This window comes from Odontesthes bonariensis, chromosome 11, assembly GCF_027942865.1.
Source record: "Odontesthes bonariensis isolate fOdoBon6 chromosome 11, fOdoBon6.hap1, whole genome shotgun sequence".
NCBI lineage: Eukaryota > Metazoa > Chordata > Actinopteri > Atheriniformes > Atherinopsidae > Odontesthes > Odontesthes bonariensis.
In genome coordinates this window covers 30,614,433-30,675,380 of record NC_134516.1, presented here as the reverse complement: position 1 = coordinate 30,675,380, position 60,948 = coordinate 30,614,433, and the positions used below count along the sequence as shown (strand labels likewise).

General features: G+C 41.5%; 9 non-coding genes across 9 annotated transcripts; 8 read left to right on the top strand and 1 right to left on the bottom strand.

Moving 5' to 3' along the window:
• Positions 1 to 7,271: 7,271 nt before the first annotated feature.
• Positions 7,272 to 7,344, bottom strand: trnak-cuu (transfer RNA lysine (anticodon CUU)). Its single transcript has one exon. It is a non-coding gene; the product is annotated as a tRNA-Lys (tRNA).
• A 9,889-nt stretch (positions 7,345 to 17,233) lies between these two features.
• Positions 17,234 to 17,306, top strand: trnav-cac (transfer RNA valine (anticodon CAC)). The gene has a single exon. It is a non-coding gene; the product is annotated as a tRNA-Val (tRNA).
• A 1,786-nt stretch (positions 17,307 to 19,092) lies between these two features.
• Positions 19,093 to 19,165, top strand: trnav-cac (transfer RNA valine (anticodon CAC)). The gene has a single exon. It is a non-coding gene; the product is annotated as a tRNA-Val (tRNA).
• Positions 19,166 to 19,602: 437 nt separating this feature from the next.
• trnaq-uug (transfer RNA glutamine (anticodon UUG)) lies at positions 19,603 to 19,674 on the top strand. The gene has a single exon. It is a non-coding gene; the product is annotated as a tRNA-Gln (tRNA).
• A 344-nt stretch (positions 19,675 to 20,018) lies between these two features.
• On the top strand, positions 20,019 to 20,091 carry trnav-cac (transfer RNA valine (anticodon CAC)). The gene has a single exon. It is a non-coding gene; the product is annotated as a tRNA-Val (tRNA).
• An 843-nt stretch (positions 20,092 to 20,934) lies between these two features.
• trnav-aac (transfer RNA valine (anticodon AAC)) lies at positions 20,935 to 21,007 on the top strand. Its single transcript has one exon. It is a non-coding gene; the product is annotated as a tRNA-Val (tRNA).
• An 855-nt stretch (positions 21,008 to 21,862) lies between these two features.
• On the top strand, positions 21,863 to 21,935 carry trnav-aac (transfer RNA valine (anticodon AAC)). Its single transcript has one exon. It is a non-coding gene; the product is annotated as a tRNA-Val (tRNA).
• Positions 21,936 to 22,372: 437 nt separating this feature from the next.
• Positions 22,373 to 22,444, top strand: trnaq-uug (transfer RNA glutamine (anticodon UUG)). The gene has a single exon. It is a non-coding gene; the product is annotated as a tRNA-Gln (tRNA).
• A 1,771-nt stretch (positions 22,445 to 24,215) lies between these two features.
• Positions 24,216 to 24,287, top strand: trnaq-cug (transfer RNA glutamine (anticodon CUG)). The gene has a single exon. It is a non-coding gene; the product is annotated as a tRNA-Gln (tRNA).
• The last annotated feature ends 36,661 nt before the right edge of the window (positions 24,288 to 60,948 follow it).

The following is a 60,948-nucleotide window of genomic DNA, read 5'->3' as shown; positions in this document are numbered from 1 at the left end:
GTTTTGTAACGTCCCCATGCCAGTAATGTGAGAACCATGCATATGGTTTTGATGGTAAGGCTTGTGACTTTATTGTCGGATGGGTTATAAAGTGGTGTGACGTTTCTGCAGTGTGCAAGTTGTTGTTTTACGTGGAAGGGTTAGCGCTTGCCCCTTAGCCACCACGTATTAGCCTCGCATGACATGCTGTGCGGACAGAGCGATCTCCACACAGGGAGCGCAGATACGCACCTCTCTGTGTCATACCATCATTATTTGACAACCTCTAGCAATGGAAACACGCTTCAAATGCCCCGGAGTTCCCCTTTAAGTTTGGGTGTGATTCTGAACAGACTCCTTCAGCAATTGAAGACATTTCCTGGACTGTCTTCCAAAGAATAAGAAATGATCTCAAATCGTGGTGTGGATACCTCAGTAGGACATGCACTTCAACTTTATGCACATTCTTTGGAGAAAATGGTGGAAAGTGCATGAGGTTGGGGTGGGATTCTTGCCTCACTGTATGATGAATCCAGACTCTTAAATCTTTCCACAGTGTGGGGAGCCAATTTACAATCCTCCCACTTTTTCTGTTTCTTACACTTGATACCAGACTATACATTTGGTTTTGTCTTGTTTTGAAGTACGTGTGATGGAACTCCAACTGGAGGCTTCCTTTGTCAAACAAGGAAATTTGTCCTCACTGAAGCCGCTTTCATATCTATGTGGAGGAGATGGAGTGGTGAAAACTATCTGCCTCATCCCCTCCCCTGGCAGCTGTTGGTACCAGTACATCAGGAAGTAAGTAGCATCCTCAGTGCAGCTGCAGTTCATCGTGGCAGGCTGACCCTCGTTCTTCCACAGCAGAAGAGTCTGGCTCACATCACTCCCGTCAGTTAGACCTGCAGGAGTCAAAGTCACATTGTGTTACAGAAGCTCCAACAACTCTTCTGTGTGCAAATGAAAAAGAACAAGATGAAATTCTGATTATGAATTAAAAGAGAAGAGAACTTCTTCTCCTTTCAGTCCTCAGCATCATCATGTGCATAAAGTACCTGCAATACAGAGCAGAGCTGCAGAGAGTTTGATCAGAGCAGCTGGGATCATTATTGTGTTGGGAGAAGACTGAACTTGGAGACCACAGTCACTGTCAGTGTGTGTGATGGCAGCTCTGACATCACAGCACAGATAAGAAGACTTGCATATGGGAGTGTCACATGACTGTGAGACATTGTCAGCTTGTACTTGAGCTCCCCCTACAGGAGAGCAGATAAATACAGATGGGAACAGGGTGCAGAGGTTTTTGTTCAGTGTTCACATGTGTTTGGATCACTGTGTTGACTCACAGCACAGAAATACCAGCCTTTATCTTCTGGCTGCAGATTCTTTACTGGGAATGTTCCTCTCTCAGCTTCAGTCTTGGTGGCTGAGCATTTGTCTTTGCTGAATTCTCCAAAGTCGTGATCTGTTTTACCTGTAGCTGTGAACACGGTAAGTTTCATAGTTTCTCCAGGCAGCTGTCTGTACCAGTACATCTGGTGATAGCCTCCACCCTTTGTGTGGTTACAGTGTATTGTTGCATTTTCACCCTGCTGCTCCCACAGTATGGGAGTCTGGTAGACATCACTTCCATCAACATGACCTGTGAGCACAACAGAGAAAGTTACCACAAATGAGCATTTTACCAGTTAACGGTTTCACCGGTGCAGACACCATCTAACTGCTGAAATGAATCTGCTAATAACATACTACTTTACCTTTGATCCAGTGAGCGAGCACCAATAAGCTGAGGAGCCGATGCCTGATAGAGGTCATGCTGTAAAACTCAGGCTCTCAGTTACAGTATCTCACTGTGTAGTCCCAGATATGAAGACATGCAGGGAGGTGTGTCACTGCAAGGTGTGACCTTCTCTGATCCTGTGAACCAACAGGAGGCCACGTTTGTTATGTGGGAGGAGCTTAACTGAAGTGAACACAGCTGTGAAACCAGGAAGATTACACTGTGTGAAGTATGAATCAGCTGATGGAGAAGTTCCACCATGTGATCCGTTCTGATACTGACGTGCACACTTGTAACACTTTGAAATATTGGAATGAACATTTTTCTGTCCTTAACAAATATTCAAACACGTTAAACGGAGGCGGGTTTGTGTGTGGTCGGTGCAGGAGTTCGTCAGTGTCTTTGGACATGTTGACGGAGCTGATGGTGCTTTAAAGACAGCGGCAGATGTACTATCTGATATACTACAGATATAGATATACTATCTGATATACTACAGATATAGATATACTATCTGATATACTACAGATATAGATATACTATCTGATATACTACAGATATAGATATACTATTTGGGGTTTGTCACAGGACTTCTGAGCTTTTTGTCTATTTTGTTTGTTTCACTGTCTGCACATTCACCAGTTTTCTTCACCGTGAAGTTAAGTTTGTGAATGACTCACCGTTGGTGTAGAAGACATCTTAATTCACAATGAAACAATCGCTACCTGTGAGGAAATGATAAATAAGAAATATGATGATCCTGTAGAAGTCTGACATGAGTGCAGTCACTCTGACGTCAGCAATGAAACACAGGAGTGAAATCATGACAGGGTTTCTCCTTTTAACTGAACTGAGAGTGATTTTATGAGCCAACCGATGTGATGTCAAGAGAGGAGTGGCTTCCTGTGGCTGTAAAGCAGACTGATGGCTCCCATTGTTGCTGCAGTTATCCATCATTTACCTGCATTCTTAAACTTTTGCTTTTTCAGAAAACATGAAAAAGGCTCATTACACTTTTTTAAAACCCAAAGTGCTGCCTTGTGTAGTGAGATCTTCCAAACTGGAAGATGAGGAGAGGAAGAAGAAAGAAGTCATTTGATTTATGGCAACGTGTCAAAAACACGTGACATCACATTTCCAAATGGAGCGGCCAACAAACAGTAAATCAACTTCAACAATCAACAGTGCGAGACATGTGATGTGTGTCTGGTGGGAGCGTTCCAGAGGTGAGGGGCAGCTCATCTGCAGATTTTGGATGCCATAGGGTACCAACAAGGAGACTTCTGTTTAATCACTATTTCCATGAAGGAAATGACATGAAACCTAAGATTTAATTCCCTTTTCTTTTTCCTTGGCAAACTTCATTACATTAGAAATTCTGTTTGTCTAAAGGATCTAGCATTTATACCCTCACACCCCATTATAATAAAACCACTTCAGCAGGTGTCCCAGAGCAGTTTTTTTCATCTTTTAAAATTCAAAAACACTGAAGTTGATAAGTCGTGTGCAGTTTTTGTAGAGTTTTTGTGTCATTGTGCATCTGGTGCAGCACAGTAGTAAACTGCACTGTGCTTTTGTTGGGCTGCTTTGTTTGTAAGAGAACTATTCTTCACTGTATCCCCGCTCAAATCTCCACAGATGTTGAAGTTTATTGACATTCAGAAACAAACATTCACATCCGGTACATGTGCATACATCTTACATCTCTTGTCTGTCCTAAATGCCAAAGTGGTATTTTTATTTTATGTCTAAACGATAACAAAAAAAAGAACCAAACAACAACAAAAACACACAAGAATATGTACACAGTGGGGAGTGATCCTTTTTATATGGCATAGTTATTGATTTGTAAAAATAAAATCAGGCCTATGGGGCGTTACATAGTTGACCCAGTTTTCCCAGTATGAGGGGAATTTCTCCAGTTTAAAATGAACAAATGCTGTTATTCTCTCCATTTTATATATGTCCTTTGTGATGTCCATCCAGATGTTGACAGTTGGGCTCTCTTGTGATAGCCATTTCCTGGTGATATTCTTTTTGCAAGCCATTAGCAGGATATTTATGAGGTGCTTATCTCTCTTCAGCCATCCCTCAGGTATGTGTCCGAAAAACATATTCTTAATGTCGAGGGGTATTTCACATTTGAAGATGTCCTGTAGGGCGTTGTGTATCTTTTTCCAATAGTCCTTCATGAGCGGTCAGTCCCAGAAAATGTGATGATGGTTTGCATTTTGATTTCCACACTTCCTCCAGCAGACTGAGGAGTTATTGTCATAGTGAGATTTCTGGGAGGGTGTAATAAAGCACCTAATCAGGCTTTTCCAGCCAAACTCCCTCCACTTCTGTGAGCTGGTACACATCCTTTGATACCTCCATATTGTTGTCCATTCTTCTTCAGATATAATTATTCCTCCTTCCTTCTCCCATTTTGTTTTAATATATGAAGTTGAATGTGATTTCAAATTCGACAGACTCTAATATAAACATGAAACAGTTCTATCAATAGTTTCTGAATTATAGGCTTTTGTAAAAAGTTCAATCAAACATGTGCCAGTCTTTGTTACATTTTTCATCTTCGTATCAACGTAGTGCCGCAGCTGCAGATATCCATAGAAGTCTTGTTTTTCTAATAAATGTGTCCTTTTAAGCGTTTCAAAACTGAGCATTTTTCCATCTTTCATTACCCTGCATAAGGCTGTTATACCCTTAGCTATCCAATCTTTGAATCTAGAATCCAACTTATTAGGTGCAAACTCTGAGTCATAGGCGCACCATTTAAGAACTGTAATATCACTCTCGAGTTTATGTTCCTTTATGATAGACCCAGAAGAATTTTAAGACCCAAAAAGACAATTTACAGCATCGAGCAGTTGGTTGTACTCACGTTATGTCATCATCACTGAAGGGCATCATCTTCATTCAACACTGAGAGATGCAATGGCTGTCTGCAAGCTGTATATAAACAGTGTTGAAGTTAGTTAAAGGCTTTCACAAACTACTGAAACAGGTGTTACTCTGCACCGGTCTGGTAAGGATCCGACTGCCACGGGTTCCGTATTCTGTACATTAAGGGGGGTTCTGTGTGATGTCACAGGGGGCTCAGCGAATAAATTAGAACATTCTGGGGTTCTAATTCTGCACTAAGAGAAAGGGTCATGGAGTAAAGAGGTTTTTAAATCAAAACAAACATTTCTGTCCAGGCTTCTCATGTGGGAAGCTGAAAATCTGCTATACTTGTACACACTCGTTCAGGTTCACAGTTCACACCAGTGAGCAGCTAACAACTACGTGAAAACAGCGTTATATAGTGGCCATCCCCCTCTATATTCTCACCATTATCTGTTGGACAACCCATAATAAAAGTGGTGGTTCTTTTGACTCCAGGGATTCATTTGATGTTGATCCAAAACCTTCTAAGTACATCAGCCGGGCAGAGAACTTGAAACTGTTGATGAACTTGCTTCGAGACAACAGCTGAAACATCCAGTTTGAAACGTTCTACGTCTTCAAGGTTTGCATCTAAATGTTTGATGTTCAACCACGTTGTCAACATTCAATACGTATGACTGGAATGTTTATTTAAAAAGGGAAACTGGGCCGCGAGAGGCCACCCAGCCTTTGTGCAACAAAGTTGTTAAATACTGATCTCTTAAATCAGTACCGGTCCGCGAGACATTCCAAACTGGGAAAATAAAAAAAATAAAAAAACGTTTTAAAATTAAAATTTTTTTTCTTTAAATTTTAAAACTTTTTTTTTTTTTTTTTTTTTTATAAAAGACATGGAAATCAGGAATTCTTTAATTTCACTCGCTCCTACACTCGATTCTATACTTGGAAATTGCATAGATTGCATTGTAGGAGGCCGATTGTGCACGTTTATTTTTTTCAATGATGACTGTCTGTCATCATTTCCTAATTATCCTAATTTGTAAATGCGTCTGCTAAATGTAATATAAAAGAAGTGAATGCATGTTGAAATACCCCCACCCTCAGTGTCTGTTGAACGTAAAGTACAAAAAAAGTAGCTCATTTCGACTGTTTGCTTCTCTTCTTTGTACAGATCAGGTGGAGTCTGGCTGACTGTCACTGAGAGAGGAACCTGTGGCTTTTAAGATTAAGATTAAGAGTCTCATGCTCTACCGACTGAGCTAGCCGGGCTAATCACATGTGATAAAACATGCCTTCCGAAAAAAAAGACGAGATAAAACAAGCTTAAGTCAACTTTCAGAGATTTAGAATGACATCAGAACACATTCCTCCTTTTCAACCTCTACCTACTCCACTCGACTGGATCCCACTCAGCTGTTAGGGTTTTCCATGAGGTAATACCACCTGGCACCAGGTGGTACAGTTTTAGCACCTACTCGGTCGGGGTCGAGTTGAGTTGAGCCGAAAATGTGACATCTACAGAATGCAGGCCACTGATTGGCCAGGGAGTGATGTCACTGGATGAGTCATGAAAGCCACTCCTTAACAAGAACCGGCAACAGCAACAGTTGGATTTTATGTATTCTGTGATCGTCAACGAGGTGGATTGCTAGACGCAAAGACATAGACCAAGCAGCAGGTAAACCTTTGCCTCGATGTCCTAAATTGTTGTGTCATGTTTGTGTCACATAAGACTGACATCACAGGACTTTTGGACCTCCTTGCTATAACGACCCCACCCACATTGAAGTGGTTGTGAGTAAGTACTGGTGGAAAAGAGCTTAATGTTGCAGGAGAACTGCCTCATCGCACATCAGAATTGTGCATGTTAATGGGAGGAAGTGAAGGCCCGTCTTCAGAGATAAATGCCCTTTTTCACCATGGCCTGACATGGCTTTCTTCATGGTCTTCTAATATGCAAGTAAGGTTTAAGCATGAAATTAATGTCAGGAGTGGGATTTGAACCCATGTCTCCTTTGGGAGACCAGAAGTCCCTGTGCTAAGGAAGGAATGAAGCCTAGAGTCTGGCGCCTTAGACCGCTCGGCCATCCTGACACCATTACTTCCCTGACTGTGTAAAATACGACAAACATGAACCAAAATTCAAAACGCTACTCCACTTGACTATATTCGACTCAGGTTTTAGGGTTTTTCACGAGGGAGTAACAGCTGGTAGCAGGTACATTTTTAGCACCTACACGGCAGGGATTCGAGTTGAGTGGAGCCGAAAATGTGACGTCTACAGACTGCAGGCCACTGATTGGCCAGGGAGTGATGTCACTGGATGAGTAATGAAGGCAAGAGAGGGCCAGAGGCCATGGGTCGTTATTCAGATTTTTCTTATTTTGTTTTAAAGTGAATGATCATACTTGAGCAAAAAGGGAATACAGAAATGACGTAAGCCCAAAGAAAGGTAAACATAATGCTCTTGCGCAAGTTTGAATGTTTTTGATTCATATTGTGCATTTCAGGAGGTTTGTGATCATTCAAAGAGGCACCACTGAGGACGCTGTGATGGTGGTAACAGAGCTGAACTGTTACTTTAAGTGCTGGATCAAACATCTCTTGATTACTAAAACTGCTACGCCCAACATGGGGCTCGAACCCACGACCCTGAGATTAAGAGTCTCATGCTCTACCGACTGAGCTAGCCGGGCTAATCGCATGTTATAAAACATGCCTTCCGAAAAAAAAGACGAGATAAAAAAAGCCTAAGTCAACTTTCAGAGATTTAGAATGACATCAGAACACATTCCTCCCTTTTCAACCTCTACGTACTCCACTCGACTGGATCCCATTCAGCTGTTAGGGTTTTCCATGAGGTAATACCACCTGGCACCAGGTGGTACATTTTTAGCACCTACTCGGTCGGGGTCGAGTTGAGTTGAGCCGAAAATGTGACATCTACAGACTGCAGGCCACTGATTGGCCAGGGAGTGATGTCACTGGATGAGTCATGAAAGCCACTCCTTAACAAGAACCGGCAACAGCAACAGTTGGATTTTATGTATTCTGTGATCGTCAACGAGGTGGATTGCTAGACGCAAAGACATAGACCAAGCAGCAGGTAAACCTTTGCCTCGATGTCCTAAATTGTTGTGTCATGTTTGTGTCACATAAGACTGACATCACAGGACTTTTGGACCTCCTTGCTATAACGACCCCACCAACATTGAGGTGGTTGTGAGTAAGTACTGGTGGAAAAGAGCTTAATGTTGCAGAACTGCCTCATCGCACATCAGAATTAATAATAATAATAATAATACATTTTTTTTATAGGCACCTTTCATAGGCACTCAAGGGGGGTATTCCTAGAAAGTAGCTAAAGAAAGCCAGGCTGTAGCCGGAAAGCGTCGCTTTAACTGACACCATCTCCCAATTAAGCCTCAAGTCGTTCCATGAAGCCAGCTCAGCTGCATCTCAGTGAGGCTAATCCAAGCGAGGCTTACATTGCCTGGCGAAGTGCGAGTGTACGAGGAACGTAAGAAGCCCTGACGAGTGGATTGTGGAAAAACAGAGATGGCAGAAATGGCGAGCAAGACAAGAGCTTTTATTTTTTCGGCAGCTGAACAAATAATGCTGATGGAGCTGTTTGAGGATTTTAAAAGTTCATCACCAGAAATGGTAATACAGCTGCGGTCAATAAAGCGAAGAAACGGCATGGCAAACAACTGCAGACAGACTAAATAAGTTATGAAAGTTTCATACCATTGTCAATTATTAGACATTTATTTTACTGTCCTCATGTATTTATGCTCTACTCTTTGTGTTATAATGTGTTTACATAAAGCATGCTGAATTGTCTCTGTATGAGATGTACAGCACACATATACTGGCCCTGCTCAGTTTATTAATAACCCAATAATCGACATGCATCATCATACTTTGTGACCATATTATCCTGTGTGTGTGACCCACATATTATTTTTTCACTGTTACATCTCACCAGGAGCAATCTTAACAGCCAAAAGCGTACCTGGCAGCAGGTGAAGGTAAAGTACAGGAAAATATTTCAGAGTGGTAAGTAGCCTTTGAAGAAATGTGTTTGTCCAATAAAGAGAGCACCAAACTAGATATGGAACACAAGAAACTGAAAATAAAAAAGATCAAGCTAGAGATTATGAAACTGGAGAGGGGTGTTAGTATAAATTCAGATAAAGGAGAATATCATGTTGTGATTGGTATTTAATTCTGTTTTCTCTCCACAGCTTGAGAAACATGTAATAATAATTAAACAATTCAACACAACTTGAACTCAAACTTCTCATTATTGTACGGTTCATGCAACGTGTTAGAAATGTGTTTTTTACATTTACATTCACAGTGGGGTGCCATGACCTAAACGTGTGGAAAGTTATAAATCATTTCTGTCCATTTAGCCTTCTTACACTTGCTCTGACTTAAACTGCTACTGTGTCAATGCTAAATTATAAAAAGAAGTTCTAACTCAAAGGTCACAACAATAAGGATCAAAGGAAATATGTGTCCCTGTACAGGTCCCTCACTGTGTCAGGAGAAACTGAGTCCTTTCAGGCACTAGAACCTGCAGGGACTCAACGAAGAAAAGACTTGAGCCTGAAAAGTTGTCCACAAGACAAAATGTATAAAATATGAAGTATACTATTAATTTAAGATGGCTCTGTCAGAAGTCAGCCATGGTGCCTGAGAACTTTAAGCAATGAACCTGTATTTAATTTGGCCAAAGGTCATTTCTATCCGTGCCCTTGTTTTAGCATGTGCATGTGCATGTGCATGTGCATGTGCATGTGCATGTGCATGTGCATGTGCATGTGCATGTGCATGTGCATGTGCATGTGCATGTGCATGCTTCTTTCTGAACACAACACCCAGTGTGGACCCATCATGGTTGGGATAGCAGCAGCAGCCACAGACACGTCCAAACTTTCTGTATTCAGCAGAAGTGGAATATAGCTGATGGATCACTTTTTAAAGAAAGTCCACCAAAACTTTGGACACATTCTGAGTCTCCACAAAAGAAGAAGAAATGTTGTTGAAAAGTCAGTTTGGCATTGTATCGAGGTCTCTCTGCTCTTTGTGTAACTTAGATATTCTACATCTGAAATGATTCTTTATAAAGTATTTTATTCAAATAAAACGAGAACCTCTGATCTGAAGACAGCGGATTTAGTGCCGGTCACATGATCACATCATTTACAGGATTAAAAACATGTTAGATTTGTACAAAAGAGCCTCAGATTATCAACACTGATTATTTAAGATCTAAAGAAATGAACGATCACTTTTCTTTGTGCGACACGTTTCCATCAAAGTGTGAGACGGAATGAATGAATGAATGAATGAATGAATGAATGAATGAGTTCAGAGTTGGTTCAAACAGCTCTTCAACATGTTGAACTCATCAGTTACAGAGGAGACGGAGAGTTCATTTAAAGGTAGGGTAGGAGATCCTGAATTTTGAGTCCAGCGAAGCTGCATTTTGAAAATACACAGGTCAAAAGTCCCAACCCTTTTCTTCACTTTCCCCCCGAAGTCACGCCTCTAGAGTACATGAACGCGCACGAGCACGAAGGTGCACGAGCGCTGTTCTGACAGCAAGCATCGATCGTTGCCGTATTTAGTATTTAGTATTTAGTATTTAGTTTATGCTAACTATACGTTTAATAATGCTAGGTGCTAGCCAAGCTGGCTCTAGTTTAGCTTCCTGCCAAGCTTCGTTCACGGAGCAGGGTACGCGCACAGGGGGAAGGAGGGGGGAGGAGGGGGAGGGGGAGGGAGGAGCAGATTGCAGTTTGATAGACGGCATCAGAATCCAATCATTGTGAACGGTCAGTTCAGTATGATTGGATAGTGTTTTTCCTAGACTGTACGTTCTAGAGGCCACTAAAACTTTTCATATTTGTGTCAAAACTTTTAATTAATTGGTTGCAATGGGGGTGTGAAGAGTATTTCAAGCAATATGTAAAAAATGTTCCAGAAAAAGATCCCCTACCCTGCCTTTAAGGGCTGTAAATCATCTTTAATGGTGCCACATGTGTTCAGTTTGTCTTTGTTACCATAACTGGACAAACACTGATGATCAGGACTGAATAAATGTTACTGATCCATGTTCAGTTCAGCTCTAATGTAACTCATATCTGCTGGAACTGTGACGGAAGGGGACTTTTCATTTATGGTGATGGCGCCCTCTTGTGGTGTAAATATAAACTGCATGAAGTCAGGTTGGCCTCTCGGACTGCAGAAACTCCATATTTTTACTGAACTGCCACAAAAAGGACAGATCTGTCAAAGATGAAGAAAATAAATGTAGAATTATAAAGACTTTTCTCATCTTTTTGTTGAAGCTCCAACCTCCATCACATCATAAAGATCTCATCCATCCTTTCCCTGTTCCTGCTGCACACACCTGTTGTAGTATAAGCAGCAGGATATCAGAGTCTCCTGAGGTGACACCACAGTCTGGAATACAGATGTTAGTCAATTGTTCAGAACAACATACTCACTCACTCACACACGCACCAAATGAAGCACAAGCTGTGTTTGTGGAACCAACAGGAGGCCGTTGATGTCTGCAGTGATTTTAGTGGCATTAAGACTCATTAGAGCGGAGTTATTGAATATTTCTGTAGCAGGTGTTGCAGCCGGCTGCACATGGAGACTAATGTTATTTTCCTGCTCCAAGGACAGCTTATTTGGATTCTAATGAGCTTATTGTTTATCTCGCCACAGATGGAGAGAGGTGGGATCTGATCTGGAACGATGCTTCATTTTGGAGGTATTTATTCAGCAAGTGCGAATCTGTCAATATGTGTCTTTTTAGGCGTGTTGAATCAGTTTTTTGGGGTTGAGGAGTGAACCCTCAGAAAGAAAATTACGCTTAAAAACATAAAGCCTCTTGTGTTTGTTCTTGTAGACAACTTTCCTGTTAGCTGAAACATTTCAGAGTTCTCCTCAGACTGTATTCAGTGGGCATAAAGGTGTCTTTAACAGAGGGAACGAGGATTTATCTCTGTGCTTCACACCGGCAGAAGCAGACAGTGAGGGGGCGGGGCTTGTTCCAAACGCTCAGCTGCTCTCCCATTGGTTATTACTTATGACGTCAGAGACGGACAAAGTTCCTACTGGCTCCTGAAGCCGGTGTAGCGGAAGTGGTTCTGGAGGCAGCAGCGACACTTGTAATGTTCACAGCTTCTGTTTGACACCTCAGAGTTTATAAAACTCATACAACACTATCAGAACACATGGTCACCATAGGAACCTTTATAAGTTCAGGCTTTCTAAAGTAACGGGACACACACACATCAGTCCAATCCAGATGTTTTTCTCATCTTTTCATAGTTTCCTGTTTTGCCTTCATAACTCAGATGGAATCAGTCAGTGAAAAACACAGCAGGCTGTGAGAGAAAGTAAAGGTGTTCACCAGACCAACCAAGCCTGAACCTGAGGGATGCATCACTGAAATTACTGAGCACACCATCAGACAGGAGAAGAAGAAGCCCATTTTCACTGATATCAGCATCAGACAGCAGATCTGGAGGTGCTTTTCTCTCTACAGCTGGCCTTCACTCCTCTGTGTCTTCTCTCCAACCATCTTTGTCCCAACCATTGCATCTGTGGTGTTCAGCACATCTGCAGCATCAGGCCCGCTGGCTCCGTTCTGCTCGTCTTCTGCAGACAGAGCTTTATCATGGCAGGAAACCATCCAGTGAGTCAGGATTCTGCAGAAACCACTGGAAGACTTTCACTTCCTCCTTTAGTTGAACGCTTCATCAAACTGACATAATGCAGTTCCTCTATTCACCACCAGAGGGAGACACATCTCCATCAATGCAGAGTCCCACTCAGTTTTACTGACAGTACTTCACAGCCACTGAGAGGACACATTTAAATCAGTAACATACAAAGAAATGATTTCTATATTTGAGCCAGGCTTCCACCTCCATATAAGACACACACTGTGTCCTCATACAACAAGCAGCTCTCCTGTCTGAGCTTCACATCTTTACAGTTAGCATCAGCACACACAGCATGTTGATGAAGATTCTCACTCATCCAGGTCATGGTAATCCTAAGAGCTCACATCCTCTGGCCTAAAAGGCCTCTAGCAAAGAGCCAGATAAGACCAGAGCCACCCACTCTCCAGATAAAGGGCCTTATGAGCTGCTGAAGTTCTTCAGGTAAATAAGTTTATATCAGTTTCTCTTTTGGTCAGAGGCTCTGGTGCTCTGGAGTTACACCAAGTGTTTCTGAATGTTAGCTGCAACACCTTTAAAACCTGTTTTATCTCCATGCAAACAACAGCTAATCCTAACTGTCCTGTAGTTCGTAATGCGTCAGATCTCCATTTATTCCATCTCTTTCGCTGCAGTTTTAAAACTTCATTACATTTGTTTTGTTGTTGAACCACCAAACCAGCTCAGAAGACACAGTATTTAATGGCTATCAGGTTGAGTGGAGGATGTAAATGAACACGTGGTTCACTTCAAGGCAAGTAAGAACATTCATCTTGAAAATCAACAGATATCAGCTTGCTGCACTTTTGCATGAAAGGATAACAAATCCAAGCCTGCAATTGTTATTAAGTTTTAAACAAGAGGCACAAGATTGAAGCGTTGGAACAGACAATTATAGCAGATAATAAAACACTTGTGATCTGTGGTGATTTCAACATGGACCTCTTAAAGGTACATACTCCTAAACAAACTTGTGATTTCTTGGCTGCGTTATCCGGTAGAGGCTTGTATCCACTGATCACAAAGCCGAGCAGAGGAGCCACAGATAGTGCAACATTAACTGACAACATTTTTACACATTCCTTGGACACTGGTATAAATAGTGGTTTGGTAATAAGTGATGTAAGTGATCATTTAGCTGTATTTGCAACATTTAATGATCAACTACAGAGGAAGAAAACAGAAAAGTGTAGATATGAAAGGGTAAGGACTGTTAAAGCAATTAATGCTTCAGAAATGAGCTTTAAAACAAGAGTGGAATGAGTTTCATACAGATGAAGTAAACACTGCAGACAATTCATTCTTCAACTGTTATTTATCTCTCTATGATAAACACTGTCCAACAGGTTTATGTTCACATAAGCATAGTTATGCTGAGAAACCTCAGATAACAAAGGCATTAAAAAATGCATGTAAGAAGAAAAATAAACTTTATGGAGACTTTATCAAAACTAGAACAGAGGTTGCTGAAAAACGCTGAGATGTACAAAAACAGGCTGAGCAACATGTTGAGGCAAGCAAAGAAGCAACATTATGATAAAATGTTACGAATAAATCAAAATAATATGAAGCGCCCATGGAACATCCTAAATAATGTAATGGTGAATAAGCCTTGATCACCAGATCAACCTAAGTGTTTCATAAAGGACAATAAGGTGTTTGGCAATCTGACTGAAGCGGCTGATGAATGTAACTCAGTACAGCGGCTCGTGAATCCTCTGGTGCACGTTGAGCATCGTCATGCTCTTGAATTCCTTCCCGCAGTCGTCACATTTCATGAGGTCCCTCATTTCCACGAGGTTCTCCTGGTGCTCCTTCAGGGCGGACGGGTACTGGAAGTGTTTGCCACAGTTTGAGCACCACACGGGTATCTTCAGCGACGACCCCTGTTGGTGGTCGGTGCCGCTCACTTCTGCTCTTGACTCTTTTCTCCAAAAGAAACGGGCGCTCTTCTTCTGGCAAATGGCGTAAATCTGGTGTCTTTTCAGCCCGTGCATGTGTTTAAAATGCTTGTTGCAGTGGATGCAGTGATAGGGCCGATCGTCCGTGTGGCACTGTGTGTGTCTGTTCAGTGTTCTGACACAATCAAATGCTTTAGAGCAAACGGGGCACACTTTGAGGGCTTTCTTTGCCACGTTTTGAACAGGTGCAGATGGGCTCTCCTCAGACGTCCCAGGAGGTGTTTCTAAATGAGCTTCCTTTGTGTCGCTGTCACAGTTCTGAGCGTCAGCGCCTGCCAGAATCTGCTCCAGTCTTTCTCTGCAGTGTGTCCTTAAAACATCTGAGGAAACTGGACAAGTGGAGGACAAAAGAAGAAGTGTCAGACCTGAAAAACTATCTAGAGAAGATGAACAATATCTGAAAGTGATGTCCTTAAGAAAGAGGAAAAAATCCAGCAAAGACCTGACACAGGAGCTGAGAGATGCATCTGGACCTTCAGCTGATCCATCGGCTGTTGGCCCGAGCCTCATCAGAGATGGGCTCCATGGAAGGGTGGCTGTCAAGAAGCCGTTCTTAAGGAAGGGAAACAGTAAGCGTTGTTTCTAAGTGCTTGTTAAAATGATTATTTTAGATAGTAATTAAGTGTTTTTTTAGGCGATGTGAAAACCGTTTGCTGTGACTTTCAAATATGCTTCAAAAACTGGACGTGTTTCTTCAGATAAACTCCTGACCAGCTGTGAAAAAGCAGTGAAAATGTCTGGCCTGTATAAACTTTGTGATGTCAAACAAGATCAGAGATGACATGGATTGTGATGTCACTACAGTGATGACATCACAGCTTTGTGAAGGCTTCTGTTCTGTCTCTTCTGGTCTGTGGTTCCAACCACAGATTCTGGATGGAAGTGAAGTCCGGATTCCAGAATGTTGATTTGTGTTCTCTGTTAATCTCTGGACGACTTCAGCTGATTACTTCCTGTCACTGTCACGTTGGAAGGTCCACTTCTGCCAGTTTTTCAGCAGCCAGTATCATGTTTTCCACCAGCAGTGTTTTCCAAGACAGAATAATGTCAGTTTGTTTCAAATGTTGCCAAAATAAACTATTACAATTACAACAAATGTCATCTCAGGGTACTTCAGTAATAAAGTCCAATTCAGGCCAATTAGAGTTCAATTCATTGTAATTATAATCCAATTAATTCAATTCAGAATGAATCCAATTCATTCATACAGAGCAATTCAAAAACTATTTCCTAGCTAAGGAAACCAACAGATGGCACCGAACTTGCACTATTTCTAATTAGATAGAACTTTTTAATAGTTCTAAGATCATATCTTTCTGGCTTTATTTGCATTTTACAAAGAGTCCCGAGTAATTATGAAAGTGGGGTTTTAATTAGAAGAAAAAGCCTCAAAATAAAGTGATTTTTAGGAGTATGCAGGGAATCATTTCCATCTAATGAACAGGTCAGTTATATTAAACAGTGGGCCGTGTGAGCAGCAATCAGGGGAGTAAGGAGTTCACAGATCATAGACAGAGGCAACCGTCCAACTATTCAAAGCTTTTAAAATGAGTAATAAAATCTGACAGGTAACCAGGGAAGGAAGGACAAGAGGCAGCGAGGTGGTCAACCACTGTGTGGCCTGGTGTGGGAATAATCACCTCAGCTGCTGATTTTAGGAGGAGCACCATTAAGCCAAACAGCGTCTCCATCCCAGGAGAAGAGGTGGCTGAGGAACACCTGGGAGTTTACCTGTTGCATATCTCTTATAAGTCTGTGGTGCAGAGTGCATCTTTCTTCAGCACCATCTGCTGTGGCAGCAGCATCAGAGCCAGCGACTCAAAGAAACTGAGCAAACTGCTAAAGAAGGCTGGCTCTGACCTGGGGACTGCTTTGGAGCTGTGTTTGAGGAGCACTCACTTCTTTTTTTTTTTTTTCCTTGTCCTGTCCAGCATTATGGCAGCAGAATTGTAATCTGAATACCGTTTATGCCAAACACATTTGCTATGCCAAGGGAAGCTTTATGAATGTAAAGCTCCCCTTGATGCCCATCAACTCCTTATTTATTTATTTTTGTTACAATACTTAACATGATGTGATAGTGTCATAGTGCCGAACCGGACCGGGGGACAGAGAGAGAGGGAGAGAAAAGAAGGGAAAAAAGGAACAGAAATATGAAGAGACAAACATAGACAACAATGAAAAATCAGACAACCAGCTGTTACACCTGTAAAAACAAAACTGAAGACAATCCAAGGCTTTTGTGAGGAATCCAGCCTTAGAGGCACCAGGAGCACCTGTAAACAGACAAGCAGAGAACAAACACGCAAACACACAAACAAAAAAGCACAAGCAGCAGCAATCACACGGCAACCTTCCGTCAAGTAATCGAATCCTGTTCCTCCGCTTGACAGGCGGATTCTAACCTTTGACCAGCAAATTGTCAAGCATTTGCATGAATGAGAGATTAAACTGACTGTGGAAGGGGTTCCATGGTGTAAAGGTCAGCACTCTGGACTCTGAATCCAATGATCCGAGTTCAAATCTCGGTGGAACCTTCAGGTGTGTGCTGTCATGGTTGTGTTCTGGAAAGAAGATGAGTTGAGTAGGCTAGTCACTTGTGAAATGACACCAGAGTGCACGATTCCAGCTGAGATGATCTGTGGTATGTGACGTCACACCTCTGTGTTGCTAGTTGAATCTTTTTTGGTTTCTTCTCTCATATTCATTTACGATGCTTCTATTTATCCATGCTCTCCCACAGGAGTGTGTTACAATCCCACTTCTGACTCAATTTGTTGCGACTCCACAAACTCTTTCCGCTGGCAACAAAATTTGGGAAAACTTACCTCATTCTTTGGCTTCCGGAACACTCGTGAACCAGTATGGAGCCAGTTTCCGTAGTGTAGTGGTTATCACGTTCGCCTCACACGCGAAAGGTCCTCAGTTCGAAACTGGGCGGAAACATTACTTGCTCCTCCTTTATTTATTTCATCCTTGTTTGAAGATGTATGACTGCACGTTAATGATAGCAACATCAACATATTCATAATTATGGATAGGAGGGGAGCCTCATCTGCTGTTCTTGACATGTAAAGTACATTTTTGCAAGTTTTCAAAAGATTTTCTGATGCTGTTGTTTGAAACGGACTTTGGCAAACCCCTAGCTGCTGAGCAAAAATGGCAACCTTCGGTCAAGGAATCGAACCCTGTTCCTCCGCTTGACAGGCGGATTCTAACCTTTGACCATTGAAGAAGATACAGAATGTGTTGCTTGACTGTCGTGCCAATTCTGAGAATACAAGCTGTAAGAGTATCACTGAAAAATTGACAAAAAAATAACACGTTGCTAAAACCCTTTCATTGTCAAGCATTTGCATGACTGAGAGCGTAAACTGACTGTGGAAGGGGTTCCATGGTGTAAAGGTCAGCACTCTGGACTCTGAATCCAGTGATTAGAGTTCAAATCTCAGTGGAACCTTCAGGTGTGTGCTGTCATGGTTGTGTTCTGGAAAGAAGATGAGTTGAGTAGGCTAGTCAGTTGTGAAATGACACCAGATTGCACTATTGATCAATTCCAGCTGAGAGGATCTGTGGTATGTAACGTCACACCTCTGTGTTGCTAGTTGAATCTTTTTTGGTTTCTTCTTGCATATTCATTTACGATGCTTCTATTTATCCATGCTCTCCCAGAGGAGTGTGTTACAATCCCACTTCTGACTCAATTTGTTGCGACTCCACAAACTCTTTCCGCTAGCAAGAAAATTTGGGAAAACTTACCTCATTCTTTGGCTTCTGGAACACTAGTGAACAGGTATGGCTTCAGTTTCCGTAGTGTAGCGGTTATCACGTTCGCCTCACACGCGAAAGGTCCTTAGTTCATAACTGGGCAGAAACATTACTTGCTCCTCCTTTATTTATTTCATCCTTGTGTGAAGATGTATGACTGCACGTTAATGATAGCAACATCAACATATTCATAATTATGGATAGGAGGGGAGCCTCATCTGCTATTCTTGACATGTAAAGTCAATTTTTGCAAGTTTTCAAAAGATTTTCCGATGCTATGGTGTGAAACGGACTTTGGCGAATCCCTAGCTGCTGAGCGAAAATGGCAACCTTCGGTCAAGGAATCGAACCCTGTTCCTCCGCTTGACAGGCGGATTCTAACCTTTGACCATTGAAGAAGATACAGAATGTGTTGCTTGACTGTCGTGCCAATTCTGAGAATACAAGCTGTAAGAGTATCACTGAAAAATTGACAAAAAAACATGTTGCTAAAACACTTTCATTGTCAAGCATTTGCATGACTGAGAGCGTAAATTGACTGTGGAAGGGGTTCCATGGTGTAAAGGTCAGCACTCTGGACTCTGAATCCAGTGATACGAGTTCAAATCTCGGTGGAACCTTCAGGTGTGTGCTGTCATGGTTGTGTTCTGGAAAGAAGATGAGGTGAGTAGGCTAGTCAGTTGTGAAATGACACCAGATTGCACCATTGATCAATTCCAGCTGAGAGGATCTGTGGTATGTGACGTCAAACCTCTGTGTTGCTAGTTGAATCTTTTTTGGTTTCTTCTTGCATATTCATTTACGATGCTTCTATTTATCCATGCTCTCCCACAGGAGTGTGTTACAATCCCACTTCTGACTCAATTTGTTGCGACTCCACAAACTCTTTCCGCTGGTAACAAAATTTGGGAAAACTTACCTCATTCTTTGGCTTCCGGAACACTCGTGAACCAGTATGGCGCCAGTTTCCGTAGTGTAGTGGTTATCACGTTCGCCTCACACGCGAAAGGTCCTCAGTTCGAAACTGGGCGGAAACATTACTTGCTCCTCCTTTATTTATTTCATCCTTGTTTGAAGATGTATGACTGCACGTTAATGATAGCAACATCAACATATTCATAATTATGGATAGGAGGGGAGCCTCATCTGCTATTCTTGACATGTAAAGTCAATTTTTGCAAGTTTTCAAAAGATTTTCTGATGCTATGGTGTGAAACGGACTTTGGCGAATCCCTCGCTGCTAGGCGAAAATGGCAGCCTTCGGTCAAGGAATCGAACCCTGTTCCTCCGCTTGACAGGCTGATTCTAACCTTTGACCATTGAAGAAGATACAGAATGTGTTGCTTGACTGTCGTGCCAATTCTGAGAATACAAGCTGTAAGAGTATCACTGAAAAATTAACAAAAAAAAACGTTGCTAAAACCATTTCATGGTCAAGCATTTGCATGACTGAGAGAGTATAGACTGTGGAAGGGGTTCCATGGTGCAAAGGTCAGCACTCTGGACTTTGAATCCAGTGATCCGAGTTCAAATCTCGGTGGAACCTTCAGGTGTTTGCTGTCATGGTTGTGTTCTGGAAAGAAGATGAGTTGAGTAGGCTAGTCAGTTGTGAAATGACACCAGATTGCACGATTGATCAATTCCAGCTGAGAGGATCTGTGGTATGTAACGTCACTCCTCTGTGTTGATAGTTGAATCTTTTTTAGTTTCTTCTTGCATATTCATTTACGATGCTTCTATTTATCCATGGTCTCCCAGAGGAGTGTGTTACAATCCCACTTCTGACTCAATTTGTTGCGACTCCACAATCTCTTTCCGCTAGCAAGAAAATTTGGGAAAACTTAACTCATTGTTTGGCTTCCGGAACACTAGTCAATAGGCATGGCTTCAGTTTCCGTAGTGTAGTGGTTATCACGTTCGCCTCACACGCGAAAGGTCCTCAGTTCAAAACTGGGCGGAAACATTACTTGCTCCTCCTTTATTTATTTCATCCTTGTGTGAAGATGTATGACTGCACGTTAATGATAGCAACATCAACATATTCATAATTATGGATAGGAGGGGAGCCTCATCTGCTATTCTTGACATGTAAAGTCAATTTTTGCAAGTTTTCAAAAGATTTTCTGATGCTATGGTTTGAAACGGACTTTGGCAAATCCCTAGCTGCTGAGCGAAAATGGCAACCTTCGGTCAAGGAATCGAACCCTGTTCCACCGCTTGACAGGCGGATTCTAACCTTTGACCATTGAAGAAGATACAGAATGTGTTGCTTGACTGTCGTGCCAATTCTGAGAATACAAGTTGTAAGAGTATCACTGAAAAATTGACAAAAAAACACGTCGCTAAAACCATTTCATGGTCAAGCATTTGCATGACTGAGAGAGTATTGACTGTGGAAGGGGTTCCATGGTGTAAAGGTCAGCACTCTGGACTCTGAATCCAGTGATCCCAGTTCAGATCTCGGTGGAACCTTCAGGTGTTTGCTGTCATGGTTGAGTTCTGGAAAGAAGATGAGTTGAGTAGGCTAGTCAGTTGTGAAATTGCACGATTGATCAATTCCAGCTGAGAGGATCTGTGGTATGTAACGTCACACCTCTGTGTTGATAGTTGAATCTTTTTTGGTTTCTTCTTGCATATTCATTTACGATTCTTCTATTTATCCATGCTCTCCCACAGGAGTGTGTTACAATCCCACTTCTGACTCAATTTGTTGCGACTCCACAAACTCTTTCCGCTGGCAACAAAATTTGGGAAAACTTACCTCATTCCTTGGCTTCCGGAACACTCGTGAACCAGTATGGAGCCAGTTTCCGTAGTGTAGTGGTTATCATGTTTGCCTAACATGCGAAAGGTCCTCAGTTCGAAACTGGGCGGAAACATTACTTGCTCCTCCTTTATTTATTTCATCCTTGTGTGAAGATGTATGACTGCACGTTAATGATAGCAACATCAACATATTCATAATTATGGATAGCAGGGGAGCCTCATCTGCTATTCTTGACATGTAAAGTCAATTTTTGCAAGTTTTCAAAAGATTTTCTGATGCTATGGTTTGAAACTGACTTTGGCAAATCCGTAGCTGCTGAGCGAAAATGGGAGCCTTCGGTCAAGGAATCGAACCCTGTTCCTCCGCTTGACAGGCGGATTCTAACCTTTGACCATTGAAGAAGATACAGAATGTGTCGCTTGACTGTCGTGCCAATTCTGAGAATACAAGTTGTAAGAGTATCACTGAAAAATTGACAAAAAAACACGTCGCTAAAACCATTTCATGGTCAAGCATTTGCATGACTGAGAGCGTAAATTGACTGTGGAAGGGGATCCATGGTGTAAAGGTCAGCACTCTGGACTCTGAATCCAGTGATCCCAGTTCAAATCTCGGTGGAACCTGCAGGTGTTTGCTGTCATGGTTGTGTTCTGGAAAGAAGATGAGTTGAGTAGGCTAGTCAGTTGTGAAACAACACCAGATTGCACAATTGATCAATTCCAGCTGAGAGGATCTGTGGTATGTAACGTCACACCTCTGTGTTGATAGTTGAATCTTTTTTGGTTTCTTCTTGCATATTCATTTACGATTCTTCTATTTATCCATGCTCTCCCACAGGAGTGTGTTACAATCCCACTTCTGACTCAATTTGTTGCGACTCCACAAACTCTTTCCGCTAGCAACAAAATTTGGGAAAACTTACATCATTCTTTGGCTTCCGGAACACTCGTGAACCAGTATGGAGCCAGTTTCCGTAGTGTAGTGGTTATCACGTTCGCCTAACACGCGAAAGGTCCTCAGTTCGAAACTGGGCGGAAACATTACTTGCTCCTCCTTTATTTATTTCATCCTTGTGTGAAGATGTATGACTGCACGTTAATGATAGCAACATCAACATATTCATAATTATGGATAGGAGGGGCGCCTCATCTGCTATTCTTGACATGTAAAGTCAATTTTTGCAAGTTTTCAAAAGATTTTCTGATGCTATGGTTTGAAACGGACTTTGGCAAATCCGTAGCTGCTGAGCGAAAATGGAAGCCTTCGGTCAAGGAATCGAACCCTGTTCCTCCGCTTGACAGGCGGATTCTAACCTTTGACCATTGAAGAAGATACAGAATGTGTTGCTTGACTGTCGTGCCAATTCTGAGAATACAAGTTGTAAGAGTATCACTGAAAAATTGACAAAAAAACACGTCGCTAAAACCATTTCATGGTCAAGCATTTGCATGACTGAGAGAGTATTGACTGTGGAAGGGGTTCCATGGTGTAAAGGTCAGCACTCTGGACTTTGAATCCAGTGATCCGAGTTCAAATCTCGGTGGAACCTTCAGGTGTGTGCTGCATGGTTGTGTTCTGGAAAGAAGATGAGTTGAGTAGGCTAGTCAGTTGTGAAATTGCACGATTGATCAATTCCAGCTGAGAGGATCTGTGGTATGTAACGTCACACCTCTGTGTTGATAGTTGAATCTTTTTTGGTTTCCTCTTGCATATTCATTTACGATTCTTCTATTTATCCATGCTCTCCCACAGGAGTGTGTTACAATCCCACTTCTGACTCAATTTGTTGCGACTCCACAAACTCTTTCCGCTGGCAACAAAATTTGGGAAAACTTACCTCATTCCTTGGCTTCCGGAACACTCGTGAACCAGTATGGAGCCAGTTTCCGTAGTGTAGCGGTTATCACGTTTGCCTAACATGCGAAAGGTCCTCAGTTTGAAACTGGGCGGAAACATTACTTGCTCCTCCTTTATTTATTTCATCCTTGTGTGAAGATGTATGACTGCACGTTAATGATAGCAACATCAACATATTCATAATTATGGATAGGAGGGGAGCCTCATCTGCTATTCTTGACATGTAAAGTCAATTTTTGCAAGTTTTCAAAAGATTTTCTGATGCTATGGTTTGAAACGGACTTTGGCAAATCCGTAGCTGCTGAGCGAAAATGGGAGCCTTCGGTCAAGGAATCGAACCCTGTTCCTCCGCTTGACAGGCGGATTCTAACCTTTGACCATTGAAGAAGATACAGAATGTGTTGCTTGACTGTCGTGCCAATTCTGAGAATACAAGCTGTAAGAGTATCACTGAAAAATTGACAAAAAAACATGTCGCTAAAACCATTTCATGGTCAAGCATTTACATGACTGAGAGAGTATTGACTGTGGAAGGGGTTCCATGGTGTAAAGGTCAGCACTCTGGACTCTGAATCCAGTGATCCCAGTTCAAATCTCGGTGGAACCTTCAGGTGTTTGCTGTCATGGTTGTGTTCTGGAAAGAAGATGAGTTGAGTAGGCTATTCAGTTGTGAAATGACACCAGATTGCACAATTGATCAATTCCAGCTGAGAGGATCTGTGGTATGTGACGTCACTGCTCTGTGTTGATAGTTGAATCTTTTTTGGTTTCTTCTTGCATATTCATTTACGATTCTTCTATTTATCCATGCTCTCCCACAGGAGTGTGTTACAATCCCACTTCTGACTCAATTTGTTGCGACTCCACAATCTCTTTCCGCTAGCAACAAAATTTGGGAAAACTTACCTCATTCTTTGGCTTCCGGAACACTCGTGAACAGGTATTGTGCCAGTTTCAGTAGTGTAGTGGTTATCACGTTCGCCTAACACGCCAAAGGTCCTCAGTTCGAAACTGGGCGGAAACATTACTTGCTCCTACTATATTTATTTCATCCTTGTTTGAAGATGTATGACTGCACGTTAATGATAGCAACATCAACATATTCATAATTATGGATAGCAGGGGAGCCTCATCTGCTATTCTTGACATGTAAAGTACATTTTTGCAAGTTTTCAAAAGATTTTCTGATGCTATGGTGTGAAACGGACTTTGGCGAATCCCTAGCTGCCGAGCGAAAATGGGAGCCTTCGGTCAAGGAATCGAACCCTGTTCCTCCGCTTGACAGGCGGATTCTAACCTTTGACCATTGAAGAAGATACAGAATGTGTTGCTTGACTGTCTTGCCAATTCTGAGAATACAAGCTGTAAGAGTATCACTGAAAAATTGACAAAAAAACACGTTGCTAAAACCATTTCATGGTCAAGCATTTGCATGACTGAGAGCGTAAATTGACTGTGGAAGGGGTTCCATGGTGTAAAGGTCAGCACTCTGGACTCTGAATCCAGTGATCCGAGTTCAAATCTCGGTGGAACCTTCAGGTGTTTGCTGTCATGGTTGAGTTCTGGAAAGAAGATGAGTTGAGTAGGCTAGTCACTTGTGAAACAACACCAGATTGCACGATTGATCAATTCCAGCTGAGAGGATCTGTGGTATGTGACGTCACACCTCTGTGTTGCTAGTTGAATCTTTTTTGGTTTCTTCTTGCATATTCATTTACGATTCTTCTATTTATCCATGGTCTCCCAGATGAGTGTGTTACAATCCCACTTCTGACTCAATTTGTTGCGACTCCAAAATCACTTTCCGCTAGCAACAAAATTTGGGAAAACTTACCTCATTCTTTGGCTTCCGGAACACTCGTGAACCAGTATGGCGCCAGTTTCAGTAGTGTAGGGGTTATCACGTTCGCCTCACACGCCAAAGGTCCTCAGTTCGAAACTGGGTGGAAACATTACTTGCTCCTACTATATTTATTTCATCCTTGTGTGAAGATGTATGACTGCACGTTAATGATAGCAACATCAACATATTCATAATTATGGATAGGAGGGGAGCCTCATCTGCTATTCTTGACATGTAAAGTCAATTTTTGCAGGTTTTCAAAAGATTTTCTGATGCTATGGTGGGAAACGGACTTTGGCGAATCCCAGCTGCTGAGCTAAAATGGCAGCCTTCCGTCAAGGAATCGAACCCTGTTCCTCCGCTTGACAGGCGGATTCTAACCTTTGACCATTGAAGAAGATACAGAATGTGTTGCTTGACTGTCGTGCCAATTCTGAGAATACAAGCTGTAGGAGTATCACTGAAAAATTGACAAAAAAACATGTTGCTAAAACCCTTTCATTGTCAAGCATTTGCATGACTGAGAGAGTAAATTGACTGTGGAAGGGGTTCCATGGGGTAAAGGTCAGCACTCTGGACTCTGAATCCAGTGATCCCAGTTCAAATCTCAGTGGAACTTATGGTGTGTGCTGTCATGGTTGTGTTCTGGAAAGAAGATGAGTTGAGTAGGCTAGTCACTTGTGAAATGACACCAGAGTGCTCAGTTCCAGCTGAGAGGATCTGTGGTATGTGACTTCACACCTCTGTGTTGGTAGTTGAATCTTTTTTGGTTTACTCTTGCATATTCATTTACGATTCTTCTATTTATCCATGCTCTCCCACAGGAGTGTGTTACAATCCCACTTCTGACTCAATTTGTTGCGACTCCACAATCTCTTTCCGCTAGCAACAAAATTTGGGAAAACTTACCTCATACTTTGGCTTCCAGAACACTAGTGAATGGGCGTGGTTCAGGATTCATCAATTCCAGCTGAGAGGATCTGTGGTATGTGACGTCTCATGATGTTGTACATCCTGTCCATGTCCAGGACCTGTCGTGCCCTCTTATGCAACCCTGTTTCTGTGAGTTGGTTCTGGCCACAGGGAGGGTTGGGACAGACCACCTTCACCTTCCACAACTTATACTACATCCAGGCCAGCAGTGGATGCACAAAGAAGCGGTCCGGTGTAGGAGCCTGGTGGTACAGCTGGCTTGGCTTTGGAGGATAATACCAGAGCTAAAGGTTTTGCTGAAGCTCCAGTTTCCCCTGGGGTCCCACCTTCAGGACGCTCTTTGCCATCCATTTGTGATCTGCAGTTGGCAAGCCCTCTGCCCGCCGGCGGGGCAGCTGGGGAGTCGCTGAAGCTTCAGGTGTGTCAGTCCTGGGGTCTGCAGTCTTGGCAAAGACAAAACAACACATGAACATACTTGATACTTGTAAAAATCGATGGCTTTTTTGCATTTGATTTTTGACTTTAACTAAGTGCATGTTCCACGTGAGCTTTTCATCAAACCATTGACTGCTTTTCACTAGTCGAGAGGTTCATACAATTTTAATAAAATGCGTGTAATTTGTGTTCAATAAAAGAAAAATGTCAATAGTCATCAATATTGAATAATCATGGACTACAAACACTGCCATCTCTACTGTATATACACACACAAAAAAAAAATCCTGCTCCAACTATTATTCTTTGGTGAAATAAGAAATTCCAAACCCTGTTGTATACTCTGCCACCACTTCCTAATGACTCCAACTAAATAAGAAGCTCTTCTTTCCAAAGCATGCCACGTGCCTTTTTTTTTTTTTACATCAAAGAAGACAGCCACCATCCCTTGCAGGCTACATTGTGCTTTCCTGATTTCTGACTCGAGGTACTGAGGCCCCATCCACACGTAGCCGGGTATCTGCTTAAACTAATATATTTTTCTACGTTTGGACCTGTCATCCACATGAAAACGCATCATAAACGAATGTTTTTAAAAACTCCGGGGAAAGTGAAGATTTTTGAAAACTCCGTTTATGCATTTGCGTGTAGACAGAGATAACCGCAGTTTTGCGTTTTCTAACATCACAATATGCGCCAAAACAACAACAAATCTGCTTTAAAGTCAAACGTGCGACCTTTGTTTACTGAAGAAGCATGGATGCCTTAAGAACTGTGGTGGTTATCATTGTGCAGGCGCTGTTTACTGCCTTGATTTTACACGCCCAAGTCGTACTCCCAGAGGAATGGCGTGACAATTTCTGCATATCCTGGTCCTCACTCCTGTCGCTGTCGGAATTATTACGTCCTCATATCGAGGGGCAGTCCACTGTCATGCGATCACCTGTCAGTGTGCTCAAAAAAGTTGCGTGCACACTTTATTATTTAGCTGACAAGGGCAGATTACGCAAAACAGCAAATGCATTTGGGTTGTCAAGACAGGTGAAAACGCAGCTGTTCAGTTATGTGTGGAAGTTTTTTTTTTTCGAAAACGAGGTAATGTGGATACAAATTATTTTATAAACGGAGGGGGGGGAAATATTCGGTTTTAAAAATACCCGGCTACGTGTGTACATAGCCTGAATCCATTGTATTCTGAAAAGCACTCTGGGTGGAAAACAAAAGATCTGTGCCCTCTAAAAGGTATGTTAGTCTTCCTGTGACTGTTCTCTCCACCATCTGATACATGCAAGATTTGTAATGTGTCTATGAAGGGATCAGACGGAACTTTCTGTGCCTCAGAATGGGTATAACTATTGCTAGCTTTTACACTCCAGGAAGTCAATAAAAGATCCCAAACTCTATAGTCTCATGTTTCAACATTCTATAGCATGCTTGGACTTTCTCAGGTCTGACGGCCTTTTCTCAGTTCAAAGGTATTAAAAGGCAAATCCAGAGTCTTCAGCCAACTCTATTTTTCTCTAATAACAGGGTTATCTATAAGAATTTGGTTCCAGCGCTGCCTGGCCTCCTCAGTGACACTATCTGAACCGTGTACCTCCCTAAATATTTGTGTCAGAAATTCAGCTTTTTGAGAATTATCAACAGCTGTTTCATCCCACTGACAAGTCATGCTTGTCATCCCTCATCATGCAGGTCTGACTCTGAATGAGCCCTGAATCTTCTAAATCTAATTATACCTGATGAGCAACAGCTCCGTCACCTCCACGAGGAGCTGATTTAAACCTCACAGGTGGGTTGGGATGTCATTTGCTGACTGGAACAATGGGAGCTGTTGGAGTCCTGCTGATTTCTGTGCTGACGGCTTGGCTGGCCAAAGGTTTTGCATTTTGTCTGCTCTTTTTGGTGTTAAGTCCTACAACTGGATTGTGTCTGTTGTTCTGTCTGACGATCAGCATTTGTGCAAAATATGCTCTCTCCATAGGATCATGTTTGCCAATAGTTGGTATGAATCATGGAGCTGCCAATGAGGTTCAGAAAAAGCAAAGCGGTAAGGACAGCTGTAATGTTTTAAAGCTGTAGGTTTTCATAGTAACTCAATGCCTTTTGTGTCATAGACTTGTCTTCAAGGAAACCCCTTGAACTTGTCCAGCCAATGGATTCCATGTTGGGGAAGAACTCAAAAGAAGGTATGCATATTAAGTTTGAGTCTTCCTTGGATGGTGAAACTTTCTAAACTGCGTTTGTTGAGCATTGACTGGAAAATGGTTTTCACAAGACTTCTGTCTGAACAGTGACCCGTTTCAATCTGCTGCTGTCTACTTGACTTCTGCATAGTTGTATAGTACGTGTCAGGATATGGTAAAGCCCTTTAAAGCTTTGTCGCACTGCAAGAAAAGTAACTAAACTGAGTTTATGGCCTTCTATTGGGGCAGGTCTGAAGTATTTGAATTTTATGTTTATGACTAACTTGTCTATATTTCTTAATCCACTTTTGAACTTCTTTGCAGTCTTAATGGAAAGCAAAGAAGTTAAAGCTGCTGCATCCATTGGCAACATGAAATATAAGCAAGTGGAAATCTCACCAGTAAATCTGAAAGCTAAAAGAGAAGTGAATGTTTCTCTGGCTGCCGCCGCCAATCCGACAGAAGCTGCCGCGGCAGTGGCGGTTCCCAACGCACCTCCGACGTTAGAAGCTGCCGCAGCAGTGGCGGTTCCCAACGCACCTCCGACGTTAGAAGCTGCCGCAGCAGTGGCGGTTCCCAACGCACCTCCGACGTTAGAAGCTGCCGCAGCAGTGGCGGTTCCCAACGCACCTCCGACGTTAGAAGCTGCCGCAGCAGTGGCAGTTCCCAATGCACCTCCGACGTTAGAAGCTGCCGCAGCAGTGGCGGTTGCCGCCGCCAATCCGACAGAAGCTGCCGCAGCAGTGGCGGTTCCCAACGCACCTCCGACGTTAGAAGCTGCCGCAGCAGTGGCGGTTCCCAATGCACCTCCGACGTTAGAAGCTGCCGCAGCAGTGGCGGTTGCCGCCGCCAATCCGACAGAAGCTGCCGCAGCAGTGGCGGTTCCCAATGCACCTCCGACGTTAGAAGCTGCCGCAGCAGTGGCGGTTCCCAATGCACCTCCGACGTTAGAAGCTGCCGCAGCAGTGGCGGTTGCCGCCGCCAATCCGACAGAAGCTGCCGCAGCAGTGGCAGTTCCCAACGCACCTCCGACGTTAGAAGCTGCCGCAGCAGTGGCGGTTGCCGCCGCCAATCCGACGGAAGCTGCAGTGGCGGTTCCCAACGCACCTCCGACGTTAGAAGCTGCTGCAGCAGTGGCGGTTCCCAACGCACCTCCGACGTTAGAAGCTGCAGTGGCGGTTGCCACCGCCAATCCGACAGAAGAAGCTGCCGTCTAAGGCGGCCGTCATGAAGCTGTCTAACTTGCCAGCCTGAACCTCTTTTTAAATAAAACGGTGGTATTGTACAATGTGTGCTGCTGAAACAAATTCCTTGGCTCTGAATAATGTATTTGTCTCGATGGAAGGGTGGCTGTCCAAGGCCTTCCTAAGGCAGTGGTTCTCAAACTTTTTTGGTCATTCCCCACTTTGACAAGTGGGGATTTCCAAGCCCCACCTGCCCCTGTCGCCCCAACAAAAATATTGATAAATTACATTTCAACTCGATTGAACTAACATCATATTTTATAATGAATCAATAACACAAAGTTCAAAAAGAGAAAATAAAAGTGTTTCATTTGCAATCTGTGCAAAAAACAACTAAAATTTATCCCTGCATTAGTGGCTGCAATGAGCCCGTTTTGCGATGCATAACTTCTCAAAACACGGTTGCAGGCTTGAAACTGCCACTCAAGTCATGCTCAATGTTGAGCTGAGATCTGTGTTTTGTTTTCAGAGATGCCACAGCTGAAAAGCATGTGGTTGCATTGCGGGATTCTGTAACTTTATGAGGCCATTTGTGCTCGACTGTTAACCGACGCAGCCTTTACCATGCGTTGCTCCTGCTGTCGATTTTTCTTTTAAAGAAATCCAGTGGTTTGTTAACGTGACAGGGGTGTGTTATAGTGATGGGATACTCAAGTTTGTATGAGTCACTCACTAAAATGAATCGGGTTTTCGAGTCACTTGAATCAATCACCCAGAGTGTGCGCCACGGAATGTACAAGTTCCAAATCATTGTGAAAAGGCCAAACATTTATTTTTCTTTCTCTCTAAATAAATTCAAATAGCCAATATTAACATTCGGTGCGAAACATTGCAAAATTATAATAAAATGTATGGAACTGTGCACAAATGGAACATTTAAATAACCTAAACAACAGTGCAAACATAATATTCTAACATTCAACACTGCACCATTAGAATAAAATAATTATGTACAGATTGAATAAACGCTCGCTTCCTTCAAAATAAAGCCGGAAGGGAGCGAGTGAGCTGCCTGTGAACTGTGAGTCATGTATAAATCATGAGTCCTGAACCGTGCGGAGCAGCGAGTTTCTACGAGGGAGAGCGAGTGAGCTGTGAATGGCGAGTCTTGAATCATGAGTCTTGAATCATGAGTCCTGAATCATGAGTCCTGAACTGTGCGGAGCAGAGAGCTGGCGAGTTTCTCGGGTATGGGAGGGGCTCTACGAGCTGGGAGGGAGAGCGAGCTGTGAGCTCCGCTTCAGCCACGGAGCTAATACAGCAATTAGCTTTATACATTTACGCAATTGCAGTTAGAATAACAGTTGTGTGGCATGTCTCCTCTTTACAGTTAGCTAACAGTAGCAGCGGTGAGTCAGTGAACGAGTTAATGGAGACAATGACTCATAACTCCCGAGCCACAAATTTATCCATGTTGCTCACAGTTACTCTACCTGCTACCTTGTTGTCCAGCCGCAATTAACAACCCGACGTCAATCATTGTTTTTGCACTTTAGTTCCAGGTTACGTTTTTCTCCCGGTCTCCCAATGCTCTCTCCTAATTTTAGCTATTCATTATTACTTTGTTTGTGTGTAGGTGTTTTGTTTAGTGAATTATCTTTATTGTCAATAAAGAAAAGCATTTAAGATGGGCATAAAATTTAAAATTTCCGCCCCTTTGTCGCGCCCCACTTGCCATGTCTCCGTTCCCCACCAGTGGGGCGCACCCCACACTTTGAGAAGCACTGTCCTAAGGGAACCAGGGAGAAACATCCTGTGATGTTTGGAAATGGATTGAAGTTGGAGGGAACTACTCGGAGCTGCATATTCTTATAGATGCAGCTACTCAAAATAATGGCTCTGTACAGCCAGTTGCCAGCAGGGTCCTATCCAGTTTTCAGCCAAGTAACACCACCCCCAGCCATGACAACAAAGTAGTAATGTCCTTAATCAAAGAAGTGAGCTGCAATGCCTTTTCTCCATATGGGGAGGAGCAGTGACTGAAGCTAAAACTGTGTACAGCTGTCTCTGTATTTTTAGTTTGTATCATGGAGTCATCTGAAAGTAAAATATTGTGCCAGAACTCCTTTTTAAATGGTGATGAAGATGTAGGCACCTGCAATGGTTTTTACTTCCTGCTTCTGAAGAGTGCAGATGTCTCTGCTTTCTCCTGCTGCTTACAGCTTTATTCACTTTTAAATCATTCTACTTCTTTCCATAAGTCTTGGATGTAATTTTATTCCTTTTCTTTTAATTGTATTTGTAAATGGTATTAGCCCTCCTGTTTATAAAAAGAATCGACTAGAACAATGTCTCCTCACCCTGCAGTATCAGTGAGCTGCACAGTTTGAGCTCCTGTTAGGGTAACACGGCTCGAGAAGAGGATTAAAACACTGCAAGACATCTGTAAGAACGAGGAATTTATTGACTCTAATATAGCTCCTGTGCAGGCTGTGGAGCCTTCATGTATCAAAGGACTAACTCAGATCTTTCTACACGGGATCACAGCTGATGTGTAATCTCACACCGCAGAGGCAAGAGGCAACATGTACAGATTAAAAAGCAATGGGCCTAAAATCGATCCTTGGGGAACCCAACACTTAATTTGATGAATTCTCGAGGAGCTTGTATCCATACTTATGAAAAACTGTCGATCTGTGAGGAGTAAAACCATTTAAGAACAGTGCCAGAGCACCAGACTTCTAACTCCTTTTAATAAAATCTGGTGATCTACTGTGTCAAAAGCTGCACTAAGATCCAGCAACACCAGGACTGAAAGCTTCTGTTAGTCCATGTTACACCTGAGATCATTTACAATCTTTAAAAGGGCTGTCTCTGTACTGTGGTTCCTCCTAAAACCAGACTGATGTTTCTCAAAAATATTGTGTTTGTTTAAAAACTAATTTAATTGGATTTAAAACAACTTTTTCTATAATTTTACTTAAAAACGGTAAGTTGGATACAGGTCGGTAGTTATCAAGGATCTTGTGATCTAAATTGCTTTTCTTCAGAAGGGGCCTCACCACTGCAGTTTTACAGGCAGATGGGAAAACACCGTCTGAATAGAGCAATTTACAATATTTAAAAGCTCACACTCAGAGAAACCATAAAATGTATTTTAAAGCGATGTGGGAATGGGATCTAAAAGGCAGGTTGTTGGGTTTTGTTGGGAGAAAACTCGACCAAGCATCTTGGCATCAACCAGGACAAAACTATCCAGTGTTTCCTCGGGTAAAAACAATGCTTCAGAAATGTTAAAATCAACATTTTGTTGAGATAAAAGGATGGATCTAATAGCATTGATCTTACTTCTAAAGTGGTCTGCAAAGTCCTCACATGCAGCGCCTGATGCTGGTATGGAGAACTTGGCATTTTCCTCCATTTTCTATCTGCTCTCCTGCAGTACTTTTCATCTGTTTTATTCTCTCATTTCTCCACGGTGGTATAGTTTTAACTTTTACTGATTTTGTTCTAAGTGAATGCACAGGAGAACTCTGTAATTTGAAAGCTTTTAAATGCTCCAAAACAAGAAACAAGAAAGTTCAGTAGTTCGTCTTCCACCAAAGTTTTACTGTTTGCTGTACTATAAATCTCTGGTTTTAGCCGTGTTTTACTCAGAGTGGCGGCACCTTTACCTGCATTGTCCGCCATCTTGGAATCTTGCAATGATCCAATGAGATTAAAGATCTCATTGTAAGATATTTTCCCAACAGAGCACTTTGTTCCCAAACTGCAGGTTTACTTGAGGTTCCCAGAGTTTCTAAAAGTAGAATGGGAGGCAGAGCCTTCAGTTATCAGGCCCCTCTCTTGTGGAATAAGCTGCCAGTAAATGTCTGGGAAGCAGACACCACTTTTAAGACTAGGCTTAAAACTTTCCTTTTTGATAAAGCTTATATTTAGGGATGGCTCAGGTGATCCTGAAACATCCCATAGTTAAGCTGCTATAGGCCTAGACTGCTGGGGGGCTCATCTGTCACACCTTTCCTCACTTTACTCTCTTTTTTTCCTGTTTAATTTCTCAAATGATATTATGTACATGTGACATTATTGTGGTCATTAACTCGTGTTTCCCTGTTCCAACAGGTATCCTTTGAATGGTGTTACAGTGTTTTTTTTCCCCAGCTGGTCGAGGCGGATGGCCACACTTCCTGAGTCTGGTTCTGCCAGAGGTTTCTTCCTATTCAAAGGGAGTCGTTCCTTTCCACAGTCGCCTCAGGCACACTCAGGACGGGAGATTGGACTGAAGACAAGTTTCGGTGCAATCTGTTGGTTTCCTTAACTAGGAAATTGTTTTTGAATTGGCTCTATATGAATGAATTGGATTATATTGTAAATAATTATGAATGCACAGGAGAACACTGTAATTTGAAAAGTTTTGAATGCTCCAAAACAGATTTTCAGAGCTTGAGCTGGCAATACATCATCAATGATGGATCTCATGAGTGCCCAGTATGAATTGAATTCCAATTGGCTTGAATTGGACTATACTATTTAAGTGCCTTGAGATAACATTTGTTGTATTTGGCGCTATATAAATGAAACTGAATTGAATTGAAAAAGACACAGACCCAGACCCCAAACACCTACATTTTTCACATTTTGAGATGATTTAAAGTTTTGTATCTCTCGCTTGTCTTCAGGACCGATAATTAAAACTTCTGTCTTGCCTTGTTTAAGCTGTAAGAAATTCTCTGCCATCCATGACTTTATATGTGAAATATAGTTTAAAAGAACATTAACTGGTTCTAGGTCATCAGGAGACACGGCGATGTAAAGCTGTGAATCATCAGCATAGCTGTGAAAACCAATACCATGTCTCCTGTTGACATCCCCAAGAGGCAACATGTACAGATTAAAAAGGATAGGGCCTAAAATTGATCCTTGGGGAACCCCACACTTAATTTGATGAATTCTCGAGCAGCATGTATCCATACTCATGAAAAACTGTCTATCTGTGAGATAGATGTAAAACCATTTGATCTACTGTGTCAAAAGCTGCACTAAGATCCAGCAACACCAGGACTGAAAGCTTCTGTGAGTCCATGTTACACCTGAGATCATTAACAATCTTTAAAAGGGCTGTCTGTACTGTGGTTCTTCCTAAAAGCAGAACAGCAGAACATCCAGAGTTCAAAACAAAGATAGTACTGTTCAAAACAAAGATACCATGCCATGATGCGTTCAGGGTCCCTGCTATAGTAGTCCGACTACTGACAGCTGTTCTGAGAACAAGCTGGGACCCAATAGGATTCCTGTTTTAGTTAGTCAAAGAAGGAATCGAAAACAGTCAACTTCCTGGGTGAATCTATCTTATCTGTTAACGGTACCACGTACAACTCAGAATACAACGGAGACCAGTGTAAACTCCACAAAGCTAGCCTTACTTAATATTAGATCTCTGTCCAATAAGTCACTGTTAGTTAAAGGTTGGGTAGGGGATCTTTTTCTGGAACATTTTTTTTCATATTGCTTGAAATACTCTTCACACCCCCATTGCAACCAATTAATTAAAAGTTTTGACACAAATATGAAAAGTTTTAGTGGCCTCTAGAACGTACAATCTAGGAAAAACAGTATCCAATCATTGTGAACGGACCGTTTACAATGATTGGATACTGATGCCGTCTATCAAACTGCAATCTGCTCCTCCCTCCCCCCCCTTCCCCCTGTGCGCGTACCCTGCTCCGTGAACGAATTACAGGCCCAGAAGCTTGGCAGGAAGCTAAACTAGAGCCAGCTTGGCTAGCACCTAGTATTATTAAACGTATAGTTAGCATACACTAAATACTAGATACGGCAACAATCGATGCTTGCTGTTAGAATAGCGGTCGTGCACCTTCGTGCTCGTGCGCGTTCATGTACTCTAGAGGCGTGCCTTCGGGGGGAAAGTGAAGAATAGGGTTGGGACTTTTTACCTGTGTATTTTCAAAATGCAGCTTCGCTGGACTCAAAATCCAGGATCTCCTACCCTACCTTTAATGACTTCATAATTTCACACAATTTAGATTTTCTTTTTCTGACAGAAACATGGTTAACAGAGAGCACAAGTGCTACTGTTCTTAATGAAGCAGCCCCCACAAACTTTAGTTTAAATGCCGAAATGGTAAGAAAGGTGGTGGTGAAGCTGCCTTATTTAAAGATACATTCCAGTGTAAAGAGATCTCATTTGATGACTTTCAGCAGCCACATCAAAGCTATCACCAAGGCAGCTTTTTACCACCTCAGAAACATCAACAGAATTAAACGTTTCCTCTCCCAAAAAGACCAGGATAAACTCATCCATGCATTCATCTCCAGTAGACTCGATTACTGTAATGCTCTTTTAACTGGACTTCCCAAAAAGAGCATTAAATCTGCAGCTCATCCAGAACGCTGCTGCTAGAGTTTTAACCCGGACTAAGAGATCTGAACACATCACACCAGTTTTAAAATCTTTACACTGGCTTCCAGTCAGTCACAGAATAGATTTTAAAAGCCTGCTGATGGTTTACAAATCCCAGAACGGTTTAGGCCCAAAATACATCTGTGATATGTTCAGAGAATATAAACCTAGCAGAGCTCTTAGATCCAAGGACTAAGGTCAGCTGGTCCAGTCCAGAGTCCAGACTAATCATGGAGAAGCAGCATTTAGCTGTTATGCTACAAACAAGTGGAACAAACTGCCAGTGGAGATTAAACTTTAACCAAATGTAGACATTTTTAAATCCAGGTTAAAGACATTTCTTTTCTCATGTGTCTATGCATGAAATATATTTTAACTTATCTAGACTGTTGCCTGATTTTAAATTAATTTAAATGATTTTATTTGTTTCTCTTTATATTCTTTTATGTATTTTTAATGCTTCTTGCACTCCCTACTGCAATGCTTTTATTTTATGTAAAGCAATTTGAACTGACTGCTTCAATTATTGGACAAGAATCCAAGACTGTCAACCAAATAGTAGGAAACTCTTGAAAATTCATGTGGATTCCTCAGTAGGACATGCACTTCAACTTTATGCACATTCTTTGGAGAAAATGGTGGAAAGTGCATGAGGTTGGGGTGGGATTCTTGCCTCACTGTATGATGAATCCAGACTCTTAAATCTTTCCACAGTGTGGGGAGCCAATTTACAATCCACCCACTTTTTCTGTCTCTTACACTTGATACCAGACTATACATTTGGTTTTGTCTTGTTTTGAAGTATGTGTGATGGAACTCCAACTGGAAGCTTCCTTTGTCAAACAAGTTTCATGGAGCAAACCTGCAGAAAGCTGATTGATCACTCATCAACACCTCACTGCCCTCATGTCTGCATTCATTCCAAAACGATTCTTCTTTGAATGGTTGTTTAATGACCCATTGCCTGGACCATAGAAACCTTGTGGAAAAGGAAGGTGGAGTTTGTTGGAACCAAACACACTGAGCATATAAACTGGGCAACTCTGTTCAACACACTCACCCAGTTGGAAACGCAACATGGAGGACACATGAAAGCATCAACTGGAGCGAGGAGAAATTCATGTAAGAAAAGAATCTGATTCACTGTCTGTGCTGACTTGTGTTTGAGTTCAGGAAGTGCTTCTGGTTGGGGCGATTGTACACGACAAATGCTATTGACTGTAACTGAAGGTAGCAGATGAGTGTATCACATGGAGACCACCTCAAACAGACACACTGATGGTTCTTGATTTCATAAGTGCTTCTCTTTTGGGGTTGTTTCGCTTGTGAGATTTTCTTCAATAAGACATGACTGTTCTTTCCTGAATTTGTCCCCAACATTACCTTAACACAGGCACTGACTACATTTCTTCAAAAAGTAAGTGCTACTTGTTGGGGTAATCTTGCAGACGGCTCTCATTCAAAGAACCTACTACAAAATATGAACTATAGATAAAAATGTAATTGCAAGGAATTTCTATTTAATTTCTACCTAATTTGAGCATTTGCATGGCTTTGGAGTGAAAGAGTGCGACACTCTGGGACAGACCACATCCACTGGGTAAAAGTGAAGCCTCATTTTTGTGGGCAAATCACTCTCAGATCACCTCAAAGGAGTCACTCCTGATTCTTATGCTCAAAAGTGCTTCTCTTTGGGGTTGTCTTGGTAGTGAAAATGTACAAGATCTGAACCTTTGAAACAAACTGGATTACTTCTACGGATGACATGTGATTTTCCAAGTCAAATAGAAGATCAATATTGTGGCCACGATTAGAATGACACTTATTTTCTATCAGAAGCGAGACTTTGTCATGATAAGTGCCCTAACAGAAACACTGAGCTGTTCCTCATTATAGTAAGTGCTTCTTGTTGGGGTAGTTTCATGACCTGCAGATCTTCCTCGTGTGAGCTGAACGGCAAGCTCACTGTTATCCACTTTTTTTGAGAACATGGTGGAAAGTCCTGTTAAGTTTTGTGAGATTCTGAACAGACTCCTTCAGCGATTGAAGACTGTCTTCCAAAGAATAAGAAATGATCTCAAATAGTCGTGTGGATACCTCAGTAGGACATGCACTTCAACTTTATGCACATTCTTTGGAGAAAATGGTGGAAAGTGCATGAGGTTGGGGTGGGATTCTTGCCTCACTGTATGATGAATCCAGACTCTTAAATCTTTCCACAGTGTGGGGAGCCAATTTACAATCCACCCACTTTTTCTGTCTCTTACACTTGATTCCAGACTGTACATTTGGTTTTGTCTTGTTTTGAAGTACGTGTGATGGAACTCCAACTGGAAGCTTCCTTTGTCAAACAAGTTTCATGGAGCAAACCTGCAGAAAGCTGATTGATCACTCATCAACACTTAACTGCCCTCATGTCTGCATTCATTCCAAAACGATTCTTCTTTGAATGGTTGTTTAATGGCCCAATGCCTGGACCATAGAAACCTTGTGGAAAAGGAAGGTGGAGTTTGTTGGAACCACAAACACTGAGCATATAAAATGAGTAACTCTGTTCAACACACTCATCCAGTGGGAAACACAACGTGGAGGACACAAGAAAGCATCAACTGGACCGAGGAGAAATTCATGTAAGAAAAAAATCTGATTCACTGTCTGTGCTGACTTGTGTTTGAGTTCAGGAAGTGCTTCTGGTTGGGGCGATTGTACACGACAAATGCTATTGACTGTAACTGAAGCTAGCAGATGAGTGTATCACATGGAGACCACCTCAAACAGACACACTGATGGTTCTTGATTTCATAAGTGCTTCTCTTTTGGGGTTGTTTCGCTTGTGAGATTTTCTTCAATAAGACATGACTGTTCTTTCCTGAATTTGTCCCCAACATTACCTTAACACAGGCACTGACTACATTTCTTCAAAAAGTAAGTGCTACTTGTTGGGGTAATCTTGCAGACGACTCTCATTCAAAAATCCTACTAAAAAATATGAACTATAGATAAGAATGTATTTGCAAGGAATTTCTATTTAATTTCTACCTAATTTGAGCATTTACATGGCTTTGAAGTGAAAGGGTGCGACACTCTGGGACAGACCACATTCACTGCGTAAATGTGAAGCCTCATTTTTGTGGGCAAATCACTCTCAGATCACCTCAAAGGAGTCACTCCTGATTCTTGTGCTCAAAAGTGCTTCTCTTTGGGGTTGTCTTGGTAGTGAAAATGTACAAGATCTGAACCTTTGAAACAAACTGTGTATTACATCTAGGGATGACATGTGATTTTCCAAGTCAAGTAGAAGATCAATATTGTGGCCACGATTAGAATGACACTTATTTTCTATCAGAAGCGAGACTTTGTCATGATAAGTGCCCTAATAGAAACACTGAGCTGTTCCTCATTATAGTAAGTGCTTCTTGTTGGGGTAGTTTCATGACCTGCAGATCTTCCTCGTGTGAGCTGAACGGCAAGCTCACTGTTATCCACTTTTTTTGAGAACATGGTGGAAAGTCCTGTTAAGTTTGGGTGTGATTCTGAACAGACTCCTTCAGCGATTGAAGACATTTCCTGGACTGTCTTCCAAAGAATAAGAAATGATCTCAAATAGTCGTGTGGATACCTCAGTAGGACATGCACTTCAACTTTATGCACATTCTTTGGCGAAAATGGTGGAAAGTGCTTTGAAGTTGGGGTGTGATTCTTAACTGACTGCTTCAGCGATTGAAGAAATTTCCTGGACTGTCTTCTAAATAGTAGGAAACTCTTGAAGATCCATGTGGATTCCTCAGTAGGACATGCACTTCAACTTTATGCACATTCTTTGGAGAAAATGGTGGAAAGTGCATGAGGTTGGAGTGGGATTCTTGCCTCACTGTATGATGAATCCAGACTCTTAAATCTTTCCACAGTGTGGGGAGCCAATTTACAATCCACCCACTTTTTCTGTCTCTTACACTTGATTCCAGACTGTACATTTGGTTTTGTCTTGTTTTGAAGTACGTGTGATGGAACTCCAACTGGAAGCTTCCTTTGTCAAACAAGTTTCATGGAGCAAACCTGCAGAAAGCTGATTGATCACTCATCAACACTTAACTGCCCTCATGTCTGCATTCATTCCAAAACGATTCTTCTTTGAATGGTTGTTTAATGGCCCAATGCCTGGACCATAGAAACCTTGTGGAAAAGGAAGGTGGAGTTTGTTGGAACCACAAACACTGAGCATATAAAATGAGTAACTCTGTTCAACACACTCATCCAGTGGGAAACGCAACGTGGAGGACACAAGAAAGCATCAACTGGACCCAGGAGAAATTCACGTAAGAAAAAAATCTGATTCACTGTCTGTGCTGACTTGTGTTTGAGTTCAGGAAGTGCTTCTGGTTGGGGCGATTGTACACGACAAATGCTATTGAATGTAACTGAAGCTAGCAGATGAGTGTATCACATGGAGACCACCTCAAACAGACACACTGATGGTTCTTGATTTCATAAGTGCTTCTCTTTTGGGGTTGTTTCGCTTGTGAGATTTTCTTCAATAAGACATGACTGTTCTTTCCTGAATTTGTCCCCAACATTACCTTAACACAGGCACTGACTACATTTCTTCAAAAAGTAAGTGCTACTTGTTGGGGTAATCTTGCAGACGACTCTCATTCAAAAATCCTACTAAAAAATATGAACTATAGATAAGAATGTATTTGCAAGGAATTTCTATTTAATTTCTACCTAATTTGAGCATTTACATGGCTTTGAAGTGAAAGGGTGCGACACTCTGGGACAGACCACATTCACTTCGTAAATGTGAAGCCTCATTTTTGTGGGCAAATCACTCTCAGATCACCTCAAAGGAGTCACTCCTGATTCTTGTGCTCAAAAGTGCTTCTCTTTGGGGTTGTCTTGGTAGTGAAAATGTACAAGATCTGAACCTTTGAAACAAACTGTGTATTACATCTAGGGATGACATGTGATTTTCCAAGTCAAGTAGAAGATCTACATTGTGGCCACGATTAGAATGACACTTATTTTCTATCAGAAGCGAGACTTTGTCATGATAAGTGCCCTAATAGAAACACTGAGCTGTTCCTCATTATAGTAAGTGCTTCTTGTTGGGGTAGTTTCATGACCTGCAGATCTTCCTCGTGTAAGCTGAACGGCAAGCTCACTGTTATCCACTTTTTTTTGAGAACATGGTGGAAAGTCCTGTTAAGTTTGGGTGTGATTCTGAACAGACTCCTTCAGCGATTGAAGACATTTCCTGGACTGTCTTCCAAAGAATAAGAAATGATCTCAAATAGTGGTGTGGATACCTCAGTAGGACATGCACTTCAACTTTATGCACATTCTTTGGCGAAAATGGTGGAAAGTGCTTTGAAGTTGGGGTGTGATTCTTAACTGACTGCTTCAGCGATTGAAGAAATTTCCTGGACTGTCTTCTAAATAGTAGGAAACTCTTGAAGATCCATGTGGATTCCTCAGTAGGACATGCACTTCAACTTTATGCACATTCTTTGGAGAAAATGGTGGAAAGTGCATGAGGTTGGGGTGGGATTCTTGCCTCACTGTATGATGAATCCAGACTCTTAAATCTTTCCACAGTGTGGGGAGCCAATTTACAATCCACCCACTTTTTCTGTCTCTTACACTTGATTCCAGACTGTACATTTGGTTTTGTCTTGTTTTGAAGTACGTGTGATGGAACTCCAACTGGAAGCTTCCTTTGTCAAACAAGTTTCATGGAGCAAACCTGCAGAAAGCTGATTGATCACTCATCAACACTTAACTGCCCTCATGTCTGCATTCATTCCAAAACGATTCTTCTTTGAATGGTTGTTTAATGGCCCAATGCCTGGACCATAGAAACCTTGTGGAAAAGGAAGGTGGAGTTTGTTGGAACCACAAACACTGAGCATATAAAATGAGTAACTCTGTTCAACACACTCACCCAGTGGGAAACACAACGTGGAGGACACAAGAAAGCATCAACTGGACCGAGGAGAAATTCATGTAAGAAAAAAATCTGATTCACTGTCTGTGCTGACTTGTGTTTGAGTTCAGGAAGTGCTTCTGGTTGGGGCGATTGCACACGACAAATGCTATTGACTGTAACTGAAGCTAGCAGATGAGTGTATCACATGGAGACCACCTCAAACAGACACACTGATGGTTCTTGATTTCATAAGTGCTTCTCTTTTGGGGTTGTTTCGCTTGTGAGATTTTCTTCAATAAGACATGACTGTTCTTTCCTGAATTTGTCCCCAACATTACCTTAACACAGGCACTGACTACATTTCTTCAAAAAGTAAGTGCTACTTGTTGGGGTAATCTTGCAGACGGCTCTCATTCAAAGATCCTACTACAAAATATGAACTATAGATAAGAATGTATTTGCAAGGAATTTCTATTTAATTTCTACTTAATTTGAGCATTTACATGGCTTTGAAGTGAAAGGGTGCGACACTCTGGGACAGACCACATTCACTGCGTAAATGTGAAGCCTCATTTTTGTGGGCAAATCACTCTCAGATCACCTCAAAGGAGTCACTCCTGATTCTTGTGCTCAAAAGTGCTTCTCTTTGGGGTTGTCTTGGTAGTGAAAATGTACAAGATCTGAACCTTTGAAACAAACTGTGTATTACATCTAGGGATGACATGTGATTTTCCAAGTCAAGTAGAAGATCTATATTGTGGCCACGATTAGAATGACACTTATTTTCTATCAGAAGCGAGACTTTGTCATGATAAGTGCCCTAATAGAAACACTGAGCTGTTCCTCATTATAGTAAGTGCTTCTTGTTGGGGTAGTTTCATGACCTGCAGATCTTCCTCGTGTGAGCTGAACGGCAAGCTCACTGTTATCCAATTTTTTTTAAGAACTTGGTGGAAAGTCCTGTTAAGTTTGGGTGTGATTCTTAACTGACTGCTTCAGCGATTGAAGAAATTTCCTGGACTGTCTTCCAAAGAATAAGAAATGATCTCAAATAGTGGTGTGGATACCTCAGTAGGACATGCACTTCAACTTTATGCACATTCTTTGGCGAAAATGGTGGAAAGTGCTTTGAAGTTGGGGTGTGATTCTTAACTGACTGCTTCAGCGATTGAAGAAATTTCCTGGACTGTCTTCTAAATAGTAGGAAACTCTTGAAGATCCATGTGGATTCCTCAGTAGGACATGCACTTCAACTTTATGCACATTCTTTGGAGAAAATGGTGGAAAGTGCATGAGGTTGGGGTGGGATTCTTGCCTCACTGTATGATGAATCCAGACTCTTAAATCTTTCCACAGTGTGGGGAGCCAATTTACAATCCACCCACTTTTTCTGTCTCTTACACTTGATTCCAGACTGTACATTTGGTTTTGTCTTGTTTTGAAGTACGTGTGATGGAACTCCAACTGGAAGCTTCCTTTGTCAAACAAGTTTCATGGAGCAAACTTGCAGAAAGCTGATTGATCACTCATCAACACCCAACTGCCCTCATGTCTGCATTCATTCCAAAACGATTCTTCTTTGAATGGTTGTTTAATGGCCCATTGCCTGGACCATAGAAACCTTGTGGAAAAGGAAGGTGGAGTTTTTTTTAACCACAAACACTGAGCATATAAAATGGGCAACTCTGTTCAACACACTCACCCAGTTGGAAACGCAACGTGGAGGACACAAGAAATCATCAACTGGAGTGAGGAGAAATTCATGTAAGAAAAAAATCTGATTCATTGTATGTGCTGACTTGTGTTTAGGTTCAGGAAGTGCTTCTGGTTGGGGCGATTAAACACGACAAATGCTATTGACTGTAACTGAAGCTAGCAGATGAGTGTATCACCTCAAACAGACTCACTGATGGTTCTTGATTTCATAAGTGCTTCTCTTTTGGGGTTGTTTCGCTTGTGAGATTTTCTTCAATAAGACATGACTGTTCTTTCCTGAATTTGTCCCCAACATTACCTTAACACAGGCACTGACTACATTTCTTCAAAAAGTAAGTGCTACTTGTTGGGGTAATCTTGCAGACGACTCTCATTCAAAAATCCTACTAAAAAATATGAACTATAGATAAGAATGTATTTGCAAGGAATTTCTATTTAATTTCTACCTAATTTGAGCATTTACATGGCTTTGAAGTGAAAGGGTGCGACACTCTGGGACAGACCACATTCACTGCGTAAATGTGAAGCCTCATTTTTGTGGGCAAATCACTCTCAGATCACCTCAAAGGAGTCACTCCTGATTCTTGTGCTCAAAAGTGCTTCTCTTTGGGGTTGTCTTGGTAGTGAAAATGTACAAGATCTGAACCTTTGAAACAAACTGTGTATTACATCTAGGGATGACATGTGATTTTCCAAGTCAAGTAGAAGATCTATATTGTGGCCACGATTAGAATGACACTTATTTTCTATCAGAAGCGAGACTTTGTGATGATAAGTGCCCTAATAGAAACACTGAGCTGTTCCTCATTATAGTAAGTGCTTCTTGTTGGGGTAGTTTCATGACCTGCAGATCTTCCTCGTGTGAGCTGAACGGCAAGCTCACTGTTATCCAATTTTTTTTAAGAACTTGGTGGAAAGTCCTGTTAAGTTTGGGTGTGATTCTGAACAGACTCCTTCAGCGATTGAAGACATTTCCTGGACTGTCTTCCAAAGAATAAGAAATGATCTCAAATAGTGGTGTGGATACCTCAGTAGGACATGCACTTCAACTTTATGCACATTCTTTGGCGAAAATGGTGGAAAGTGCTTTGAAGTTGGGGTGTGATTCTTAACTGACTGCTTCAGCGATTGAAGACATTTCCTGGACTGTCTTCTAAATAGTAGGAAACTCTTGAAGATCCATGTGGATTCCTCAGTAGGATATGCACTTCAACTTTATGCACATTCTTTGGAGAAAATGGTGGAAAGTGCATGAGGTTGGGGTGGGATTCTTGCCTCACTGTATGATGAATCCAGACTCTTAAATCTTTCCACAGTGTGGGGAGCCAATTTACAATCCACCCACTTTTTCTGTCTCTTACACTTGATTCCAGACTGTACATTTGGTTTTGTCTTGTTTTGAAGTACGTGTGATGGAACTCCAACTGGAAGCTTCCTTTGTCAAACAAGTTTCATGGAGCAAACCTGCAGAAAGCTGATTGATCACTCATCAACACTTAACTGCCCTCATGTCTGCATTCATTCCAAAACGATTCTTCTTTGAATGGTTGTTTAATGGCCCAATGCCTGGACCATAGAAACCTTGTGGAAAAGGAAGGTGGAGTTTGTTGGAACCACAAACACTGAGCATATAAAATGAGTAACTCTGTTCAACACACTCATCCAGTGGGAAACACAACGTGGAGGACACAAGAAAGCATCAACTGGACCGAGGAGAAATTCATGTAAGAAAAAAATCTGATTCACTGTCTGTGCTGACTTGTGTTTGAGTTCAGGAAGTGCTTCTGGTTGGGGCGATTGCACACGACAAATGCTATTGACTGTAACTGAAGCTAGCAGATGAGTGTATCACATGGAGACCACCTCAAACAGACACACTGATGGTTCTTGATTTCATAAGTGCTTCTCTTTTGGGGTTGTTTCGCTTGTGAGATTTTCTTCAATAAGACATGACTGTTCTTTCCTGAATTTGTCCCCAACATTACCTTAACACAGGCACTGACTACATTTCTTCAAAAAGTAAGTGCTACTTGTTGGGGTAATCTTGCAGACGGCTCTCATTCAAAGATCCTACTACAAAATATGAACTATAGATAAGAATGTATTTGCAAGGAATTTCTATTTAATTTCTACTTAATTTGAGCATTTACATGGCTTTGAAGTGAAAGGGTGCGACACTCTGGGACAGACCACATTCACTGCGTAAATGTGAAGCCTCATTTTTGTGGGCAAATCACTCTCAGATCACCTCAAAGGAGTCACTCCTGATTCTTGTGCTCAAAAGTGCTTCTCTTTGGGGTTGTCTTGGTAGTGAAAATGTACAAGATCTGAACCTTTGAAACAAACTGGATTACTTCTAGGGATGACATGTGATTTTCCAAGTCAAATAGAAGATCAATATTGTGGTCACGATTAGAATGAAACTTATTTTCTATCAGAAGCGAGACTTTGTCATGATAAGTGCCCTAACAGAAACACTGAGCTGTTCCTCATTATAGTAAGTGCTTCTTGTTGGGGTAGTTTCATGACCTGCAGATCTTCCTCGTGTGAGCTGAACGGCAAGCTCACCGTTATCCACTTTTTTTTGAGAACATGGTGGAAAGTCGTGTTAAGTTTGGGGGTGATTCTGAACAGACTCCTTCAGCGATTGAAGACATTTCCTGGACTGTCTTCCAAAGAATAAGAAATGATCTCAAATAGTGGTGTGGATACCTCAGTAGGACATGCACTTCAACTTTATGCACATTCTTTGGCGAAAATGGTGGAAAGTGCTTTGAAGTTGGGGTGTTATTCTTAACTGACTGCTTCAGCGATTGAAGAAATTTCCTGGACTGTCTTCTAAATAGTAGGAAACTCTTGAAGATCCATGTGGATTCCTCAGTAGGACATGCACTTCAACTTTATGCACATTCTTTGGAGAAAATGGTGGAAAGTGCATGAGGTTGGGGTGGGATTCTTGCCTCACTGTATGATGAATCCAGACTCTTAAATCTTTCCACAGTGTGGGGAGCCAATTTACAATCCACCCACTTTTTCTGTCTCTTACACTTGATTCCAGACTGTACATTTGGTTTTGTCTCGTTTTGAAGTACGTGTGATGGAACTCCAACTGGAAGCTTCCTTTGTCAAACAAGTTTCATGGAGCAAACCTGCAGAAAGCTGATTGATCACTCATCAACACCCAACTGCCCTCATGTCTGCATTCATTCCAAAACGATTCTTCTTTGAATGGTTGTTTAATGGCCCATTGCCTGGACCATAGAAACCTTGTGGAAAAGGAAGGTGGAGTTTTTTTTAACCACAAACACTGAGCATATAAAATGGGCAACTCTGTTCAACACACTCACCCAGTTGGAAACGCAACGTGGAGGACACAAGAAATCATCAACTGGAGTGAGGAGAAATTCATGTAAGAAAAAAATCTGATTCATTGTATGTGCTGACTTGTGTTTAGGTTCAGGAAGTGCTTCTGGTTGGGGCGATTAAACACGACAAATGCTATTGACTGTAACTGAAGCTAGCAGATGAGTGTATCACCTCAAACAGACTCACTGATGGTTCTTGATTTCATAAGTGCTTCTCTTTTGGGGTTGTTTCGCTTGTGAGATTTTCTTCAATAAGACATGACTGTTCTTTCCTGAATTTGTCCCCAACATTACCTTAACACAGGCACTGACTACATTTCTTCAAAAAGTAAGTGCTACTTGTTGGGGTAATCTTGCAGACGACTCTCATTCAAAAATCCTACTAAAAAATATGAACTATAGATAAGAATGTATTTGCAAGGAATTTCTATTTAATTTCTACCTAATTTGAGCATTTACATGGCTTTGAAGTGAAAGGGTGCGACACTCTGGGACAGACCACATTCACTGCGTAAATGTGAAGCCTCATTTTTGTGGGCAAATCACTCTCAGATCACCTCAAAGGAGTCACTCCTGATTCTTGTGCTCAAAAGTGCTTCTCTTTGGGGTTGTCTTGGTAGTGAAAATGTACAAGATCTGAACCTTTGAAACAAACTGTGTATTACATCTAGGGATGACATGTGATTTTCCAAGTCAAGTAGAAGATCTATATTGTGGCCACGATTAGAATGACACTTATTTTCTATCAGAAGCGAGACTTTGTCATGATAAGTGCCCTAATAGAAACACTGAGCTGTTCCTCATTATAGTAAGTGCTTCTTGTTGGGGTAGTTTCATGACCTGCAGATCTTCCTCGTGTGAGCTGAACGGCAAGCTCACTGTTATCCAATTTTTTTTAAGAACTTGGTGGAAAGTCCTGTTAAGTTTGGGTGTGATTCTGAACAGACTCCTTCAGCAATTGAAGACATTTCCTGGACTGTCTTCCAAAGAATAAGAAATGATCTCAAATAGTGGTGTGGATACCTCAGTAGGACATGCACTTCAACTTTATGCACATTCTTTGGCGAAAATGGTGGAAAGTGCTTTGAAGTTTGGGTGTGATTCTTAACTGACTGCTTCAGCGATTGAAGAAATTTCCTGGACTGTCTTCCAAAGAATAAGAAATGATCTCAAATAGTGGTGTGGATACCTCAGTAGGACATGCACTTCAACTTTATGCACATTCTTTGGCGAAAATGGTGGAAAGTGCTTTGAAGTTGGGGTGTGATTCTTAACTGACTGCTTCAGCGATTGAAGACATTTCCTGGACTGTCTTCTAAATAGTAGGAAACTCTTGAAAATTCATGTGGATTCCTCAGTAGGACATGCACTTCAACTTTATGCACATTCTTTGGAGAAAATGGTGGAAAGTGCATGAGGTTGGGGTGGGATTCTTGCCTCACTGTATGATGAATCCAGACTCTTAAATCTTTCCACAGTGTGGGGAGCCAATTTACAATCCACCCACTTTTTCTGTCTCTTACACTTGATACCAGACTATACATTTGGTTTTGTCTTGTTTAAAGTACATTTGATGGAACTCCAACTGGAAGCTTCCTTTGTCAAACAAGTTTCATGGAGCAAACCTGCAGAAAGCTGATTGATCACTCATCAACACCTAACTGCCCTCATGTCTGCATTCATTCCAAAACGATTCTTCTTTGAATGGTTGTTTAATGGCCCATTGCCTGGACCATAGAATCCTTGTGGAAAAGGAAGGTGGAGTTTTTTTTAACCACAAACACTGAGCATATAAAATGGGCAACTCTGTTCAACACACTCACCCAGTTGGAAACGCAACGTGGAGGACACAAGAAATCATCAACTGGAGTGAGGAGAAATTCATGTAAGAAAAAAATCTGATTCATTGTATGTGCTGACTTGTGTTTAGGTTCAGGAAGTGCTTCTGGTTGGGGCGATTAAACACGACAAATGCTATTGACTGTAACTGAAGCTAGCAGATGAGTGTATCACCTCAAACAGACTCACTGATGGTTCTTGATTTCATAAGTGCTTCTCTTTTGGGGTTGTTTCGCTTGTGAGATTTTCTTCAATAAGACATGACTGTTCTTTCCTGAATTTGTCCCCAACATTACCTTAACACAGGCACTGACTACATTTCTTCAAAAAGTAAGTGCTACTTGTTGGGGTAATCTTGCAGACGACTCTCATTCAAAAATCCTACTAAAAAATATGAACTATAGATAAGAATGTATTTGCAAGGAATTTCTATTTAATTTCTACCTAATTTGAGCATTTACATGGCTTTGAAGTGAAAGGGTGCGACACTCTGGGACAGACCACATTCACTGCGTAAATGTGAAGCCTCATTTTTGTGGGCAAATCACTCTCAGATCACCTCAAAGGAGTCACTCCTGATTCTTGTGCTCAAAAGTGCTTCTCTTTGGGGTTGTCTTGGTAGTGAAAATGTACAAGATCTGAACCTTTTAAAAAAACTATTACTTCTAGGGATGACATGTGATTTTCCAAGTCAAATAGAAGATCAATATTGTGGTCACGATTAGAATGACACTTGTTTTCTATCAGAAGCTAGACTTTGTCATGATAAGTGCCCTAATAGAAACACTGAGCTGTTCCTCATTATAGTAAGTGCTTCTTGTTGGGGTAGTTTCATGACCTGCAGATCTTCCTCGTGTGAGCTGAACGGCAAGCTCACCGTTATCCACTTTTTTTGAGAACATGGTGGATAGTCGTGTTAAGTTTGGGTGAGATTCTGAACAGACTCCTTCGGCGATTGAAGACATTTCCTGGACTGTCTTCCAAAGAATAAGAAATGATCTCAAATAGTGGTGTGGATACCTCAGTAGGACATGCACTTCAACTTTATGCACATTCTTTGGCGAAAATGGTGGAAAGTGCTTTGAAGTTGGGGTGTGATTCTTGCCTCACTGTATGATGAATCCAGACTCTTAAATCTTTCCACAGTGTGGGGAGCCAATTTACAATCCACCCACTTTTTCTGTCTCTTACACTTGATACCAGACTGTACATTTGGTTTTGTCTTGTTTTGAAGTACGTGTGATGGAACTCCAACTGGAAGCTTCCTTTGTCAAACAAGTTTCATGGAGCAAACCTGCAGAAAGCTGATTGATCACTCATCAACACTTAACCGCCCTCATGTCTGCATTCATTCCAAAACGATTCTTCTTTGAATGGTTGTTTAATGGCCCAATGCCTGGACCATAGAAACCTTGTGGAAAAGGAAGGTGGAGTTTGTTGGAACCACAAGCACTGAGCATATAAAATGAGTAACTCTGTTCAACACACTCATCCAGTGGGAAATGCAACATGGAGGACACAAGAAAGCATCAACTGGACCGAGGAGAAATTCATGTAAGAAAAAAATCTGATTCACTGTCTGTGCTGACTTGTGTTTGAGTTCAGGAAGTGCTTCTGGTTGGGGCGATTGTACACGACAAATGCTATTGACTGTAACTGAAGCTAGCAGATGAGTGTATCACATGGAGACCACCTCAAACAGACACACTGATGGTTCTTGATTTCATAAGTGCTTCTCTTTTGGGGTTGTTTCGCTTGTGAGATTTTCTTCAATAAGACATGACTGTTCTTTCCTGAATTTGTCCCCAACATTACCTTAACACAGGCACTGACTACATTTCTTCAAAAAGTAAGTGCTACTTGTTGGGGTAATCTTGCAGACGGCTCTCATTCAAAGATCCTACTACAAAATATGAACTATAGATAAGAATGTATTTGCAAGGAATTTCTATTTAATTTCTACCTAATTTGAGCATTTACATGGCTTTGAAGTGAAAGGGTGCGACACTCTGGGACAGACCACATTCACTGCGTAAATGTGAAGCCTCATTTTTGAGGGCAAATCACTCTCAGATCACCTCAAAGGAGTCACTCCTGATTCTTGTGCTCAAAAGTGCTTTTCTTTGGGGTTGTCTTGGTAGTGAAAATGTACAAGATCTGAACCTTTTAAAAAAACTATTACTTCTAGGGATGACATGTGATTTTCCAAGTCAAGTAGAAGATCAATATTGTGGCCACGATTAGAATGACACTTATTTTCTATCAGAAGCGAGACTTTGTCATGATAAGTGCCCTAATAGAAACACTGAGCTGTTCCTCATTATAGTAAGTGCTTCTTGTTGGGGTAGTTTCATGACCTGCAGATCTTCCTCGTGTGAGCTGAACGGCAAGCTCACTGTTATCCACTTTTTTTGAGAACATGGTGGAAAGTCGTGTTAAGTTTGGGTGTGATTCTGAACAGACTCCTTCAGCGATTGAAGACATTTCCTGGACTGTCTTCCAAAGAATAAGAAATGATCTCAAATAGTGGTGTGGATACCTCAGTAGGACATGCACTTCAACTTTATGCACATTCTTTGGCGAAAATGGTGGAAAGTGCTTTGAAGTTGGGGTGTGATTCTTAACTGACTGCTTCAGCGATTGAAGAAATTTCCTGGACTGTCTTCTAAATAGTAGGAAACTCTTGAAGATCCATGTGGATTCCTCAGTAGGACATGCACTTCAACTTTATGCACATTCTTTGGAGAAAATGGTGGAAAGTGCATGAGGTTGGGGTGGGATTCTTGCCTCACTGTATGATGAATCCAGACTCTTAAATCTTTCCACAGTGTGGGGAGCCAATTTACAATCCACCCACTTTTTCTGTCTCTTACACTTGATTCCAGACTGTACATTTGGTTTTGTCTTGTTTTGAAGTACGTGTGATGGAACTCCAACTGGAAGCTTCCTTTGTCAAACAAGTTTCATGGAGCAAACCTGCAGAAAGCTGATTGATCACTCATCAACACTTAACTGCCCTCATGTCTGCATTCATTCCAAAACGATTCTTCTTTGAATGGTTGTTTAATGGCCCAATGCCTGGACCATAGAAACCTTGTGGAAAAGGAAGGTGGAGTTTGTTGGAACCACAAACACTGAGCATATAAAATGAGTAACTCTGTTCAACACACTCATCCAGTGGGAAACGCAACGTGGAGGACACAAGAAAGCATCAACTGGACCCAGGAGAAATTCACGTAAGAAAAAAATCTGATTCACTGTCTGTGCTGACTTGTGTTTGAGTTCAGGAAGTGCTTCTGGTTGGGGCGATTGTACACGACAAATGCTATTGAATGTAACTGAAGCTAGCAGATGAGTGTATCACATGGAGACCACCTCAAACAGACACACTGATGGTTCTTGATTTCATAAGTGCTTCTCTTTTGGGGTTGTTTCGCTTGTGAGATTTTCTTCAATAAGACATGACTGTTCTTTCCTGAATTTGTCCCCAACATTACCTTAACACAGGCACTGACTACATTTCTTCAAAAAGTAAGTGCTACTTGTTGGGGTAATCTTGCAGACGACTCTCATTCAAAAATCCTACTAAAAAATATGAACTATAGATAAGAATGTATTTGCAAGGAATTTCTATTTAATTTCTACCTAATTTGAGCATTTACATGGCTTTGAAGTGAAAGGGTGCGACACTCTGGGACAGACCACATCCACTGCGTAAAAGTGAAGCCTCATTTTTGTGGGCAAATCACTCTCAGATCACCTCAAAGGAGTCACTCCTGATTCTTGTGCTCAAAAGTGCTTCTCTTTGGGGTTGTCTTGGTAGTGAAAATGTACAAGATCTGAACCTTTGAAACAAACTGTGTATTACATCTAGGGATGACATGTGATTTTCCAAGTCAAGTAGAAGATCTACATTGTGGCCACGATTAGAATGACACTTATTTTCTATCAGAAGCGAGACTTTGTCATGATAAGTGCCCTAATAGAAACACTGAGCTGTTCCTCATTATAGTAAGTGCTTCTTGTTGGGGTAGTTTCATGACCTGCAGATCTTCCTCGTGTAAGCTGAACGGCAAGCTCACTGTTATCCACTTTTTTTTGAGAACATGGTGGAAAGTCCTGTTAAGTTTGGGTGTGATTCTGAACAGACTCCTTCAGCGATTGAAGACATTTCCTGGACTGTCTTCCAAAGAATAAGAAATGATCTCAAATAGTGGTGTGGATACCTCAGTAGGACATGCACTTCAACTTTATGCACATTCTTTGGTGAAAATGGTGGAAAGTGCTTTGAAGTTGGGGTGTGATTCTTAACTGACTGCTTCAGCGATTGAAGAAATTTCCTGGACTGTCTTCTAAATAGTAGGAAACTCTTGAAGATCCATGTGGATTCCTCAGTAGGATATGCACTTCAACTTTATGCACATTCTTTGGAGAAAATGGTGGAAAGTGCATGAGGTTGGGGTGGGATTCTTGCCTCACTGTATGATGAATCCAGACTCTTAAATCTTTCCACAGTGTGGGGAGCCAATTTACAATCCACCCACTTTTTCTGTCTCTTACACTTGATTCCAGACTGTACATTTGGTTTTGTCTTGTTTTGAAGTACGTGTGATGGAACTCCAACTGGAAGCTTCCTTTGTCAAACAAGTTTCATGGAGCAAACCTGCAGAAAGCTGATTGATCACTCATCAACACTTAACTGCCCTCATGTCTGCATTCATTCCAAAACGATTCTTCTTTGAATGGTTGTTTAATGGCCCAATGCCTGGACCATAGAAACCTTGTGGAAAAGGAAGGTGGAGTTTGTTGGAACCACAAACACTGAGCATATAAAATGAGTAACTCTGTTCAACACACTCATCCAGTGGGAAACACAACGTGGAGGACACAAGAAAGCATCAACTGGACCGAGGAGAAATTCATGTAAGAAAAAAATCTGATTCACTGTCTGTGCTGACTTGTGTTTGAGTTCAGGAAGTGCTTCTGGTTGGGGCGATTGCACACGACAAATGCTATTGACTGTAACTGAAGCTAGCAGATGAGTGTATCACATGGAGACCACCTCAAACAGACACACTGATGGTTCTTGATTTCATAAGTGCTTCTCTTTTGGGGTTGTTTCGCTTGTGAGATTTTCTTCAATAAGACATGACTGTTCTTTCCTGAATTTGTCCCCAACATTACCTTAACACAGGCACTGACTACATTTCTTCAAAAAGTAAGTGCTACTTGTTGGGGTAATCTTGCAGACGGCTCTCATTCAAAGATCCTACTACAAAATATGAACTATAGATAAGAATGTATTTGCAAGGAATTTCTATTTAATTTCTACTTAATTTGAGCATTTACATGGCTTTGAAGTGAAAGGGTGCGACACTCTGGGACAGACCACATTCACTGCGTAAATGTGAAGCCTCATTTTTGTGGGCAAATCACTCTCAGATCACCTCAAAGGAGTCACTCCTGATTCTTGTGCTCAAAAGTGCTTCTCTTTGGGGTTGTCTTGGTAGTGAAAATGTACAAGATCTGAACCTTTGAAACAAACTGGATTACTTCTAGGGATGACATGTGATTTTCCAAGTCAAATAGAAGATCAATATTGTGGTCACGATTAGAATGAAACTTATTTTCTATCAGAAGCGAGACTTTGTCATGATAAGTGCCCTAACAGAAACACTGAGCTGTTCCTCATTATAGTAAGTGCTTCTTGTTGGGGTAGTTTCATGACCTGCAGATCTTCCTCGTGTGAGCTGAACGGCAAGCTCACCGTTATCCACTTTTTTTTGAGAACATGGTGGAAAGTCGTGTTAAGTTTGGGGGTGATTCTGAACAGACTCCTTCAGCGATTGAAGACATTTCCTGGACTGTCTTCCAAAGAATAAGAAATGATCTCAAATAGTGGTGTGGATACCTCAGTAGGACATGCACTTCAACTTTATGCACATTCTTTGGCGAAAATGGTGGAAAGTGCTTTGAAGTTGGGGTGTTATTCTTAACTGACTGCTTCAGCGATTGAAGAAATTTCCTGGACTGTCTTCTAAATAGTAGGAAACTCTTGAAGATCCATGTGGATTCCTCAGTAGGACATGCACTTCAACTTTATGCACATTCTTTGGAGAAAATGGTGGAAAGTGCATGAGGTTGGGGTGGGATTCTTGCCTCACTGTATGATGAATCCAGACTCTTAAATCTTTCCACAGTGTGGGGAGCCAATTTACAATCCACCCACTTTTTCTGTCTCTTACACTTGATTCCAGACTGTACATTTGGTTTTGTCTCGTTTTGAAGTACGTGTGATGGAACTCCAACTGGAAGCTTCCTTTGTCAAACAAGTTTCATGGAGCAAACCTGCAGAAAGCTGATTGATCACTCATCAACACCCAACTGCCCTCATGTCTGCATTCATTCCAAAACGATTCTTCTTTGAATGGTTGTTTAATGGCCCATTGCCTGGACCATAGAAACCTTGTGGAAAAGGAAGGTGGAGTTTTTTTTAACCACAAACACTGAGCATATAAAATGGGCAACTCTGTTCAACACACTCACCCAGTTGGAAACGCAACGTGGAGGACACAAGAAATCATCAACTGGAGTGAGGAGAAATTCATGTAAGAAAAAAATCTGATTCATTGTATGTGCTGACTTGTGTTTAGGTTCAGGAAGTGCTTCTGGTTGGGGCGATTAAACACGACAAATGCTATTGACTGTAACTGAAGCTAGCAGATGAGTGTATCACCTCAAACAGACTCACTGATGGTTCTTGATTTCATAAGTGCTTCTCTTTTGGGGTTGTTTCGCTTGTGAGATTTTCTTCAATAAGACATGACTGTTCTTTCCTGAATTTGTCCCCAACATTACCTTAACACAGGCACTGACTACATTTCTTCAAAAAGTAAGTGCTACTTGTTGGGGTAATCTTGCAGACGACTCTCATTCAAAAATCCTACTAAAAAATATGAACTATAGATAAGAATGTATTTGCAAGGAATTTCTATTTAATTTCTACCTAATTTGAGCATTTACATGGCTTTGAAGTGAAAGGGTGCGACACTCTGGGACAGACCACATTCACTGCGTAAATGTGAAGCCTCATTTTTGTGGGCAAATCACTCTCAGATCACCTCAAAGGAGTCACTCCTGATTCTTGTGCTCAAAAGTGCTTCTCTTTGGGGTTGTCTTGGTAGTGAAAATGTACAAGATCTGAACCTTTGAAACAAACTGTGTATTACATCTAGGGATGACATGTGATTTTCCAAGTCAAGTAGAAGATCTATATTGTGGCCACGATTAGAATGACACTTATTTTCTATCAGAAGCGAGACTTTGTCATGATAAGTGCCCTAATAGAAACACTGAGCTGTTCCTCATTATAGTAAGTGCTTCTTGTTGGGGTAGTTTCATGACCTGCAGATCTTCCTCGTGTGAGCTGAACGGCAAGCTCACTGTTATCCAATTTTTTTTAAGAACTTGGTGGAAAGTCCTGTTAAGTTTGGGTGTGATTCTGAACAGACTCCTTCAGCAATTGAAGACATTTCCTGGACTGTCTTCCAAAGAATAAGAAATGATCTCAAATAGTGGTGTGGATACCTCAGTAGGACATGCACTTCAACTTTATGCACATTCTTTGGCGAAAATGGTGGAAAGTGCTTTGAAGTTTGGGTGTGATTCTTAACTGACTGCTTCAGCGATTGAAGAAATTTCCTGGACTGTCTTCCAAAGAATAAGAAATGATCTCAAATAGTGGTGTGGATACCTCAGTAGGACATGCACTTCAACTTTATGCACATTCTTTGGCGAAAATGGTGGAAAGTGCTTTGAAGTTGGGGTGTGATTCTTAACTGACTGCTTCAGCGATTGAAGAAATTTCCTGGACTGTCTTCTAAATAGTAGGAAACTCTTGAAGATCCATGTGGATTCCTCAGTAGGACATACACTTCAACTTTATGCACATTCTTTGGAGAAAATGGTGGAAAGTGCATGAGGTTGGGGTGGGATTCTTGCCTCACTGTATGATGAATCCAGACTCTTAAATCTTTCCACAGTGTGGGGAGCCAATTTACAATCCACCCACTTTTTCTGTCTCTTACACTTGATACCAGACTGTACATTTGGTTTTGTCTTGTTTTGAAGTACGTGTGATGGAACTCCAACTGGAAGCTTCCTTTGTCAAACAAGTTTCATGGAGCAAACCTGCAGAAAGCTGATTGATCACTCATCAACACTTAACTGCCCTCATGTCTGCATTCATTCCAAAACGATTCTTCTTTGAATGGTTGTTTAATGGCCCAATGCCTGGACCATAGAAACCTTGTGGAAAAGGAAGGTGGAGTTTGTTGGAACCACAAGCACTGAGCATATAAAATGAGTAACTCTGTTCAACACACTCATCCAGTGGGAAATGCAACATGGAGGACACAAGAAAGCATCAACTGGACCGAGGAGAAATTCATGTAAGAAAAAAATCTGATTCACTGTCTGTGCTGACTTGTGTTTGAGTTCAGGAAGTGCTTCTGGTTGGGGCGATTGTACACGACAAATGCTATTGACTGTAACTGAAGCTAGCAGATGAGTGTATCACATGGAGACCACCTCAAACAGACACACTGATGGTTCTTGATTTCATAAGTGCTTCTCTTTTGGGGTTGTTTCGCTTGTGAGATTTTCTTCAATAAGACATGACTGTTCTTTCCTGAATTTGTCCCCAACATTACCTTAACACAGGCACTGACTACATTTCTTCAAAAAGTAAGTGCTACTTGTTGGGGTAATCTTGCAGACGGCTCTCATTCAAAGATCCTACTACAAAATATGAACTATAGATAAGAATGTATTTGCAAGGAATTTCTATTTAATTTCTACCTAATTTGAGCATTTACATGGCTTTGAAGTGAAAGGGTGCGACACTCTGGGACAGACCACATTCACTGCGTAAATGTGAAGCCTCATTTTTGAGGGCAAATCACTCTCAGATCACCTCAAAGGAGTCACTCCTGATTCTTGTGCTCAAAAGTGCTTTTCTTTGGGGTTGTCTTGGTAGTGAAAATGTACAAGATCTGAACCTTTTAAAAAAACTGTTACTTCTAGGGATGACATGTTATTTTCCAAGTCAAATAGAAGATCAATATTGTGGTCACAATTAGAATGACACTTGTTTTCTATCAGAAGCAAGACTTTGTCATGATAAGTGCCCTAATAGAAACACTGAGCTGTTCCTCATTATAGTAAGTGCTTCTTGTTGGGGTAGTTTCATGACCTGCAGATCTTCCTCGTGTGAGCTGAACGGCAAGCTCACCGTTATCCACTTTTTTTGAGAACATGGTGGAAAGTCGTGTTAAGTTTGGGTGAGATTCTGAACAGACTCCTTCAGCGATTGAAGACATTTCCTGGACTGTCTTCCAAAGAATAAGAAATGATCTCAAATAGTGGTGTGGATACCTCAGTAGGACATGCACTTCAACTTTATGCACATTCTTTGGCGAAAATGGTGGAAAGTGCTTTGAAGTTGGGGTGTGATTCTTAACTGACTGCTTCAGCGATTGAAGACATTTCCTGGACTGTCTTCTAAATAGTAGGAAACTCTTGAAAATTCATGTGGATTCCTCAGTAGGACATGCACTTCAACTTTATGCACATTCTTTGGAGAAAATGGTGGAAAGTGCATGAGGTTGGGGTGGGATTCTTGCCTCACTGTATGATGAATCCAGACTCTTAAATCTTTCCACAGTGTGGGGAGCCAATTTACAATCCACCCACTTTTTCTGTCTCTTACACTTGATACCAGACTATACATTTGGTTTTGTCTTGTTTAAAGTACATTTGATGGAACTCCAACTGGAAGCTTCCTTTGTCAAACAAGTTTCATGGAGCAAACTTGCAGAAAGCTGATTGATCACTCATCAACACCCAACTGCCCTCATGTCTGCATTCATTCCAAAACGATTCTTCTTTGAATGGTTGTTTAATGGCCCATTGCCTGGACCATAGAAACCTTGTGGAAAAGGAAGGTGGAGTTTTTTTTAACCACAAACACTGAGCATATAAAATGGGCAACTCTGTTCAACACACTCACCCAGTTGGAAACGCAATGTGGAGGACACAAGAAATCATCAACTGGAGTGAGGAGAAATTCATGTAAGAAAAAAATCTGATTCATTGTATGTGCTGACTTGTGTTTAGGTTCAGGAAGTGCTTCTGGTTGGGGCGATTAAACACGACAAATGCTATTGACTGTAACTGAAGCTAGCAGATGAGTGTATCACCTCAAACAGACTCACTGATGGTTCTTGATTTCATAAGTGCTTCTCTTTTGGGGTTGTTTCGCTTGTGAGATTTTCTTCAATAAGACATGACTGTTCTTTCCTGAATTTGTCCCCAACATTACCTTAACACAGGCACTGACTACATTTCTTCAAAAAGTAAGTGCTACTTGTTGGGGTAATCTTGCAGACGACTCTCATTCAAAAATCCTACTAAAAAATATGAACTATAGATAAGAATGTATTTGCAAGGAATTTCTATTTAATTTCTACCTAATTTGAGCATTTACATGGCTTTGAAGTGAAAGGGTGCGACACTCTGGGACAGACCACATTCACTGCGTAAATGTGAAGCCTCATTTTTGTGGGCAAATCACTCTCAGATCACCTCAAAGGAGTCACTCCTGATTCTTGTGCTCAAAAGTGCTTCTCTTTGGGGTTGTCTTGGTAGTGAAAATGTACAAGATCTGAACCTTTGAGACAAACTGTGTATTACATCTAGGGATGACATGTGATTTTCCAAGTCAAATAGAAGATCAATATTGTGGTCACGATTAGAATGACACTTGTTTTCTATCAGAAGCGAGACTTTGTCATGATAAGTGCCCTAATAGAAACACTGAGCTGTTCCTCATTATAGTAAGTGCTTCTTGTTGGGGTAGTTTCATGACCTGCAGATCTTCCTCGTGTGAGCTGAACGGCAAGCTCACCGTTATCCACTTTTTTTGAGAACATGGTGGATAGTCGTGTTAAGTTTTGTGAGATTCTGAACAGACTCCTTCAGCGATTGAAGACTGTCTTCCAAAGAATAAGAAATGATCTCAAGTAGTCGTGTGGATACCTCAGTAGGACATGCACTTCAACTTTATGCACATTCTTTGGCGAAAATGGTGGAAAGTGCTTTGAAGTTGGGGTGTGATTCTTAACTGACTGCTTCAATTATTGGACAAGATTCCAGGACTGTCAACCAAATAGTAGGAAACTCTTGAAAATTCATGTGGATTCCTCAGTAGGACATGCACTTCAACTTTATGCACATTCTTTGGAGAAAATGGTGGAAAGTGCATGAGGTTGGGGTGGGATTCTTGCCTCACTGTATGATGAATCCAGACTCTTAAATCTTTCCACAGTGTGGGGAGCCAATTTACAATCCACCCACTTTTTCTGTCTCTTACACTTGATTCCAGACTGTACATTTGGTTTTGTCTCGTTTTGAAGTACGTGTGATGGAACTCCAACTGGAAGCTTCCTTTGTCAAACAAGTTTCATGGAGCAAACCTGCAGAAAGCTGATTGATCACTCATCAACACCCAACTGCCCTCATGTCTGCATTCATTCCAAAACGATTCTTCTTTGAATGGTTGTTTAATGGCCCATTGCCTGGACCATAGAAACCTTGTGGAAAAGGAAGGTGGAGTTTTTTTTAACCACAAACACTGAGCATATAAAATGGGCAACTCTGTTCAACACACTCACCCAGTTGGAAACGCAACGTGGAGGACACAAGAAATCATCAACTGGAGTGAGGAGAAATTCATGTAAGAAAAAAATCTGATTCATTGTATGTGCTGACTTGTGTTTAGGTTCAGGAAGTGCTTCTGGTTGGGGCGATTAAACACGACAAATGCTATTGACTGTAACTGAAGCTAGCAGATGAGTGTATCACCTCAAACAGACTCACTGATGGTTCTTGATTTCATAAGTGCTTCTCTTTTGGGGTTGTTTCGCTTGTGAGATTTTCTTCAATAAGACATGACTGTTCTTTCCTGAATTTGTCCCCAACATTACCTTAACACAGGCACTGACTACATTTCTTCAAAAAGTAAGTGCTACTTGTTGGGGTAATCTTGCAGACGACTCTCATTCAAAAATCCTACTAAAAAATATGAACTATAGATAAGAATGTATTTGCAAGGAATTTCTATTTAATTTCTACCTAATTTGAGCATTTACATGGCTTTGAAGTGAAAGGGTGCGACACTCTGGGACAGACCACATTCACTGCGTAAATGTGAAGCCTCATTTTTGTGGGCAAATCACTCTCAGATCACCTCAAAGGAGTCACTCCTGATTCTTGTGCTCAAAAGTGCTT